This window comes from Oryctolagus cuniculus, chromosome Y, assembly GCF_051225735.1.
Source record: "Oryctolagus cuniculus isolate XC-2025 breed Fujian yellow rabbit chromosome Y, ASM5122573v1, whole genome shotgun sequence".
In the NCBI taxonomy this organism is placed as follows: Eukaryota; Metazoa; Chordata; class Mammalia; order Lagomorpha; family Leporidae; genus Oryctolagus; species Oryctolagus cuniculus.
The window spans coordinates 5,924,336-5,994,937 of record NC_142889.1 but is presented as its reverse complement, the minus strand read 5'-3'; the positions used below and the strand labels follow the sequence as shown (position 1 = coordinate 5,994,937).

Genomic DNA, 70,602 nt, shown 5'->3' with positions numbered 1-70,602 from the left:
TTGTTGCAAATGACTGGATTTCGGGACAGAATCCGGCGCCCCAACTGGGACTAGAACCCGGTGTGCCAGCGCCGCTAGGCAGAGGATTAGCCTATTGAGCCGCGGCATTGACCCAAAAGTTGTGCTTTTGAAATTTATATTTATTAAATAAAAGTTAAAAAAAATCAGCTTTGTGTGGCTCACCAGGATCTTCAAGTAATATAGTAGAACTCACTTAGGAGTTTTCCTGCCAATAACCGCTCCCAGAAGAATCAAAAGAAGAAGTAGGTACAACATGTCTGCCTTAAAGTGCAACAGTCTTGGTGTGACAAAAGCAAGAGCTTTACTTATTTTTTTAGGAGGTATTTAAGACCTTTGACTGGCTCAGAGGAGTAGGCAGACATACCTTTTGAGTTCACCTGCTAAGACTCAAGAGGTAGAAATTTATTCTTTGACAAATGTACCAGCTTGAGATGACCTGTAATTTCACTGAAGTAGGTTTGCTCAGTAGCACTTGATAGCGACCCTTCCATTTCAGCAGTAGCTGGTCTGAAGGGGATCTTTCCTTCCAAGTTTTTTTTTTATTTTCTTAAAGTTTTTATTTAATGAATGCATTTTTCATAGGTAAAAGTTTAGGAATATAGTGGTTCTTTCCCTCACACCCATACTCAAACCCCACATCCCTCTCCCTATCCCATCTTATACTTCATTATGGTTGCTTCTATGTCTTACCTATTGTGAATTGAGCTGCAATAAACATGGAGGTGTGTGCAGATATCACTTCTGTTTCCTGATTTCATTTCCCTTGGGTAAATTCTTAGGAATAGGATGGCTGGGTCATATTGTAGGTCTATACTCAGATTTTCCATACTGTTTTCCACAGTGGCTTTACCAGTTTACATTCCCACCAACAATGGGTTAGGGTGCCCTTTTCCACACACCCTCTCCAGCATTAGTTGTTTGTTGATTTCGGTATGAGGGCCACTCTAACTGGGGTGAGGTGAAACCTCATTGTGGTTTAACTTTTATGTAATAATTATAAATTTCAAAAGTACAACGTTTGGATTATAGTGGCTTCCCCCCCCCCCAAAACCACCCTCCCACCCCAACCATCCCATCTCCTGCTCCCTCTCCCATCCCATTCTTCAGCAAGATTCATTTTCCTTTCCCTTTTTTTGACAGGCAGAGTGGACAGTGAGAGAGAGAGACAGAGAGAAAGGTCTTCCTTTGCCGTTGGTTCACCCTCCAATGGCCACTGCAGCCGGCACACCGCACTGATCCGAAGCCAGGAGACAGGTGCCTCTCTTGGTCTCCCATGTGGGTGCAGGGCCCAAGCACTTGGGCCATCCTCCACTGCCCTCTTGGGCTGCAGCAGAGAGCTGGACTAGAAGAGGGGCAACAGGGACAGAATCTGGCGCCCCAACCGGGACTAGAACCCAGTGTGCTGGTGCCGCAGGCGGAGGATTAGCCTATTGAGCCATGGGGCCGGCCAAAATTCATTTTCAATTATCTTTTTTTTTTTGAGGAATGTTCCTTCTATACTTAATTTGCCTGGAGTTTTCAAATGAAAGGGTGTTGAATTTTATCAAGTGCTTTCTCTGCATTTATTGAGATCACCATATGGTTTTTCTTCTGCAGGTTGCTAATGTGGTTATCACATTGATTGATTTGCAAACATTGAACCATCCCTCCATACCAGGGATAAATCCCACTTGGTCTGGGTGGGTGATCTTTCTGATGTGTTGTTGCATTCTATTGGCCAGAATTTTATTGAGGATTTTTGATCCATGTTCATTAGGGATATTGGTCTATAATTCTCTTTCAATGCTGCATCTTTCTCCGGCTTATGGATTAAGGTGATGCTGGCTTCATAGAAAGAATTTGGGAGGACTCCCTCTTTTTCGAGTGTTCTGAATAGCTTGAGAAGAATTGGAGTTAGTTCTTCTTTAAATGTCTGGTAGAATTCAGCAGTGAATCCGTCTGGTCCTGGGCTTTTCTTTGTTGGGAGGGCCTTTATTACTGTTTCAATTTCTGTCTCAGTTATGGGTCTGTTTAGGTTTTCGATGTCCTCATGGTTCAATGTAGGTAGGTTGCATGTGTCCAGGAATCTATCCATTTCTGATAGGTTTCCGTGTTTGCTGGCATACAAGTCCTTGTAGTAATTTCTGATGATTCTTTTTATTTCTGTGGTGTCTGTTTTTATGTTTCCTTTTTCATCTCTGATTTTATTGATTTGGGTCTTTTCTCTTCTTTTTTTTAGTTAGTTGGGCCAGTGGGGTGTCAATTTTGTGTATTTTTTCAAAAAACCAGCGCCTCGTTTGGCTGATTTTTTGTAATGTTTTTCTTGATTCAATCCTGTTGATTTCTTCTCTGATTTTAATTATTTCTCTTCTCCTACTAGATTTGGGTCTGGTTTGCTGTAGGTTTTCTAGATCCTTGAGGTGAATTGAAAGCTCATCTATTTGGTGCCTTTCCAAATTCTTGGTATAGGCACCTATTGCTATAAATTTGCCTCTCAATACTGCTTTTGCTGTATCCCATAAGTTTTGATATGTTGTGTTGTTGTCTTCATTTACTTCCAGAAAGTTTTTGATTTCTCTTTTGATTTCTTGAATGACCCAGTGTTCATTCAGGAGCATGTTGTTCAGTCTCCATGTGTTTGCATACTTTCTGGGGTTTCCTGAGTTGCTAATTTCCAACTTCATCCCGCTGTGGTCTGAGAAGCTGCATGGTATGATTCTAATTCTTTTAAATTTGCTGAGACTTGCTTTATGGCCTAGTATGTGGTCAATCCTAGAGAAGGTTCCATGCGCTGCTGAGAAGAATGTGAAGTCTGTAGATGTAGGGTTGAAAGTTCTGTAGATATCTGTTAGATCCATTTGGGCAATAGTGTCAATTAAATCTGCTGTTTCCTTGTTGATCTTCTGTCCGGATGATCTGTCTATTTCTGAGAGTGGAGTATTGAAGTCCCCCAGTACTATTGTATTGGAATCTAAATCTCCCTTTAAGTCCCTTAACATATCTTTTAAATAGACCGGTGCCCTGTAATTAGGTGCATATACATTTATAATAGTTACATCTTCCTGTTGAATTGAACCCTTAATCATTATATAGTGTCCCTCTTTGTCTCTCTTAACAGTTTTTGTATTAAAGTTTATTTTGTCTGATATTAATATGGCTACACCTGCTTTTTTTTGGTTTCTGTTGGCATGGAATATCTTTTTCCAACCTTTCACTTTCAGTCTGCATGCCTCTTTGTTAGAGAGATGTGTTTCTTGTAGGCAACAAATAGTTGGGTTGTGTTCTGTGAGCCAGTCAGCTAAACGGTGTCTTTTAACTGAAGAATTCAGACCATTAATGTTCAATGTGACTATTGATACGTAGTGACTTTGCCCTGCCATTTTCCCGGAAATATTTTCTAGTATATGCTTTGAGCTTCCCATGCTCTTTTACTGGTAGGTGTTCTTCCTTTCCCTTCTTTCATATTGATGACCGTGTTTCTGTGTTTCTGAGTGTAGCACATCTTTAAGTATCTTTTGCAGGGCCGGACGAGTGGCCACAAAGTCTTTCAATTTCTGTTTGCTATGAAAGGTCTTTATTTCACCTTCATTCACAAATGAGAGCTTGGCAGGATATAATATTCTGGGCTGGCAATTTTTCTCTCTTAGCACCTGTGCTATGTCTCGCCATTCCCTCCTAGCTTGTAGGGTTTCTGATGAGAAGTCAGCTGTGAGTCTGATTGGAGATCCTCTGAGAGTAATCTGACGTTTCTCTCTTGCACATTTTAGGATCTTTTCTTTATGTTTCACTGTGGTAAGTTTAATTACCACGTGTCGTGGTGAGGCTCTCTTTTGGTCATGTTTATTGGGGGTTCTATGAGCTTCCTGTACTAGGATATCTCTGTCCTTCTCCAAACCTGGAAAGTTCTCTGCTAGTATCTCACTAAAAAGGCCTTCCAATCCTTTCTCTCTCTCCATGCCTTCAGGAACTCCTAGAACTCGAATGTTGGTTTTTTTAATAGTATCCTGTAGATTCCCAACAATATTTTTTAGGTTTCTAATTTCCTCTTCTTTTCTTTGGTTTGACTGTATGTTTTCCTGTGCTCTATCTTCTAAGTCCGATATTCTCTCTTCTGCTTCACCCATTCTGTTTTTAAGGCTTTCTAATGTGTTTGTCATTTGATCTATTGAGCTCTTCATTTCATTTTGATTTCTCTTCACTATAACACTTTCCTGTTCTACTAGTTTCTGAGTTTCATTTTGACTCTTCCTTAAAATTTCGTTTTCACGAGAGAGATTTTCAATCTTGTCCATTAAGGATTTCTGTAGTTCAAGGATTTGCTTTTGAAAACTTCTAAATGTTCTTATCATAAATTTTTTGAAATCCGTATCTTGCATTTCTTCTATCTCATCATCTTCATACTCTTGGCTTGGGGTGTTTTGCTTATTTGGAGGCATCATAGTGTCATCGTTGATCTTGCTCCCTCTATTTCTGTGTTTGTTACTCGGCATAGTTAATTCTTCTTGCGTCACTGTGCGTTTTTTTTTCTTTCTTTTTTTTTTTTTTATACTGTGTCCGTGTTAAGTGGACTGCCTGCTGTTGGAGGAGCCTTGGAGGCTTGAGATGGGTGCGGCCTGAGAGCTCTGCCTGGTTCTTCCAGGTTAAGGGTGTGCAAAGGTGACACCCTCAGGTTATGCGTGGTAAATCTCTCTCTTTTTATTTATTTATTTATTTTATTTATTCAGGGGGTAAGTAACACCGCAGGGCACGGCTGTGCAGAATTGATGGTATTTAGCTTCCAGTCTTTGGCTCCTCTGGACTCCCACTGGGTTGCCTAGGCTACTGAATTGTAGTGACTCAGTTCCTTAGCTCTCCCCCATTGATATGTAAATCCAGAGAGCAGGCCTGCTCTTTGTCTCTTGGGAATTCTAGCCTTGCAGCCTTGTAACCTTTGCAAGGTTAGGGGGAAGAGAAACCCCCGAAGCTTTTTTTTTTTCCTTCTTTCCGGTAGTGAGTTTGCTGCACTTTCCGGCCCCCCTCTAGATTCTGACCCCCATTTCCCCACCAATGTCTTGGGTTATTGAGCTCACCTCCCCTTCCAGCGCCGATGTGTGGACTCGGAGCCCTGAGCGTCCCAAGTCTCCCCGCTGTTGTCTGTGTGGCATGCACTCCCCTTGGAGCACTGGGGCTTCTGCGGCTCAGTCCCGCAACTTGGCTTCCGCGCGGTGGGCGACCTTGTTCTCCCAGTAGGTCCTCCGATACACGATTCCCGTGCAATTTTTTCCTGGTTCTTTTTTCTGTGGCTACCGTAACTCCCCTTTTATTAAACTAAATTTTCCCGGACTATCGGTGCGCGCCCTCACTATTCCGCCATCTTGGCTCCGATACATGGTCATTTTTATAGAGGGAATTGTGTGTTGGTCTGTTGTGAGGAAGTTTGCATCCAGGGCTGTAGTTCTCGGAGTGACTTTAACTCTGGAAAAGTGAAAACACTTTCATTAATTTTAGAGGCTGAATCATTGAAAATGGTACCTAAGCTATTTTCAGAGATGCCTTATTTTCACAGTCAAGGGAGGGTCGTGAACATTTTAAAAATTACCCATGTGCTAAAAAAAATCTGTATTATCAGGTTTTATTGTTTTACTTATTTATTGCTCTTCAAAAAGAAAGGATTTAATAACCAGTATTGAATAGAGATTCCAAAATGGCAGAACAGGGAGGGAGCTTGTTGCTCTAGGATAGGGGAGGGTTGTAAAAATAAAAGTGGAGAGAGTGCAATCTCAGGGAACAGCTATGGAGAAAACTGTGGTGGAAATAGCATGTAGTGGATCTTTATGGGGGTTATAGACCTGAAGCAGGAAAATAGACACAACACAAGACACCAACAGCCAAGAGCCTCAGCACCATCTTTTTGGATAGTGAGGTGTGACTGGACTGCGGCAGTCCGAGCTACTAGCAATAAAGTTGTGGGGAGAGCCTGTGTGAGTCTGGCTTAGAGCCATTTGGGGGACAGTATACCTGCCAACCTGACTACCCAGCAGAAGTACCCTGCAACTAACTGAGAGAGGGGAGACACCATTTTGAGATGTAGGTAACGGTTACAGCAGCTTGTGTTCACAAGTCCACGGACCAGCCCAGAGGAGACATCTGAGGCTGGCTAGAAGGATTGATGCGGACTGGGTGCCCACTTAGGATTGTGGGCTGCTCCAGCCTCCCAGCATGTCACAAGCTCTGGGGCTCTGGCAGCCTGGGCAGAACGCTGATAGGCAGCTGGCTGTGGGAGTGTCTTCACCTCTCCATGGATGGGATAGACTAACAAAGCGGAGTGGATCCAATGACTGGGAGCCTTTTGTGCTGGGACAGTGGAAACAGTGTGTTTGTATGGGAGGGTGTAGGGTGTGGCTAAGTTTCTGGGCAGTAGCTGTATGTGGCTCCATATGCTTAGGGCTCCCTGATTGCCTTTGATGGGTCATTCCTGTGGGATCTGTGCTCAATATGAGGACTGCACAGATCATTTGGATCTTGTGGCAGCATGGATGACTATTGTACCCACTGGGCCTAGAGCCTGGGTCTTGGAATAGAGGAGCTGAGTATGAGACTATGCCAACAGAGCTGATTAAACTTCCCCCCTGATTAAAGAAAAAGATTTGACATGCCCAATATGGATGTCATTTTGGATGCTCCCTTTACCCTGGAGCACTGAACAGAGCTTCCTGGCCACACCCAGCATACTCCCCTGGGCATGCACTGAAAAAGCACACAGAGGCGTAGTCCAAAGATAAAAGCCATCAGAAGGAGGAAAAAAACTCAACAAGTATTTCCACAAATGCCTGAACATAAATGCAGCAATTCAAGAAACAGGAATTAGGAAGACAACATGATACCCCAAGGAAACACTAGCACTTCAGTACTAGAATGAAGATGAAGAGATTAAATGCCAGAAATGGAATTTAAAAGTCAAAGGATTACTCAGATGTAATCAGAAGCAAATCCCAGAATTATATAAATCCATATATGATGTGAATGAAAATTTTCTCATGAAACAGAGATATTAAAGAAAAAGTGAAGTACTGGCAAAGAAGAATTCAATAAGGCATTAAAAATGGCATTAACAATAGGTTCTTAAAATTTTTACATAAGACCAAAAGGAGAAATTAGAAAAATTAAAGTTGGAGGTTTATGGGATGCTCTGAAATAGCCCAACATACAAGTCTTTGGAGTTTTGGAAGGCATGAAAAGAGAATGAATTAGAAGGCATTTTTAGTGAAATAAATACAGAAAACTTCCCAAATTAGGAGAAAGAAATGTCCAGGTAAAGGGAGCACATAGACTCCTAATAGAAATAATCAGAAAGATCTTCAGCATGACGTGTTGTAGTGAACTTTCCAAGTAAAACATAAAGAAAAGATTCTAAAATTTGCAAGCGAGAAATACCATATTAGTTTGATGATCTCCAGTTAAACTCACAAAACTCACAGCTGACTTATCAGAAAATCTTCAGTCCAGGAGAGCATGGCAAGATATAATCAAGTCTTAAGAGAAAAAAAAAAAAGTCAACCTAGAGTACTGTACCCTGAAAAGGTCTTACTTATGAATGAAGGTGAAATAATAAAGACTTCCATGACAGAAATTGGAAAAATTTGTCACCACCTGCCCAGCCTTAAAAAAAAAATGCTTGGAGATTTGCTACACTCAGAAACACAGAAACATGGTCACCACTGTGAAAGAATGTGAAGGCAAAATATTTCCCAGTTAAAGCCCAAGGAAAATCCAAGTTAAACAGTAGGAATACGCAAAATGGAGGACAAAATTGATACTTACCAATAGTTAACACTGCATTTAAAAGGCGTCAAGTCTCCAGTTATAAGCTGCTGCTGAGGTATAACAGGCAAAGCTGCTACCTGCAGTGCCAGCATTCTATATGGGCACTAGTTCAAGTCCTGGTGGCTCCACTTCCAAGCCAACTATCTGCTATAGCCTGGAAAAGCAGTAGAAGACTGTCCAAGCCTTTCGGCCCCTGCACCCACTTGGGAGACCCAGAAGAAGCTCCTGGCTCTTGGGTTTGGATCGGCACAGCTTTGCCTGTTGCAGCCATTTGGGATGGACCAGCAGATGGAAGACCTGTCTGTCTGTATGTCTGTCTCTCTCTGCCTGTACCTCTCTGTAACTCTTTCAAATAATAAATAAAATATTTGTATAGACCGGCTGAATGGTTAAAAAATAACATTCGTCTGTTTGCTGCCTCCAAAGAAGACATCACACCAACAAAGATACAACAGACTGAAAGAAAGGAAAAGATACTTCATGCTAACAGAAATCAAAAAAGAGCTGGTGTAGCCATCCTAGTATCAGACAAAGTAGGCTTTGACATAAAAGAGAGACAAAGAAGGGCACTATGAAATGACTGGTGGATCAATTCAACAGGAGATGTGACTATAATAAATGTAATATGCACCCAACTGCAGGGAAAGTGGATTTTACAAGGAAATATTAATGGATTTAAAGAGGCATAGACTGTAATACAGTAGTAATGGGGGACTTATAGTACCCCATTTTCAGCAAAGGACAGAGAAATCAGACAGAAAAATCAGAAATGAAATAGTAGAGTTTAATGACACTACAAACCAAATGGACCTAATGGCTATCTTCAGAACTTCTCATCCTACAATTGCAGAATACAGAGTCTCACCAGTACAAGGAAGTTTCTCTAGGACAGATCATATTCTAGGCCATAAAGCAAGTCTCAGCAAATTAAAAAAAAATCAAAGTCTTACCATGCATCTTCTCTGACCAAAACGGAATCAAGCTGGAAGTCAGCAACTTAAGAATTTCTAGACCATATGCAAAAATATGGAGACTGAACAACATGTTCCTGAATGAACACTGAAGAAATCAAAAGAGAAATCAAAAAAATTTCTGGAAACAAAAGACAACAGTACAACATATCAGAAATTATGGGTATAACTAAAGTAGTGTTAAGAGGAGGAAAGTTTGTAGCAATTGGTGCCTACATCATGAAAGTGGAAAGGCACCAATAAATGAGCTATCAGTGTATCTCAAGGACTAGAAAAACAACAGCAAAGCAAATCCAAAATTATGAGAAAAGAAATAAGAAATTTTAAAAATAGAAACCCAAACCTACAAAAGATAGCAAAATAAAGATCTGTTTTACTGAAAACATAAAAATTGATACACCATTGACCCACCAGAAAAAGAGAAGACCCAAATCAATAACATTAGAAAAGAAAAAGGAAATATAACAGATTACCACAGAAATAAAAAACATTAATCAGGAATCACTACAAAGAGCTTCATGCCAACAAATTGGGAAACCTAGAAAGTTGGAGTCCTGCACCAGCCAGTCCAGGGGTTCCCAAAGGTGTGATAGGGTCAGCACAGGAAGAAATGAGAGACAAATGGACAGCAAGGCTGATGGCATGGCTCTGGCGCTTGAGCACCAGGCTTTATTTTTATATCATAAGTCACATAATGATTTTCCTTACAGTAACAAGTCTGTTACCCATTCTCATGTAGTAACAATTTCTTTGATTTTCAAGGGCATATTCAGAGCATGGGTTACTATCAGACAGATGCAAGATAATGGGCTGCGCATATGAGCCAAGGCCTCGAGTGCTGTCAAGTTATGCAGAAATTGGCTACACAGCTAGAATATTACCTTCCTAATCTAATCTTTACTGAAGTACTAGTGTTCAAAGCAGGCCCTTTTTAAAATGTATCCCTTCTTTTGCAGTTCTTTCCGTAACTCTTTATTTATTGTGCTTTTCTAAAGGTTCACTTAGATCTATTCCTCAGTTTTGACATCCTAACCATACTGGTATTTGTAGCACGTATTGAATTAAAGCTTTAATAACATTTACCTTTATTTTAGTGGGAAGTATACACCAGGAGCCTATTGCCTTTTAATTCTTTTCCACAAACAACTCAACTTTGCATAAAGCATCAACCCCTTCTCCTATACCAACATTCTTCTTGATTAAAATTTTACAAAGCAATGGACATTTTGGGGATTACGAGACCAAGCGCTCTTCCCTAACATTAGAAATACAGCTATCATTAGCAGGACCACCAGGAAGTTCTAGCTTCTTATACAGAGTGCAATTCCCAACAAACCTAAAACCACCAAGAGGACCTTAGCTGTTGTTCTCATGCCTTGCTGAGACAGACCTTCTGCTGTGACCTTGTCAGCTAGCTGAAAGTGCCTTGGCCTTGCCACTAGAAGAAATGGATAGATTCCTGGACATGCACAACCTAACAAAATTGATTCATGAAGATACACAAAACCTAAACAGACCAGTAACCAAGACAAAAATCCAATCAATAATAAATACCCTCCCAACAAAGAAAAGCTCAGAATAGGTTGGCTTCACTGCTGAATTCCACCAAACATTTAAAGTGGAACTAACTAGAATTCTTTTCAAGCTATACAAAACAATTGAAAGGGAGCGAATCTTCCCAAACATTCAGCCTACATCATTTTAATTCCAGTACCTGCAGAAGATAAAGAGAACTACATACCAGTTTCCCTGATGAACACATATGCAAAAATCCTCAACAAAATAATAGCCAGTTGAATCCAGCAACACATCATAAATACCATTCACACAGACCAAGTGGGATTTATCCCCAGAATGCATGGATGGTTCCACATTCACAAATCAATCAACATGATACAACACATTAACAAACTTAGAACAAAAAAAAAATCTCAGTAGATGTCGAGAAAGCACCTTAAGCAAGTTGTTTATAGAGGGAACACTCCTCAACACAAGCAAGGCAATTTATGACAAACCCTGGGCCAGCGATTTTATTGAATGGGGAAAAGTTGGAAGCAACACTGAGATCTGGAACCAGACAAGGGCACCCACTCTCTCTGTTGCTGTTCAATATAGGCCTAGAAGTTTTAGCCAGAACTTTTAGGAAGGAAAAATACATGAAAGAGATACAAATTGGGAATGAGGAAGTCAAATTATCCTTATTTACAGACATGATTCAATAAATAAGGAATTCAAAAGACTGCACTAAGAGACTATTGAAAGGCAAAAAACTATTTGGTAAAGTAGCAGGACATACAATGAAATAGCCTTTGTGTACACAGATAATGCCATGGCTGAGAAAGAACTTCTCAGATCAAAACCATTCACAATGGATTCACAATAAATTAAACACCTTGGAATAAGTTTAAACAAGGACATCAAAGATATCTACAATGAAAAATACAAAATATTAAAGAAATAAATAGAAAAAGACACAAAAAATGGAAACTACCATGTTCATGGATTGGAAGAATGAACATCATTAAAATATCCATACTACCAAAAGCCATTTACAGATTCAGTGTGTCCCTGTTAGTGTTTTCAGCCATGACCAAGAACGACAACCAAGACCACGCTGAGCCTCAATAAGTTCCATTAGGGCAAAGAACTTCCAGGAGCAGCATCAGAGGGAGAGGAGCTCAGAGTGCATGTGTAGAGCTGGAGTTTTATAGGGAACTTGTGTCAAGGGAGTTCAGAGTTAGGTGGGAGGAGAGTTGAAGTGGCCAAACAAAACAAGGTGGGATTCGGGCTGGAGCATCTGGAGAGGATACTAGATACCGTGAGATGGTGTTCCTGACACAAGGAGTCATCAGGGCTGCCTCATTTATAGCTGTGGCAGTAATAGGGACCTGGAAGCACAGGATCTCTGACTTGTAACTGGGAGCAGTTGCGGGAATGGTGAAGCTCAGAAAGTCTCTCAGGCCTGATTTGTAGCTAGGACAGATTATGAGAATGGTGAAGCTCTCTAGGAGTGTGCCACCAATGTTTTTATTTTCTTGATGCCAGGAAAGAGTATGGGAGATATCTTGGACCTGTGTGGATTTAGGACTCTCATAATCCCAGTCAAGATAACAAGGGCATTCTTTTCAGATACAGAAAAAATACGATGCTGAATTCATTTGGAAACACAAGAAATCTCAAAAAACAAAGCTGGAGGCATCACATTCCCAGATTTCAAAACATAATAAAGAGCATTTATAATCACAACAGCCTAGTACTGGCATAAAAACAGATGAATAAAACAATTGAATAGAATAGAAACTCCAGAAATCAATTCACACATCTACAACCAACTTATCTTTGACAGAGGAGCTAAAATCTATCCCTGGAGTGAGAACAATGTCTCACACAATTGATGTTGGAAAAACTGGATCTCCACATGCTGAAGTATGAAGTAAGACCCCTACCTTCCACCTTACACAAAAATACACTCAAAATGGTTCAAAGACCTAAATCTATGACATAGTACTGTGAAATTATTAGATAACCTTGGGGAAACCCTGAAAGACCCTGGGATGGGTGAAGTTTTCTTGGGAATGACCCCAGAAGCACAGAAATACAAAGACAAATTGATAAATGGAATTGCTCAAGTTGAGAAGCTTCTGCACTGCAAAAGAAACATCCAGCAAAGTGAAGAGGCAACTGACAGAATGGGAGAAGATATTTACAAACTATGCAGCTGATAAAGGATTAATATCCAGAATATATAGAGAAATCAATAAACTGTACAACAGTAAAACAGTCTAGTTAAGAAATGGGCAAAGAACTTGAATGTACACTTCTCAATAGGGAAAATCCAGGGGCCAGCACTGTGTGTTAACAGGTAAAGAAGCATCCTGCAGTGCTGGAATCCTATATGGGTGCCGGTTCAAGACCCACTTCTGATCCAGCTCTCTGCTATGGCCTGGGATAGCAGTAGAAGATGGTTGGTCCAAATCCTTGGGCCGCCTTAGGAGACCCAGTGGAATCACCTGGATCCTGACTTTGGATTGCCAAAGCTCTGGATATTGGGGCCATTTAGGGGGTGAACCAGCAGCTGGGAGGTCTCTGTGTCTCTATGCCTGTGCTTCTCTGTAACTCTGCCTTTCAAATAAATAAATCTTGAAAGAAGAAGAAATCCAAATAGCCAACACACAGAAGAAAAAGTGCTCAGGATCAGTGGCCATTAGCAAAATGCAAATCAAAACCACAATGGTGCTTCAACTCACCCGTTACAAAGGCTTTCATTCAAAAATCAACAAATAACAAATGTTGATTAAGGATGTGGGGGGAAAAAAGTTGCCCTAATCCACTACTGCTGGGAATATAAAACTGTACAGCCACAGTGGAAGACAGTTTGGAGAATGTTCAATGCAGGTCAGTTCACAGTAGCTAAGATATGGCATCAAGCCAGATGTCTGTCAGCTGAAGACTGGAAAAAGAATTAATGCTATATGTACACTGTAGGATACTACACAGTGGAAAAATAAAAATGAAATCCTGTTGTTTGCAACAAAATGGATAGAACTGGAAACCATTATACTTAGTAAAATAAGCCAGTCCCAAAAAGATAAGTACCTTATGTTTTTCCTGATCTGTGGTAACAAATAGAATACCTGAAAGTAATATATAGAGGTGAAATTGACACTCTCAGTTGCAATGACTTTCAATAGCTCTTGTCTTCACTGTTAAGGAACAGTTTTTTTCATACTATTTGTTAATCTTATGTGAATAAAGTTAATTGAAAATAGATCTTAGTAAAAAATAAGAATGGGACTAGGAGAAGGAGGAGGAAGAAGAGCAGGAGTATGGGTGTGAGAGCAGTTAGGTTTGCAAACAGTCATTATGTTCCTATATTTGTGTGTATGAAATGCATGGTTTGTATACCTTACATTTAAAAAATGTTGTTTTACACTCAAAAGGAATATATTCATTATAAACCAAAAAAAAAACCCAACCAATATTTATAATCAGATGTATGAAAGACTGAAGATGTTTCATGTGAAATTTCAGTTCCATAGTTTGGGATTTTTTTTTTCTCTAAGTAAATTGATCTTGAAAATCAACTTTACCACCTTACAGGAGACTATACATTTATTTATTTGATAATAGCAGGGAATTAGAATATATTTAAGAGTGATTCCAGTTAGATAAAGTTTTTACATTTTAATGTTCATTTCTTTAAAACTTAGCAAAGTCCAAATTGATTGATTGTAGGAGTGTTTCATAAATTAACTGTAAGAATTGTATAATGTTATATTAGTGTAAAAGCCGCATTTTTTTCTGACACATCATCTTTTGATTTTGTGAATGACCTGGGTTTCTGTTTGGATGTTTTGGTTTATATGCTGATCTATTTTGAAAACACTTCCTTTATACCAGGCAAAAGATCAATTATTTTCTTCCTAATATACCAAAAAACCTTCACTTTAACTGGATTTTGTTTGTAAGACTTTGCCCTCTTTTTTCACTCTCTTATTCTCTCCCAATCTTTTCCACACCAGTATAAAATGCTACTTGAACTTTTTTTTCTAGAATTTTCAAGCTAATCCACCATAAGCAGAATTTATCCTATAAATACTAAATTTTGACAGTTGAATACTTCTCAAGACTATGATACTATTTAGTAGGCATTTTTAAGCAACAAATTTGGCCATTAGAATGTTGATATTGCTTAATAAAAAAGATTTTTTTGCTTAAATGCAGATGATGGAGGCTACACTTATAATGTCAACATGAGTTCTTCTAGGGGACCCTTTGCAGTTAAAAGAGGTCCATCTTCAAGAAGTGGAGGTCCTCCTCCTAAAAGATCTGCTCCTTCTGTTCCAGCAAGAAGCAATAGTGCAGTGAGAGGACGAGGTAAATATTATGCAACAACAAGTTTTCTTTCCTTAGAACTAAAGTTGTTTTCTTATTAATGAAAATGAGTTAAATTGGATTAATGTTTAAACCTAAGAAGCAACATAGAAATAGTAAATCTGCCTATCTACTTGCCTATGTATTTCTGCATCTTATTATTTGGAATTTGGAATTGGAATTGCAATTTGGAATTTGGAAATTCAGGATGAAGAGATAAATTCAGTTACCCATAATAGATGTAATAGGTAATTAATGACCATAGTAGTAAAACCATTCCTTCATTAATTCATTACAGAATCTATTACATTTTATTAAAAGTCCCCTCCAACATTCTTTGATTGTAAGGCTGCTTTTCCTCAAGATTCTCTTGAAAATTATGTCCTGTGAGAATTGTCTCACATGTTTAACTTTGGGTTGTATATTTTAACAGCTGGTTTTATGTTCTTAAAGTAATTATAAAATAACTGAAACTTGGCAATCATAACATTGTTAGTGCTAACATCACAGAACTATTTCTGTTCAAGGCATCCTTTTTGATTGTGAGGCTAGTAATAAACACAGAAAAACATGAACGATAATTTATTTCTTATGGCAAGGAAATACAGAGAAATCAATAGAAGACATTTTATGTAACATTTACATAATAGTTAAGGAAGGAGTCAGTTCATGTCACTTGCATAGTTGTGAAACGTATGGAAGATCTAATAGTGCAGGAAAGATTGAACTTTTTTTTTTTTTTTTTGGACAGGCAGAGTGGACAGTGAGAGAGAGAGACAGAGAGAAAGGTCTTCCTTTGCCGTTGGTTCACCCTCCAATGGCCGCCGCGGCTTGCGCGCTGCGGCCGGCGCACCGCGCTGATCCGATGGCAGGAGCCAGGTACTTATCCTGGTCTCCCATGGGGTGAAGGGCCCAAGCACTTGGGCCATCCTCCACTGCACTCCTGGCTACAGCAGAGAGCTGGTCTGGAAGAGGGGCAACCGGGACAGAATCCGGCGCCCCAACCGGGACTAGAACCCGGTGTGCCGGCGCCGCAAGGTGGAGGATTAGCCTAGTGAGCCGCGGCGCCAGCCGGAAAGATTGAATTTTAATGTAATTGTCACTGGTGGACTAATGAAGAGATTTGAAGTGAACTAAAAGCAGGAAAGCACACAAAAAAGGTGTGAGAACAAATAAAACAGATAACGTTTAGGAGGAGATTTAAAATAAGGTCCTGGATTACAAAGCAGAAGTAAGAACATTTATTAGTAAAGAGGCTTAACAACATAATATCTTACTTCATGTAAAGAGAGAAGTATAATCTCTAGTTCTGTTTTTAAACTTTGGTACAGTGGGTTCTTGATGCTGCCATTATCCAGTTTACCTTGAATACAGTTATCAGTGAATACAGATATCTGCATCTTCAGAATACATACGGAGCAAACCTATTTCCATTAGAGGATTAGCCAGTGAGTGCTTAAAACATGAAACGCTGATCTCTAGGAATTGAGGAATAAGAATTAACACAAGACAAGATTTGAGAAAATTGCTTGCTTTAAAAGGTACAGTTTTCCCCAAATGAATATTCCATTACATTACTAATATGCAAGGGTAAGCTAGTTCATTAGCAGTAAAATAAAACTAGTCACTTGGTAATAATTTAGGAAATAAAAAAATTTAGCTTGTAATAATTTTTCAGTTAAAAGGTAGCAGAGTTTGTGTATGTAAGATGGATTGAATAGCAAGATGGCTTTCTTAGCTAAGAAATAAAAAATAAAAAATGAACTCTATGAAGTAAATAGTTTGAATGTTTACATTTTTGTCATTAATATTCATTAGTAGGGAGCTCTTATTTACCCTAACAGTTAAGATGCAAATGAAGATAGTGTCCCACATTGTACTACTTAAGTTCATTTTTCAGTTCAGGTCCCACCCTCCTGTTAATGCAGACTGCAGAAGGTAGTGCTGACTGATAAGTAATGGAGTTCCTGCCAAACAGTAGGGAACCTGGATTCAGATCTCTCTTTCAACTTCCTCTGTGGCTTTTGTGGGGCATTTGGAGAGGGGGATGAGAGTTTGTTCTTTTGCTTCAAAATTGTTTATTTTTAATTTAAAAACAAGCATTTAAAATATATTTCATATGTAAAGGAATAAATGAAGATGCAAAAATGTTTTTTAAAGATTTTATTTACTTATTGGAGAGGTAGAGTTACAGGCAGTGAGAGGGAAAGACAGAGAGAAAGGTCTTCCTTCCGTTGGTTCGCTCCCCAAATGGCTGAAATGGCCGGAGCTGCACTGATCCGAAGCCAGGAGCAGGAGCTTCTTCCAGGTCTTCTCCCATGCAGGTGCAGGGCCCAAAGGAATTGGGCCATCTTCTCCTGCTTTCCCAGGCCATAGCAGAGAACTAGATTGGGAGAGAAGCAGCCGGGACTAGAACTGGTGTCCATATGGCTTGCCAGCACTGCAGGCGGAGGATTAACATACTGATCTATAGCACCGGCCCTGGATTTTAATATAATTTATTGGAAAGGCAGAGTAGCAAATTACCATCTGGTGGTTCATTTCCCAAAGGGCTGCAACAGTAAGGGCTGGGCCAGAAAGAATTCAGGAACAGGAAACTCCATCCTGATCTCTCACAATAGGTGACAAGGTGCTAAGTACGGGCCATCCTCTGCTTTCTCTCTAGATACGTTAGCAAGAAACTGATTAAAAAACAGAGTAGCCAGGAATTGAGCTGGTTTTCTGACATGGGAACCAGACTTTGCAGGTGGTAGATAAATGTGCTGTGAGACAACGTTGGCCCCCAGAAAGTCTTTTCTAAAGAAGTTTTTAAGCACTAAAATTGGTGTTTCATTTGCTGCTTGTTTATGAGAATCATTGGTCCTGAAGGCATATTAAGATACATACAACTATGAGAAATTTTCCTGAGTTACATACTTTTAGCCATTCAGGGTAGGGCAGGGCAGGGGGAGACATTAGAAATATGCAAAGGCAGGGGCTGGCACTGTAGCGTAGCGGGTAAAGCCGCTGCCGGCAGTGCTGGCATCTCATGTGGTGCTGGTTCGAGACCCGGCCTGCTCCACTTCCAATCCAGCTCTCTGCTATGGCCTGGGAAAGCAGTAGAGGATGGCCCAAGTCCTTGGGCCCCTGCACCCACATGGGAGACCTGGAAGAAGCTCCCGGCTCCTGGCTTCGCATCAGCGCGGCTTTGGCCATTGCAGCCAGTTGGGAAATGAACCAGCAGATGGAAGACCTTTCTCTCTCTCTCTCTCTCTCTCTCTCTCTCTCTCTCTCTCTCTCTCTCTCTCTCTCTCTGACTCTCCTTTTCTCTCTGTGTAACTCTTTCAAATGACAAATAAATCTTTTAAAAATATGCAAAGGCAAAGAGAATATATAGTATAAAACATAAAATATAACAAAGTCTTGTTAGGAGAATGAATGGGAAAGAGGATTAATTGATAACAGAACTTTATTTTGAAAGACTCTAAAGGAAAAAGAAAGAAGTATGTTAAGGATAACTTAGGTCCTTTAAAAACTGAGGTGGCTACAGAAAAAAGTGAAATTTTTGAAAATGAGGCAGTTATGTAAAACAAAATAAGAAATAGTTCCAAAGTTTACAGTAGCCTGAATTCAGATTTTTCCACTCTACCATAATGTGAAAGAACTATGTACTTCAAATTTTGAATTTTGCTATTTTCCTGGCTGGTGATAGGTGATCTTTTACTCTCCTCTGATACGGGGTAGTGAAAGTAAGCTGCAGTTCCCAGTAAACCCTGTGATCTTATATTTCTGTAGAAGTATGTTGTGTTAGTAACTGGCTGCGATGTTCAGGAGATATAATATATTAAATTCATATTTAACTTAAGGAGGATTTTGACTTAGAACTAAATTATGAGAAGCATCTGTATTTACAAAAAGGTTTTGTTGCACTAAGTTGCCAATGCTGGTATGTAAAAACAAATGAGTTAAACAGCAAGAAGACTGGAGTATACTGAGGCTTTTTAAAAAAAGAAAACAGGTTGAAAGGATAGTGACAGATTTGTTTCAACTAGTCTTTACACTAAATTGTAATTACTTGGTTTAATTTTGTGTTTGAAATTTGAATAGTAAAAAGAACAGGAATAATGGACCAGTATGATGAACAATTATAAGCAGTAAGAGTGAAGACAAGTTTTTAAGAATAATTTGATGTGATGAGAAGGGATAGATAACTGAAATGATGACACATGCAAGGGAAGGATAGTCAAGTGCAAAAGGAACAGAAGGAGACATTCAATGAAGGAAAATGTGTAAGTAATCTTATTTTTGAGGTTTTGTCTACATAAGGTAACATTATTTTAAACTTTCTGTGTAGAGAGGGAACATAACAAGAAAAAAATGTGAATAACGTTTAAGCGGTAAACAGAAAAGCATTGATGGAGTCTTGGAATAATTTTTGACTTCTGTAAAGAGGAAAAAATGTTCTTTGAGGTACTTAATGTTATGATGTTGAAACTAAAGGTCCTGAATCACGCGGGAGAGAGAATTATGGAGATCTACCGCGTAGAAAGCCAGTGTCTTCCCGGAGAGATTACTATGTGTCACCAAGAGGTGGTGGTTATGCTGCAAAAGATAGGTAAAGGAAATCAGTTTTTAATTTTAAAATTAACAGTTTGGTATTATGTAAGAGCCACTTCCATTTAGACCTCAAAATATTGCCTTACACCAGAGAAAATCTTTACCAATTAAACATTACATCCCAAAGTTCCCCCCCCTCTCAACCCCTGACAAATAGCATGTTTATTTTATCTGTATGATCTATAGAGGATAGTTCATGTGATCTTTTGTGTCTCCTTTTCCTTAGCATGTTTTTAAGATTCGCTGACATTATAGCATGTATTTGGTACTTATGTTATTTTATTTCTTTTATTTATTTGAAAGAGTTACAGACAAGTAGAAACAGAGATCTCTCATTCACTGTTTCAATCCCCAAATGTCTGGAACAGCCGGAGCTGAGCTGGTCCACAGCCAGGAACAAAAGCTTATTCTGAGTCTCCCTCTTGGATGCAGGGGCCCAAGAAAGTGGATCATCTTCTACTGCTTTGCCAGGCTATAGCAGAGAGCTGGATCAGAAGTGGAGCAGCCAGGACTCAAAGCAGTGCTAACATATGGGATGCCAGCACTGCAGGCGGTGGTCTTACCTTCTGTGCCACAGCCTCACCCTATTTAAGTTCTTTTCTAATATTAGAATTCTAATTCTAATATTCCTAGGATCATTCAAATCATATTTGAGTATCTGTTTCCAGTTACTTTGGATATATACATAAATAACTGCAATTATTGAGGGAAGTAATAATTAGGTTTAATTTTTTGATGAGTCATTAAATTACAACATAGCAGTTGCACCAGTTTATTTTATATTACCAATACTCTAGGATCCCAGTGTGTTTATATCCTCTCTTTTTTCCATTTTTAAAAAGATTTTATTTATTTATTTGAAAGATAGCATTACAGACAGTGAGAGGGAGAGATAGAAAGAGAAAGGTCTTCCTTCTGTTGGTTCACTCCCCAGATGGCTGCAGTGGCCAGAGCTGGGCTGATCCGAAGCCAGGAGCCAGGTGTTTCCTGCCGGTCTCCTGTGCAGGTGCAGGGGCCCAAGGACTTGGACCATCCTCTACTGCTATCCCAGGCCATGTCAGAGAGCTGGATTGGAAGAGGGGCAGCAGGGACTAGAACTGGCACCTATATGGGATGCCGGTGCCACTGGCAGAGGAACAACTCACTGTGCCGCAGAGCTGGCCCCTTTTTCAATTTTTTTTTTTTTTAGTATAGACTTTGTAGTAGATAGGAAACATGTCTTTATTTGGTCATCATTTTCATTTTCCTAATGAATTACGGAGTTGTGTCATGTACTTTTAGCCCATTTGTATGTAGTATTTGAAGGAATACTGTTCAATAACTTCGCTGATTTTTTGTGTGTGTTTAAGAGATAGTGTTTTTGTGTTTTGTACTTTAGAAATTAATATTTTAAAACCCACTGCTTTTAAGTTACAGAGATTATCCAGGTTCCCAAGAAGGCAAGGATTATGGTCCTCCAACTAGAGACGTTGTGTACCATGATTATGGCCATTCTAGTCCTCGGGATGAACATTTCTCTAGAGGATATAGGTACCTTGAAAATTCTGTGCTTATCAATTATGTTACTGAAATTGGTAATTTTTAAATTAATTAAATCTTTCCTAAATCTAGTGACCGTGGTGGCTATGGTCGCAATAGAGATTATTCTGAGCATCCAAGTAGAGGCTTTTATAGAGATGCATTTGACAATTATGGTAAGTGTCCAATTTTGATTTGTGTAGTATAGATTCAGCTAAACCAGCCACATGGTGAATATAATTTTACTCACAAAATGTAAATTGTCTATTATGGTCTCTTGACTAGATTGAGAATATTGAGCCAAACAGTTTGCTATTAATGAAAGTTAATCTTTCCTCCCATTGGGAAGTTTAATCTTTACATTTTAAAATAATGAGTGTGACAATGTTATGTATAGGATCTGCATGAAACATTAAAATTCACTCTGTTTTCAGAGGAAGTAAATATTTGTTACTTTCAACTTAAGACCCCTGCCTACTACAGCTTAATTGATGTCATTAGAGGCAGATAAAAGCATGTTTTCTCAACTGTTTAATAACCAGTATCATGGTGTAATGATACCCAAAAAGTGTTGAAGTTTTGCTTTCTGATCATTGAACTGCAGGGAATTCCCGTGGCGTACTATCTGCACGAGGGCCTCCACTGACTTACAGTGGAAACAATCGTTACGAAGATTGTAACAGTACACGAGATGGATATGGTGGAAATCGGGACAGTTACTCAAGCAGTCGAAGTGACATGTATCCAACTGGTCGTGCACGTGGTAGCAGACGGGAACGAGGGTTCCCACCTTCTCTGGACAGGGTGTACTATGTTCCTCATGGATCATATGGTAGTTCAAGTTGTGGGGCTTCTAGAGGCACTCAGGGGAGAGGCCAGTCTGAAAGAGGAGGACGAAGAAGGTACTAAAACAAAAATTACACTTGTTTGCCAAACTTCCTTTGCAGACAGAAAATTTAAATGCTACTTTTCTTGTGTTGTAAGTACTAGCTATTAAAAGAAATACCTTGGTTTTGGAGGAGGGGGCATATATTAACTTCTCTTCTGTGACTTTTCCCTTTTACAATATATAGATAGATTTGTTTAAAGTAATGTCAGTGTCGCTGTTGAGAAATAAACGTTTCTTCTTGAGAGTGTTTGTACTGTTAAAAGTTCTTAGAATAAAAGTTTGCACAAAACCCTGTGTCCCGTTGCATTGTTCTTTGTTGCATGTATGTCACTACACCAGCCCTTAAACTATCTTTATATTATAAAGAAATAATTACTTGAAAGAGGGTGAGCCGGCACCGTGGCTCAATAGGCTAATCCTCCACGTGCGGCGCCAGCACCCCAGGTTCTAGACCCGGTTGGGGTGCTGGATTCTGTCCCGGTTGCTCCTTTCTTCCAGTCCAGCTCTCTGCTGTGGCCTGGGAGTGCAATGGAGGATGGCCCAAGTCCTTGGGAGACCAGGAGAGGCGAGTGGCTCCTGGCTTCGGATCAGCGCGGTGTGCCGGCCGCAGCGCTCTGGCCGCAGTGGCTACTGGGGGGCGAACCAACCAAAAAGGAAGACCTTTCTCTCTGTCTCTCTCTGTCTGTCTCTCTGTCTGTCTGTCTCTCTCTCTCTCTCTTTCTCTCTCACTGTCCACACTCTGCCTGTCAGAAAGAAAGAAAGAAAGAAAGAGAGAAAGAAAGAAAGAAAGAAAGAGAGAGAGAGAGAGAGAGAGAGAGAGAGAGAAAGAAAGAAAGAAAGAAAGAAAGAAAGAAAGAAAGAAAGAAAGAAAGAAAGAAAGAAAGAAAGAAAGAAAAGAAAGAGGGTGAGACTGTTTTACATCCACTGATTTACTCTCCAAGTGGCCATAATAACCCGGGCTGGACTGAACCGGAGCTTCACCTTGGTATCCCACATGGGTGGCAAGAGGCCTAAGCACTTGGACCATCTTCTGCCGATTTCCCAGATGTGTGAGCAGGGAGCTGGACTGGAAGTGGAGCAGCCAGGACTCAAACCAGCACCCATATTAGGTGCCTGCCATCGCAGGAGGCGGCTCTACCTCCTGTACTACAATGCCAACTCTAAACTAATGAGTTTTTTAAAAGTACCCTTGTATTTGAAATTTCATTTGTGTCATTAAATTTCTTCATGGCAAGATGGCCTTAATTAAGCAGGATAAGCAAATTATTAAGTTGCTCTTTTTAAAAAGTGAAACATGTAAAAAGGTTTGAGAAGTCTCCAGAATGGCTTTAAAACTCATTGTCCTTGGACCAGCACTGTGGTGTAGCAAGTAAAGCTGCTGCCTGCAGTGCCAGCATCTCATACAGGAGCTGGATTGAGACGGCTGCTCCACTTCCCAGCCAGCTCTCTGCTGTGGCCTGGGAAAGCTGTGGAAGATGGCCCAAGTCCTTGGGCCCCTGCACCCATGTGGGAGACCTGGGAGAAGCACCTGGTGGAGCTTCAGATCAGTGCAGCTCTGGCCATTGCAGCCAATTGGGGAGTGAACCAGAAGATGGGGGACCTCTCTCTGCTTCTCCTCTCCCTGTGTAACTCTAACTTTCAAGTAAAGTAAATAAATCTTAAAAAATAATCACTGTCCTAATACTAAGTTTTTGTGTGTGTGTGTGTGTCCTGATACATGGCAGGAAAATGGAATTGAAAGATACAGTAATGTTTCCCAGACAATTGGGTGATGGTTATAGGCAATTAACTGCTATGCTAGGAAAGGAAAGACTCATACTGAAATTGAACAAACTGGAAAAAAATATTTTTTGTATCCAAATTAGAGAACTAAATGACTGAAATGAGAGTTACTGGAACCCTTAATTTCCATTTAAATCAAATCTGAACTAACTCAGTTTAATACATTTCTTAATAAAATAAGTATTGCCAGGTTTAGAAATATTGGAGTACTAGGCTATTTAGGAGTTCAAATTAATTCTTGAAATAGTTGAAAATGATTTTAAATAAAAATTTATGTTCTTAAAATTGGTAATAATGTGGCACAGTTAGGGTTTTTAGCAAATTCAGCTGAAGATCATGAATAGGAAATAAAGAGGCTTCAACATTTGAAATTCATGTAAAAACTTCCTTTAAGGTTTATTGATTTAAAAGCCAGAATTAGAGGAGGAGAAAATGAGAGAGAGGGATCTTCCATCTGTTAGTTAACTTCCCAACTGTCCACAATGGCTGGGGCTGGGCCAGGTTGAAGCCAGGAAGCTTATAGGGGTCTCTCACTTGACTAAATGTGCTCAACTACTTGGACCATCTTCTGCTGTTGTTCCAGGTTAATTAGCAGGGGACTGGATTGGAAATGGTGCAGCTGATAGAATAATCAGTGCCCATTATAGGATGCTGGCTTTGCAGGCAGCAATTCTATCTTCTACCCCATAATACCAGTTCTTTGTGTAAAAACTCAAAAAGCATATAGCATATAAGAAATTTAAGGCCAGCGCCGCGGCTCACTAGGCTAATCCTCCGCCTTGTGGCACTGGCACACCGGGTTCTAGTCCCGGTCGGGGTGCCAGATTCTGTCCCAGTTGCCCCTCTTCCAGGCCAGCTCTCTGCTGTGGCCAGGGAGTGCAGTGGAGGATGGCCCAAGTCCTTGGGCCCTGCACCCCATGGGAGACCAGGAGAAGCACCTGGCTCCTGGCTTCAGATCAGCGCGGTGCGCCGGCCGTGGTGGCCACTGGAGGGTGAACCAACGGCAAAGGAAGACCTTTCTCTCTCTCTCTCTCACTGTCCACTCTGCCTGTCAAAAAAATTAAAAAAAAGAAATTTAATACACTACTTAGGTTTAAAAATTGTTAAATGACAGATTAGAGCATCAAGTGGTGTTAGTAAAATGGTGCAGTCTTATGCGTGGCACCATCTAAGCCCCAGGCACCATCTTAGGCTATGACCCCATTGCCATCTTGTATAGTAAACTTTGGTCCTAAGCCCAGCCTGGCTTGCTAAATGTCAGGTGACCAAATGGCCCAACCACAAGCATCAGCTCCACCTCCACCCTAATGAGATTCATTGCTTCCATTTGCCTACCTTCTCTAAGGCTATAACAAAACCTGCTGCCCATACACGTGCTCCTGATCGTTCTCCCTTTTCTGCCTCTTCCTCCAGCCTGTTTCCCACCCAGCAACATACCTTTCCTTTAACTTTAATGTTTGGTGTTTTGTGGTGGCCCTCCATTGCTTCTGTGACTTGGATCCAAGTTCTCTGTGGACCTCGTTCTCCCCTTGGTGATTTGGGAGGCTTTGGGATCCTGGCCTGTTGCCAACCACAAAACTCACTCCTTGGGCTACCTTCATTACCAAATGTTCTGTGATTTCCATCCGCACACTTGCCATTCAGAATCCTCAAGAAAGATGGGGAATGGGGAATTCTCCCACTGTGACTTTTACCACGGATTGTGGTTTTGCTCTGTGTTGTCTTGAAGTCCTGGTACCAGGCACCACAACTCCCAAGGCTTTATGCCTCTCCACGGGCTTTATGCCTTTCCACGGACTTTAAGCCATCCATGGACTGTAGGCCTTCCATGGGCTTTAGGCCATAGGCGCCAATGGCTACATGGGTGATGATCCCAACTCTCTGTTCCTGTACCCTCCCTTTCAGACAGCCATGATCTTGTGGATACCTGATAACCACCAGTCTGACTCACAGGTCGCCATGGGAGCTTCCTCATCCCACATTCCATCTGATTCTCCTCTCAGTTGTCTCCTAAACAATTTAGCCCCTCTTAAATTGCCTCCAAATCTCAAATGTCATTGCCTCTTTTTGGTATCAGGCGAGGCCCATGTATGACCTCAACAGCCAGTTAAAATGGCCACTTAATGGCACATTTGACTCTGACACTCGGGAATCTGTGGGTGTTTGGGAAAGTGAAAGTAGATTCCGTATATCTAAGCTTTCTCCTATCTCTTCTCTAAACCTTTTTTTATAATTTTTTATTCTAGAAAACTTTTATTTAATAAATATAAATTTCAAAAGTAAAACTTAGGCCGGCGCCGCGGCTCACTAGGCTAATCCTCCGCCTTGCGGCGCCGGCACACCAGGTTCTAGTCCCGGTCGGGGCGCCGGATTCTGTCCCGGTTGCCCCTCTTCCAGGCCAGCCCTCTGCTGTGGCCCGGGAGTGCAGTGGAGGATGGCCCAGGTGCTTGGGCCCTGCACCCCATGGGAGACCAGGAAAAGCACCTGGCTCCTGGCTCCTGCCATCGGATCAGCGCGGTGCGCCGGCCGCATCGCGCTGGCCGCGGCGGCCATTGGAGGGTGAACCAACGGCAAAGGAAGACCTTTCTCTCTGTCTCTCTCTCTCTCACTGTCCACTCTGCCTGTCAAAAAAAAAAAAAAAAAAAAAAAAGAAAAGTAAAACTTTTGGATTATAGTGGTTTTCCCCCCCATAACCACTGTCCCATCCGCAACCATCCCATCTCCCACTCCCTCTCCCATCCCATTCTTCATCAGATTCATTTCAATTATCTTTATATAGAGAACATCAATTTAGTATATACTAGGTAAAGATTTCAACAGACTGCACCCACACAGACACACAAAGTGTAGGGTACTGTTTGAAGACTAATTTTACCGTTAATTCTCAGTACGACACATTAAGGACAGAGATCCTATGTGGGGAATAAGTGCACAGTGACTCCTGTTCTTGATTTAACAATTGACACTCTTATTTGTGATGTCAGTAATCACCCGAGGCTCTTGTCACGAGCTGCCAAGGCTGTGGAAGCCTCTTGAGTCCACAATTGTGACCTTATTTAGACAAGGCCATAGTCAAAGTGGAAGTTCTCTCCTCCCTTCAGAGGAAGGTACCTCCTTCTTTGATGGCCCGTTTTTTCCACTGGGATCTCACTCACAGAGATCTTTCAATTAGGTCATTTTTGCAGTGTCTTGTCTTTCCATGCCTGGGAAACTCTCATGGGCTTTTTAGCCAGGTCCGAATGCCGTAAGGGCTGATTCTGAGGCAAGCGTGCTGTCTAAACCTTCTCTTCATACCTCACGTTCTTCAGCTCAAGTTCTATTTACTTCCAAAGCCCTTACTAGCCAAGCCCCTTTCTAGCTCTTCACTGTCTCATTCACCATACCTCCTTTCTCCCACCTAAGAATCCCAACCTTATCTCAGAACCAGCCCTTTAGGTCTACTGCCCACCTTGTCTACTCCCTTTGCCTTATCTATGATCCTCTCTAACACCCTCCTGGATAAGCAAAGGCAAGTTCAGGAACAGGTTGTCTCCATGCCATCACCCTCTAGCCCAGGTCCTCCAAATAACCTTCACTCCTCCCTCTGTTCCAATTTTACCATAAGAATAGCAAGGGAGTGGTGAGTCCATCCTCTTGAGCTAACAATCTACTGTAATCAAATCACCTATCTTCACCCTTCTAATAGCTCGTTGCTTTGTCATGAGCAAGCCAGGTGTGATTATCAGATCTTTTGATAGGTTTTATCCCTAATTGAATGTCAAGTTGGCCTTGCCAGGTCTCCTCAATTCCTACAAACTCAATTTCCTGGTCCTAGTAGTGAGCATTTCCTAGACATTTCATTTATTAGCACTGGGTTAACAGCGAAAACTACCTCTCTCTTCCTAAACCCCCCTCCTCCGTTCTGACACTCTCTCCTGCGTAAAAGCCTAAACTGCTAAAAAATACACAGTAAACCTCACCAAAGAGCCTTCCTTGCATCTTCTGCCTTCCTTATCAGAGTCCTTGCAGTGCTCTACAAGTGCCCCAACAAGCAGCTCTGCTCTTTAAACTTAATTTCAAACACGCCCTGCTCTCTGTATGGGCAGACTCAGCTCTAAGGTCCCCCTTCAAAGACAACATTACTCTTAAGGTATCTTCCAATCTCTGTGAAATAATAATGACTACTAGCCCTTCAAACCAGCATGCCTACCTGGTTAATTACTATTTTCAGACATGTCTCCTTTTCCCTAGTTGCCCCTTACTCTGTCACCTATCAGATTCTTCCCTTTAAAAATCTCTCCAACCAGAGGGGTATCCTTCTACTCTGATGAATGCTCTCCCCTATTAAACCTAACATGATGAACAATCTCCAGTGGAACACTAAACTCAAATTCAATTAAACTCTAAAAACATGTGTTAGGTAAATAACAATCTTGTACATGAAAATTTCGTTCAGCTGTAGCTGGACATTGGTTTTAAAAGAATTTCTTGAATCTAGGAAAATCACTGCCTTTAAAAATATTGTTTTGTAACTTGCCAAACATGGTTTGCAATTTGGTTTTAACAGCTTTCCCATTATATAGCAATGGATAATAAGTATACAGCCCCTAAGGTGGACTTTCCAATGTCTGTTTTCATGTTGCTGATTTAAAGCTAGAGTTTCATAAAAAGAAGTAGAATTCAATATTGAATAGATGCAATTTTGACCTTAATTTAGATAGAGGTATGATAAAATACCAGCACCTTCAGTCATCCAGGTATAATTTCTAAATGCAAATTTTATAAAGCAATTGAGATAAATGTGCTTAAATGTAAAGTGATCTGCACCCCCATGTTTATTGCAGCTAGACACCCTGTCTTATAAAGTTTAAAGGGGAGTGGTTAACTAGCACCTCTACCAGGTCCCAGGTGAAAGGAGGTACATCCTGGGAAGGGAGTGATTTGACTTAGGCACGAAGGTAGTGTTACACAGGGTGTGGTGGGGAGTGTGTTTTCCAGTTTATGGCCCTAATCTAACTACCTGTCTTATCCCATATTATAACTATATTTTTATTTTTATTTCTTTTTTTTTTTGTAGTACTTTTTTTTTTTTTTGACAGGCAGAGTGGACAGTGAGAGAGAGAGAGAGAGACAGAGAGAAGAGAAAGGTCTTCCTTTTTGGTTGGTTCACCCCCCAGTGGCCGCTGCGGCTGGCGTGCTGTGGCCGGCACACCGTGCTGATCCAAAGCCAGGAGCCAGGTGCTTCTCCTGGTCTCCCATGTGGGTGCAGGGCCCAAGGACCTGGGCCATCCTCCACTGCACTCCCAGGCCACAGCAGAGGGCTGGACTGAAAGAGGAGCAACCGGGACAGAATCCCGCGCCCTGACCGGGACTAGAACCCAGGGTGCCGGCGCTGCAGGTGGAGGATTAGCCTAGTGAGCCACAGCGCCGGCCTATTTTTATTTCAAATGCTTTATAGAAACAGGCCTTCAGAAACTGCAGTGATAAAGAAAATGTGGTATATATACACTATGGAATACTACACAGCCATAAAATTGAAATCCTGTCTTTTGTAACAAAATGGATGCAACTGGAAAGCATTATACTTAGTGAAATAAGCCAGTACCCAAAAGATAGATACCATATGTTTTCCCCATATTCATTTACGTTTGTTCAGTAATATTAAATGTGTTCTTACTGTACAACCAGCAGTTCATGACCTAGGTATTCTACTTATGATCTAATATTCTTAGGAAAGCAGTAGAGGATGACCCAAGTCATTGGGCCCCTGCACCCACATGGGAGACCTAGAAGAAGCTCCCAGCTCCTGGCTTCAGCTTGGCCCAGCCCTAGCCATTGTGGCCATTTGGTGAGTGAGCCAGTGGATGGAAGATCTCTTTATCTCTCTGTCTCTCTTTCTGTGGCTCTGCCTTTCAAATAAACAAGTAAGTATTTTTTTTTAAAAAGTTAAAAAATGACATACAGGTTTTTTTTTACAAAGAAAGTGATGAAAAATATATGAAAAATGGTCATTTTCATTAGTTATTAGGAAACTATAAATAAGTACCATTTTATTACCTCACACATATTGGATAGTGTTAGGAAACTGGCGCAGTTGTAGCCAGGTGGCCGCATGGCCCAGCTACCTGAGCCAGGCTCCACCCCCATCCTAATGGGATTCGCTGCTCCTGCTTCCCTGCCCGCCCTCAGGCAAAGTTTTAAAAGGGCCTGTTCCTGCACACATGTTCTCTTGGCTCTGCTCTCCTGCACTCCTGGCTCTTCTCTCCTGCGCTCTCTCCTCTCTCTTGGCTCATCTCTCTACTCTATCTTCTCTCCTCTGTCTCTCTCTTATACTCTCTTTCTCTCTTTTTCCTTTGCTGCCCCTTCACTCCGGTCTGTAGGGTGTTCCCCAGTAAACCCTTTCCCTTACTCAGGTGTTTGGTGTGTTTTGCGACGGCTGACATTAATATATAACAGATAGATATACATTTTTAATCAGAAATGACAATTACTGACAAAGGTATGAAAAACAGTGGGAATTGCCAGTAGGGTTCCTTCTGTGGAAAATAGTTTTGCTGTTCCTCCAATGTAAAAAATAGAAATTATCATGTGTCCCAGAAGCTCCACTTCTATCAATAGAAAAATTGGAAACAGCTATCTAAAGAGATCCATGTGCAAGTGTATTTTTAAGCAGCAATATTCCCCATAGGTAAGTGATGAAAGGATCCAGATGTTCAGCAATCATTTCATGGGTAAATGAACAACATACTAATCAGTGCTGCAACATAGGTGAACTTTACAACAATATACTCAATGGCACATTAGCAGGAAGGTAGGTGTGAAGTAGCAAAGCGACACATTGGTGTTACAGGGATGCCAATGTTACAAGCAACAGGTTAACCCACTGCACTACAGCACTGGTCTTGCATCAGTGTGCCCATTCTTTGTGACTTAAAAGCCTGAAGTTGCAGATTTGCATGATGTCTAATTCAAAATTATATTAGCACATAACTTATCTAATAATGTAACATTTATATCAACTATTATTTTAAATTTGACATTTGGAGTTTGCAACACAGAATGCATGTGCTTTTTATTTTCTTATTTCCATAAATGACATTCAACATTTAAATCTCAAACTCCATAATTCATCCTGTTATCAGCTTTACAGAAGAGGAAATGAGGCATTGGTTTCTCCTCAAGTATAATTTTAGGAGTCTGAAAGAAATCGTGAATCCCTGGCCAGAGATTATTAATTAAAATTTAGAAATAACTGCTTTTCAGTTCTGGAAAATGTCGATCTCTTCCGCTTTACTTGCCATTTGCCTTTGTTGTCTTTTTTTAAAAATTGAATTTCTGAGTTCCCTACTACCCACTGTGATGTACGATTTGTGACCAAAAACCTATTTATGTCTTACCATCTTATCGTTAGTCACTGAACATACATTTATATCTAAGTCTTAACAATTTTAGTAACTCCAGCCATGAGGCAGAACCGCTATCCTCGTTCTCACTTTTATGTTAGTTAGGCGTTGATGACGTCATGCATAATTCATAAGGAGGCGTGGTCCTCCTACATCCTGGTCACCGAATCCAACAAACATATTGCTCAGCTTCCGGTTTGGCGGTCGCCATCTTTCTTCAGCGCCTAGTGAAGGAGGACAACAATTTCAACGGCTTTGGGAGTGGAAGGCGACAGCCCCAAGTCTAGCTGGTCAAGCCAGCAGGGAGCAGTAGGGAGACGGCGGCAGCGTGTGACTGACCTTGGCTCGTTGAGGTGTCCACCACAGCGGAAGAATCAGAAAACGGCATCTGGTAACTTACAGCCTTTCTTGCTTTATCACTGCTAGTAGATGTGTTGGGGCATTGAAAGGGCCTGCGTAGTCGCTGAGCCGGGCTGTTGTGGCGCAAACGCTTTTTTGAGGGCAGGTTGGAAAGCGAGAATCGGGAGGGAGTGGAGGACAGCGTGGAGAGGGGGCTTACAAGCAGAAACAGTGGGAGTAGAGGAATTAGAAGATGCAGAGGGAAGCGAGGAGGGAAATGACGAGTAGAACAGGCGGCAGGGAATGGGGGAGGAGAGGCAGGGAGGCGTGCCCACAGAGGTGGGGGAGAGGAAGTTCAGTTTGGAAAGGAGGAACAGAGCCTGGAAATGCAGACTGGGGGAGGGGAAAAGGAAAGCAGGTTTTGGAGAGGGGGCGCCCAAACACAACTGATTCTGGGATTTAGCTGACACGCATTTAATCAACCCACATACCAGGGCTCATGTTTTAGTGTATCAGGCTTTACTGCTCTGAGCCTGGAACCATATTCTGCCGGTCCTAGCGTCTGATATCTGAATGTTTCCTGTAGCGTTTCACTTTTGAATCTTCGTGGTCTTTACTTCCTCTGTAGGGTCTTTAAAATCCTTAGGCGCCCTGACCCTCCCGTATTTGTCCCACAGCTTCTAACAGAGACCAAATTCTAAGGAAGATTAGTTTGCTTTTTAGCTTCCCCCCAATGTAGAACTTTATATGACATTTTCCTTCAGATATATCTCTTCCCTTGCTGTTTGACCCCCAGATTAACTTAGGAGCTAAAGCAGGACCAGGCTCTGTGGCAGACCGTATTTACTTTGCCTCTGAGATCTCATTTTTGGTTGTACTTTCTGTGTAGCCCAGAAATTCTATTTGGATCGTTTAAATTAGTTTTTAGAAAGTTGTCAAATCCAAAATCTGCCTTTGGAGACTTCCATGAACTGACCGTTAGGAAGACCCCTACACCCAATATTGGCCCCACCTCCACAATGCAAATTACATCACCTTCCAATGGAAACTCTTCTTCACTAGCCATTTAGAGGCACACTTCCAGGATATACTTTTATGGAATACTATTCTCCGCAGGGTGTCAGAATTCTTTTCAGAAAACTCTCAGTGTCTCCCCTAAGATGTACCCCAAAGACCGTACATCAAAGAAATACATGTTTGGACTCATAGTTATCAGAAGTCTATACCATTCCCACTAGTATTTTTCCCTCACAGATCCTATCAAATTTGTTATTAATTGTGAGACCCCCCCCCCTTCAGCTCCCCTGCTGGATGTCCACCTGTGTTCTCTTTTTTTTTTTTTTTTTTTTAATTTTTTTGACAGGCAGAGTGGACAGTGAGAAAGAGAGACAGAGAGAAAGGTCTTCCTTTGCCGTTGGTTCACCCTCCAAGGGCCGCCGCGGCCGCTGCGCTGCAACCGGCGCACCGCGCTGATCCGATGGCAGGAGCCAGGAGCCAGGTGCTTTTCCTGGTCTCCCATGGGGTGCAGGGCCCAAGCACCTGGGCCATCCTCCACTGCACTCCCTGGCCACACGCAGAGAGCTGGCCTGGAAGAGGGGCAACCGGGACAGAATCCGGCACCCCGACCGGGACTAGAACCCGGTGTGCCGGCGCCGCTAGGCGGAGGATTAGCCTAGTGAGCCGCGGCGCCGGCCTCACCTGTGTTCTCTTAAAAGGGTGTAGAAGCTGGTACCTGCAAAGCTGGCATCCCCTGTGCATGCTTGTCCATGTGCAGGTTGCTGCACTTCAAATCCAGCTCCCTGTTAATGGCCTTGGAGAAGAAGGAGATGGTAGCGCAAGTGTTTGGGCCCCAGCTACAATATGGGAGAAATGGATAAAGCTCCTGGCTTTGTGCTAGCCCCGTTCCCATTGGGGCATGAGGGGAGTGAGCCAGCAGATGGAGAATGTGTCTGTCTCTCTCCCTGTCTCCCCTGCTTATAAGTATGATTTTCAAGTGAATAAATAAAATAAATAAATAAATCGCTTTAAAAATCAGAGTTTAAAATTATGTTTCTGGGGCCGGCGCCGCAGCTCACTAGGCTAATCCTCCGCCTAGCGGCGCCGGCACACCGGGTTCTAGTCCCGGTTGGGGCGCCGGATTCTGTCCCGGTTGCCCCTCTTCCAGGCCAGCTCTCTGCGTGTGGCCAGGGAGTGCAGTGGAGGATGGCCCAGGTGCTTGGGCCCTGCACCCCATGGGAGACCAGGAAAAGCACCTGGCTCCTGGCTCCTGCCATCGGATCAGCGCGGTGCGCCGGCCGCAGCGCGCCGGCCGCGGCGGCCATTGGAGGGTGAACCAACGGCAAAGGAAGACCTTTCTCTCTGTCTCTCTCTCTCACTGTCCACTCTGCCTGTCAAAAAAATAAAAAAAAAATTAAAAAAAAATTATGTTTCTGGTCAACATGTGAGACAATTATTAGTTGCTACTTGGGATACCCAAATTCCTTAGTAGAGTGCCTGTTTGAAATCCTGGTCATTGTGATTGCAATTCAGCCTCCTGGCTTTGGCATGGCACATCTCTGGCTGTTTTGGGGATTTGGGAAGGGAACCACTGGAAGGGAGATATCTCACATTCATGAGACTCATTTTCTATGTTTCTCTTTCACTGACATTCAAATAAAATTTGTAAAAACAATTTAAAAAAGTCAAAATGGGGTTCAGTATTACTGAGTGGTGAAACTGAGCCTCACTTTTTTTTTTAAGATTTTTATTTATTTATTTGGCAGGTAGAGTTACTAAAGACAGTGAGAGAGACAGAGAGAGACAGAGAGAAAGGTCTTCCTTCCGTTGGTTCACTCCCCAAACGGCCGCAACAGCCGACGCTGCGCAGATCCGAAGCCAGGAGCCAGGTGCTTCTCCTGGTCTCCCATGTGGGCGCAGGGGCCCAAGCACTTGGGCCATCCTCCACTGCCCTCCGGGGCCACAGCAGAGAGCTGAACTGGAGGAAGAGCAAGTGGGACCAGAACCTGGCGCCCGCATGAGATGCTGGTGCTGCAGGTGGAGGATTAACCTAGTGCGCCACCATGCAGGCCCCTGAGCCTCACTTTCCATCTAGCAAGTTTGAATCTAATAATTTGGGCCCTACACTGTTTAAACTCAGCCTCAGTTTTCCTTCAGGATAACCTCAGTAGCGTGTCCTGTGTTTCTTTAAAGATGGTATATTAATACTAAAGCTCTGTTCTTTCCCAGAATTGCTTCTGACAAAAAATCCCATCCTTAAGTACCTTATGTTTTATGCTGGCTTTCTGGTAGATGTCTAGCTCACTCTCATCTAAGAAACGCCGTGTTTCTGGGCCTGATTCAACACTAGAGTCTCACTGTTTCCCTACCTACCCTGTGACGTTGGAAGTGCCCTCAGAACCAACCAACGTAAGTGTTTTCTCCATGGAAATCTGAGAAGTGGGTATGTAGCATGATCTGAAGAAAGTGCCTTTATCCATCTCTCCATGTTCCATTAATGCCTGTTTTCCCAACTCTGTTTTTCTCTCCTCCATCCATAGGGAATGCAGAAAAGTATTGAAACAGACATAGATGAAGGTCTTTACTCCCGCCAGCTGTAAGTGGGTCCAGAGCTAATGATGAGTGTTGAAAATAGGTGCAGCAAGATTATGGTTTGACCCAGAGGCCTCTCTGAATCTGGCAGGTATGTGCTGGGTCATGAAGCAATGAAGCGTCTTCAGACATCCAGTGTGCTAGTGTCAGGCCTGCAGGGCCTGGGTGTTGAGATCGCCAAGAACATCATCCTTGGTGGGGTGAAAGCTGTTACCCTGCATGACCAGGGCACTGCCCAGTGGGCTGATCTCTCTTCTCAGGTACCTCATTTCTGCTTTCTTAACCATTGGAAAGACAAACTCCTTAGACTCCTCATGTAGTTCAGTTCTCTTTTTTAATACTGTAGTACTACCTACGGGAAGAAGATATTGGTAAAAACCGAGCTGAAGTATCCCAACCCCGCCTTGCTGAACTCAACAGCTACGTGCCTGTCAGCACCTATACAGGACCGCTGTTTGTTGAGGACTTCCTTAGAGATTTCCAGGTAATATGCAGGCCTTTATCTTTTTTCCAGATGTTAGTTCTGATTCCTTTAGTAAATATTTACCTAGCAGGGTGACCTGGTATCTTAGGTTTATTGCTTAGGTTTATTGCAAAGAGAAGCCGAGCTGTCCTTTTTCATCTATTTAAAGGAAGATATGGCCATACATTGTGGTACGTGGATTATTGTAGTAGAACTTTGTAGTTCAACTGCTACTGTTTAAGTCTTGAACTCTTCTAGTGTATGGTCTATTTTTTTTTATTTTTATTTATTTATTTATTTATTTTGACAGGCAGAGTGGACAGTGAGAGAGAGAGACAAAGACAAAAGTCTTCCTTTTGCAGTTGGTTCACCCTCCAATGGCCGCCGCGGCTGGTGCTCTGTGGCCGGCACACCGTGCTGATCCGATGGCAGGAGCCAGGTACTTCTCCTGGTCTCCCATGGGGTGCAGGGCCCAAGCACTTGGGCCATCCTCCACTGCACTCCCAGGCCATAGCAGAGAGCTGGCCTGGAAGAGGGGCAACCGGGACAGAATCTGGTGCCCCGACCGGAACTAGAACCCGGTGTGCCGGTGCTGCAAGGCAGAGGATTAGCCTAGTGAGCCGCAGCGCCAGCCTAGAGTATGGTCTAGAGAAAGTCATTTGACTTCTTCTGCCTTATTATTTCCTGTGAATACACAGAAATGTGGGCCTTACAGAGTATTTATGAGACTTAGGCTTAATAGTGCGCCTAATTTTTAGTAAAATTAAATAGCTGATTTTCTATACTAGAGGACTAGGGCACAAGGATCCCTGATGTAGGAGTTGGAATTTATCCTGGTGAATAAATGATGGCAATAAAAAACAAATCCTATAGATTGTGGCTGAATAAGTATTTTAAGAATTCATTTATTTGTTTGAAAGGCAGAGTTACAGAGAGAGAGGGACACACAGAGAGGTTATCCATCCACTAATTCACTCCCCAGATGGCTTAAGCTGCCAAAGCTGGGCTGATCCAAAACCAGAAGCCAGGAGTTTCATCCAGGTCTCCCGTGTGGGTATGGGGCCCATGCACTCGAGCTATATTCCACCTCTTTTCCAGGCCGTAGCCTGGGAGCTGGATTAGAAGTGTAGCAGCTAGGATTCGTACTGTGCCCATATGGGATTCCAGCACCACAGGCATAGGCTTAACCTACAACACCACAGGCAGTGGCCCCTACAACTATTTTCTTAAGTATTGGAGCAATAGGGTTTGGTGGAGATAAACGCAAGATGTTTTCACTGGAATAGTGTTGTTGCCTTTTTTTTTTTTTTTTTTTTTTTTTTTTTTACCCCTCAAGCACAAAAAAATACAGGCAGTAGTGAGTATTAGTTAAAGAAATGAAATAGTTGTTCATCAGATTCTTTACAGGTCATCTTTGATTTTTTGTCATAGTCTCTGAGAGTTCATATTGTTTCACCAGTTCTTACCCTCCCGAATCTGACACACACAGGAAGTATACAACAGTTTGAGGAAGAGAGTTTAACCAGAGGAAAACTTAGTGCTTATTCTCTCTGTTACTTACAGTGTCAGGTTTTTAGCCCAGTCCTATGATTTTTTACAGGTAGTGGTCCTTACTAACACTCCCTTGGAGGATCAGCTGCAGGTGGGTGAGTTCTGCCACAACCATGGCATCAAGCTTGTGGTAGCAGACACACGTGGCCTGTTTGGGTGAGTTTTTATCTTTCCTTCCTTCCTCCAACACTTGCCAGACTCACACTGGGAGGCGTGTATTGCCTTCAGATTCCATTTAGACATCTGAATTTTCAGTTTCACATATTCATTCTCCCAGTATGGCATGATTCGGTGCCACCTAATTGTCACCAGTGTACCGAGTTTGCTTGGCCAGTACTTACTGTATATTGAAGAACCTGCAGTGTCTGTTTTCGTGGGTGTCATGCACCAGTCCTTTTGGTTCCCTCTACAGGCAGCTGTTCTGTGACTTTGGAAAGGAAATGATTGTTAGGGATTCTAATGGGGAGCAGCCACTCAGTGCTATGGTTTCTATGGTCACGAAGGTAAGGAGACCAATCCTAGGGGTTCCAGAATAAGCAGGACGGTACCAAATCATTCTTTGTGCTGGCAGTTGAGCCTGCTTCTGAAGTTTAACTCTTTCTCCATATAGGACAACCCTGGGATTGTTACATGCCTGGATGAGACCCGACATGGATTTGAGAGTGGAGACTTTGTCTCCTTCACGGAAGTTCAGGGCATGAGTGAACTGAATGGCATTCATCCTGTTGAGATCAAAGTTCTGGGTATGTCATAGCCATCACAGGGGTGGGCCACAAGTGAGAAGTGGTTGCTTGGAACAAAGGGAAAGTAGGTGAGCCAATGCAAAAGCTATGTAGTAACATGTCTGCACTTCAAACTAAAATAAAAGCCAAGAATGAGTCTGGAATCTTAGCTGGGACTTAGAGAGGTGTCTGTGAGATCATAGAAAAAGGAAGTTATAAAGTTACCGAGAGACTTTGGAGTGCATGCCACTAGTGTTTGATTCCATTTGCTTTTAAATTGTTGACTTTAAATTTGTAGTATATCCTTAATATGTGCTTAGTGTAGCTTACGATATTTTGTTGATTCACAGAACCTTAAAATACTTTCATTTTTATCATCTTTGTATCAAATATTTTTGTTTATATGTACCATAAACTTTGCAATAAATTATTTACAAAGAAATATAATGAATAAAATCACCCAAATTCTCAGAATTTTTAGTTTTCATCCTGCCTGTCTTTGGGCCCATATTTTCATCAGGTAATATTTTCTTTATGCCTAAAGAATGCCTTTTAACATTTATGTGTACGTGATCATTATTTTTCGTGTCAGAAATTGCCATTATCTTAGTTATTTTTTAAAGAATTTTCTTATGAGTTTAAAGTGTACGTTGACAGTCGTTTTGCTTCAACCCAGAACAACTGTTCTGGGTTACTTGACTGCATTGTTTTCCTCAGTAATTCTTGTTCATACTTTTCTTCCCTTTGTAGTATGCCTGTATTTTCTACCACTGATTATAAGCATTATGATGGTAATTTACCTTTATGTGTTTCTTCATGAGTCATTTCCCTGGGACTTGCTGAATTGATCTCTGAGTTTTTTGCTGTGTGCCATGTTTGGAAAAATGCTAGCCTTTTCTGTTTTTCAAAATAATGCTTTCTCACTGCCCTTCATCCATCATCCCATTTTAAAAAAATATGTATGAGCCAGCACCACGGCTCAATAGGCTAATCCTCCGCCTTGTGGCACCGGCACACGGGGTTCTAGTCCCGGTCGGGGCACCGGATTCTGTCCCGGTTGCCCCTCTTCCAGGCCAGCTCTCTGCTATGGCCCGGAAGTGCAGTGGAGGATGGCCCAAGTGCTTGGGCCCTGCACCCCATGGGAGAGCAGGATAAGCAGCTGGCTCCTGCCTTCGGATCAGCGCAGTGTGCCGGCCGCAGCAAGCTGGCCACGGCGGCCATTGGAGGGTGAACCAACGGCAAAAGGAAGACTTTTGTCTTTGTCTCTCTCTCTCACTGTCCACTTTGCCTGTAAAAAAAATATATGTATGTACTTATTTGAAAGGAAGAGTTACAGAAGGCCATGGGTGGGTGGGTGGGGGCGTCTTCTGTCTGCTGGTTAATGCCCCATATAGCCACAGTGGCCAGAGCTGAGCTGATCCGAAGCCAGGAGCCAGGAGCTTCTTCCAAGTCTCCCACACAGGTGCCAGGGCTGAAGCACTTGTGCCATCTTCCCCTGCTTTGGTCAGGTCATAGAAGAGAGCTGAGTTTGCCACAACACCAGCTCCCCATCATCCCTTCTTAAAGACTTGGATAAAATGTGTATAAGAGCATGTCAGAATCTCATGGTAATTGAAACTAAAATGTTTTTATCTTCAAAGAGCTCTGTAATGCAGTAGGTAATTCTGGTTTTCCAGAAACTTTTAGAAATGCCTTTTTAAACTATCTCATGCTGCACGGTTCACTTATTCTTGGTTTATTCCTTTTCTTTTATTTTACTGTGTCATTTACCAGTCTGTTAGTGGTCTAAATATGATTAATTTTCTCAATAAATTTACTAAAAAAGATTAATGTTAGTGTTATAAATCCTATATATTCACGAAGCTCTAGAAAACAAATGAATATGTTGAGACTTGGAAGATACCAAAGAGACATAAATTTCATTTCTACATATGAAAAATACTTGTGGCTCAGTACAGTGGAATATGACCAAAAAAAGGTTTCTGAAAGAATTTATGGCCAAAATTTTAAAATTTAATGAATGGTAAGGTCACAGGTCATAAGACTCAGTGAAATTAGGTAACAATGGCATTTGATAAACAGTTGTGAAGATTACATACTTTTGGTAGAATTTTGTATATGTTTATTTCTACAGTAATTTTGTAATTTTTATAGAGATAATCTCATTTCCACTGAATCACCTAAGGTGAGCTTTTACATTTAGTGAAAACTTGATGTGATCCTATCATTGAGAAAGAAAAAAAAAAAGTTATCCTATCATTGAGGGAAAAAAAAAACAATCAGTTTTCCTGACTGCTTTTAATTATTTCATTTTAGTTGAAAGCTAAAGACAGGCAGACAGCAATCTTTTTTAAGGTTTTATTTAAAGAATGAATTTTTTCACAGAACTTCAGGAATATAATGGTTCTTCTCCCCTATACCCCTGCTTCCCACCCCAACTCCCATCCCGCCACCTCTCTGTCTCCCATCTACTTCTTCATTATGGTTCATTTTTAGTTTGATTTTATATACAGTGGACCAACTCCACGTTAAGCATAGATTTCAACAGGTTGCATCCACACACATACACACAGCATAGAGAGTACAGTTTGAGAAAAGATTTGCAGCCGATTCTCATAGTACAACTCAAAAAGGACAGAGGTCCTACATGGGGATTAAGTGCATAGTGACTTCTGTCGTTCCTTTAACAATTAACACTCTTATTTATGACATCAGTGATCACCTGAAGTTCTTGCCATGGGCTGCCAAGACTATGGAAGCCTTTTGTGACCATAGACTACATCGTTATCTGGACATGGCCATAAGCAAAGTGGATGTTCTCTCATCCCTACATCCTTCTTTGATGGTCCTTTCTTTCCTCTGAGATTTCACAGAGATCCTCCATATAGGATGTTTTTTGCCAAAGTCTTGGCTTTCCATGCCTGAAATTCTCTCACAGGCCTTTCAGCCAGACAAGGGAGCCTTAAGGGTTGATTCTGAGGTCAATGTTATTTACTGTGAATGTCATTCTAGGAGTCTGCTGTGTGAACTGCTTCCCATATTTGCCTTTCTTTCCTTTTTAATTCTATGATTATTACCAGGCACTTGATGTTACAAATATGATCACTTTTACACTTAAACCTATCCATATGTTGACTTTAACATTTAATATGACCACTTTAACAGTAAAGATGGCATTTGTACCACCAATTTTTATGTGTTTGGAGTCCCATGTCCATTTTTTAGGCTGTACCCTTGGAGTTAAGTCTGCATGACTGTATGCAGAACTGTACTGCTTTACAATTATAGACTACCTCCTCCCTCTCTTATTCCCTCTCTTGTTTTTAACATGTATCTTTTTCCAATTGAATTAAAATACATATGATTAACTCTTATGTTACATAAAGAGTTCAGTAGATAGTATGAAGAAGAGAAAAGGAAAAGAAAGAAAACAGAGGAAAAATACACAAAATAAAAAGTGAAAATAATAAACTCTCCCTCGACAGTCAGGTCAAGGACTATTCAAGTCACTGATTCTAAAAGTGTCATTTTTGCTTCTTTAGCTTTTATTTTAGAAGTTCTGTTCTCCCAAGTAAAGGAGACCATATGGTATTTGTCCCTTTCTTTGGGACTGGGTTATTTCACTAAGTATGAGGTTTCCCAACTTGCTCCATTTTGTTGCAAAGGAACGGATTTCATCCTTTTTTTTTTTTTTTAACTGCCATGCATTCCATAGTGTACATATCCCACAATTTCTTTATCCACACTTTGGTTGATGGACATTTAGGTTGCTTCCATGACATAGCTATGGTGAATTGAGCTGCAATAAACATGGAGGTGCAGATAGCTCTTTGTTTACTGATTTCATGTCCTTGGGTAAACTCCCAGGAGTGGGATGGCTGGGTCATATGGTAGGTCTGTGTTCAGATTTTTGAGGTATCTCCGTACTGTTTTCCACGGTGGCTTTACCAGTTTACATTCCTATTGTTGCTTGTTGATTTCTGTACATGAGCCAATCTAACAGGGTGAGGTGAAACCTCATTATGGTTTTGATTTGCATTTCCTTGACAGCTAGAGATCCTGAACATTTTTTCTTGTGTCTGTTGGCCATTTGATTTTCATATTTTGAAAAATGCCTGTTAAAGTCCTTGGCCCTTCTCTTTTTTTTTTTTTTTTTTGACAGGCAGAGTGCACAGTGAGAGAGAGAGACAGAGAGAGAAAGGTCTTCCTTTGCCGCTGGTTCACCCTCCAATGGCCGCCGCTGCAGCCGGCGCACCGCGCTGATCCTGGCAGGAGCCAGGAGCCAGGTGCTTTTTCCTGGTCTCCCATGGGGTGCAGGGCCCAAGCACCTGGGCCATCCTCCACTGCACTCCTTGGCCATAGCAGAGAGCTGGCCTGGAAGAGGGGCAACCGGGACAGAATCCGGCGCCCCAACCGGGACTAGAACCTGGTGTGCCGGCGCCGCAAGGTGGAGGATTAGCCTATTGAGCCACGGCGCCGGCTCATTGGCCCTTCTCTTAACTGTGGTGTTTGTTTTGTTCTTGTGGAGTTTCTTGATCTCTTTGTAGATACTGTTTATTAATTGTTTTTTGGTTGCATAGTCTGCAAATAGTTTCTCCTGTTCTGCACTTTCCTGACTGTTTCTTTTGCTGTTCAGAAGCTTCTCAATTTGAGGTAATCTCATTTGTTCATTTTTGCTTTCACTACCTGTGCCTCTGAGGTCTTTTTCAGGAATTCTTTGCCTGTTGCAATGTCTTGAAGGGTTTCCCCAGTGTTCTTGATTAATTTTACAGTGTCGTGGCATAGATTTAGATCTTTAATCCATGTCGAGTGGGTTTTTGTGTAGGGTGTAAGGTAGGGGTCTTCATACTTCTGTATGTGGGCATCCAGTTTTCTCAGCACCATTTGTTGAAGACAGTGTCCCTGCACTAGGGGTTAGTTTTAGCTCCTTTGTCAAATATCAGTTGGTTGTAGAAGTTTGGATTGATTTCTGGGGTTTCTATTCTGTTGCAATTTTGTCTAGTACCAGGCTGTTTTGATTATAACTACCCTGTAGCATATCTTGATGTCAGGTAGTGTGATGCCTCCAGCTTTGTTTTTGTTGTATAAGATTGCTTTAGCTATTTGAGGTCTCCTGTTCCCCCATTTGATTTCAGCATTATTTTTTCTAGATCTGAGAAGAATGTCTTTGGTATTTTGATTGGTTATCGCATTGAATATATAAATTGCTTTTTGGCAGAATGGACATTTTGATGATATTGACTCTTCCAATACGCGAGAATGGCAGATTTTTCCTTTTTTTATATCTTCTTCTATTTTGTTCTTTAATGTTTTGTAATTCTCATTGTAGAGATCTTTGAAATACTTGGTTAAATTTATTCCAAGGTACTTGATTGCTTTTGTAGGGTTGTCCTTGGAAATTCTTTCTGAGCCATGGCATTGTCTGTGTATACAAAAGCTGTTGATTTCTGGGTGTTGTTTTTGTATCCTGCTACTTTACAAAACTCTATTATGAGTTCCAAAGGTCTCTTATCCCCTAAATACAGAATCATGTTATCTGCAAATAGAGATAGTTTGACTTCCTCCTTCCCAACTTCTGTTCGATTTCTTTTTGTTTGTTTGTTTGACAGGCAGAGTGGACAGTGAGAGAGAGAGAAAGATCTTCCTTTTTGGTTGGTTCACCCCCCAGTGGCCGCTGTGGCTGGCGCGCTGCGGCTGGCACACCGCGCTGATCCGAAGGCAGGAGCCAGCTGCTTATCCTGGTCTCCCGTGCGGTGCAGGGCCCAAGGACTTGGGCCATCCTCCACTGCACTCCCGGGCCACAGCAGAGAGCTGGCCTGGAAGAGGGGCAACCGGGACAGAATCCGGCGCCCCAACTGGGACTAGAACCCGGGGTGCTGGCGCCACAGGCGGAGGATTAGCCTATTGAGTCATGGCGCCGGCTTGATTAATTTTTCTTGCCTAATAGCTCTGGCTAAAATTTCCAGAGTTATATTGAATAGCAGTGGTGAGAGTGGGCATCTCTCTCTCATCCTAGAATTCTGTGGGAATGCTTACAAATATTCCCCCCTCAATGTGATGCTGGCCATGGGTTTGTCATAAATTACCTTGCTTGTGTTGAGGAATGTTCCTTATAAACCCAATTTGCTTACAGCTTTCATCGTGAAAGGGTGTTGTATTTTGTCAGATGCTTTCTCTGCATCTGTTGAGATAATCAAATGGCTTTTGTTCCTCAGTTTGTTAATGTGATTTATCATATTGGTTGATTTTCAAATGTGCAACCATCCCTGCATACCAGGGATAAATCCCATTTGGTCTGGGTGAGTGATCTTTCTGATGTGTAGTTGGATTCATTTGACCAGTATTTTTTTTTTTTTGGACAGGCAGAGTGGACAGTGAGAGAGAGAGACAGAGAGAAAGGTCTTCCTTTGCCGTTGGTTCACCCTCCAATGGCCGCCGCGGCCGGCGTGCTGTGGCCGGCGCGCCGCGCTGATCTGAAGCCAGGAGCCAGGTGCTTCTCCTGGTCTCCCATGGGGTGCAGGGCCCAAGCACTTGGGCCATCCTCCACTGCACTCCCTGGCCACAGCAGAGAGCTGGCCTGGAAGAGCGGCAACTGGGACAGAACCGGCGCCCCGACTGGGACTAGAACCCGGTGTGCTGGCGCCGCAAGGCGGAGGACTAGCCTAGTGAGCCGCGGCACCAGCCTTGACCAGGATTTTATTGAGTATTTTTTCTTCTGTATTCATCAGGGAGCTTGGTCTATAGTTTTCTTTCTCTGTTGCATCTTTTCTAGGTTTAGGAATTAAGGTGATATTGGCTTATTGGGTGGATTCCTTCCCCTTAAATTGTTTTGAATAATTTGAGAAGAACTGGGTTTAGTTCTTCTTTAAATTTATGGTAGAATTCAGCAATGAAGCTATCTGGCCCTGGGCTCTTCTTTGTTGGGAGGGCGTTTATTACTGATTCAATTTCTGTCTGGTTATGGGTCTGTTTAGGTTTTATTTATGGTGTGTCTGTTGTTAAATTTCCATTACCATCTCTAATTTTATCGATTTGAGTCTTATCACCTTTTTCAGTTAGTTGGGCCTATGTTGTGTCAATTTTGTTTATTTTTCCAAAAAACCAAATCTTCATTTTGCTTATTTTTTGTTTCAATTTTGTTGATTTCTTCTTTAATTTTATAGTTTCTTTTCACCTACTAGCTTTGCATTTGGTTTGCTGTAGTTTTTCTAGATCCTTGAGGTACTTAGAGAGTTCATTTATTTTGTGACTTTCCAGTTTCTTAAAGTAGACACCTATTGCTATAAACGTTTCTCTTACCGTTTGCTGTATCCCACAAATATAGATAGGTTGTATTGTCTTCTTGCTTCCTGAAATTTTTTGATTTCTCTTTTGATTTCTTCTACGACCCACTGTTTGTTCAGGAGCATCTTGTTCAGTCTCCACGTGTTTGTATATGCTTTAGAGATTCCCAAGTTGTTGATTTCCAGCTTCATTGCATTGTGGTCTGAGAAGATACATGGTGCGATTTAAACTTTTTCGAATTAGCTGAGACTCGCTTTATGACCTAGCATATGATCAATCCTAGAGAAAGTTGCATGCACAGGGGAGAAATATGTGTACTCTGTAGCTGTGGGGTGGAAGGCTCTGTAAATATCTGCTAGGTCTGTTTGATCTGTAGTATCAAATAGCTCTGTTTGTTGCCCTGTTGATTTCCTTCCCTCCCCTCCCCTCCCCTCCCCTCTCCTTTCCTTTTTTGACAGGCAGAGTTAGACAGTGAGAGAGAGACAGAAAGAAAGGTCTTCCTTCCATTGGTTCACCCCCCAAAATGGCCTCTACGGCCGGCACGCTGCGCCGATCCGAAGCCAGAAGGCAGGTGCTTCCTCCTGGTCCCCCATGCGGGTGCAGGGCCCAAAAACTTGGGACACCTTCTGCTGCCTTCCCAGGCCACAGCAGAGAGCTGGACTGGAAGAGGAGCAGCTGGGACAGAATCCGGTGCCCCAACCGGGACTAGAACCCGGGATGTTGGCGCCTCAGGCATAGGATTAGCCTTAGTGAGCCGCAGCGCCGGCCATCCTGTTGATTTTCTGTCTGTTTGATCTGTCCCTTGCTGAAGGTGGGGTATTGAAGTCCCCTATTTCTATGATATTTGAGTCTGTATCTTCTTTTAGATCCCATAATAATTCTTTCAAATAGCCAGGCGCCCAGTAATTAGATGCATATAGATTTATAATAGTAATGTCTTTGTGTTGGATTGATCCTTTAATCATTATGTAGTGTCATTCTTTGTCTCTTTTTAATAGTTGGTGTGCTAAAGTCTATTTTGTCTGATATTAGGATGGCCACTTTTTTCGTTTCTGTTAGCTTGGAATACCTTTTTTCCCTTTTTTCCCTTTCAGTCTACAAGCATCTTTGCTGGTGAGGTGTGATTCCTGAAGAAAACAGATAGATGGGTTGCCTTTCATTTTCTTTTTATCTTTATTTAGTCAATATAAATTTCCAGAGTACAGCTTATGGATTACAATGGCTTCCCCCGCCCCATAACTTCCCTCCCACTCACAACCCTCCCATCTCCGGCTCCCTCTCCCATTTCGTTCATATCAAGATTCATTTTCAATTCTCTTTATATACAGAAGATTGATTTAGTATATGTTAAGTAAAGAGTTCATCAGTTTGCGCCCACACAGAAACAGAAAGTGTAAAATACTGTTTGAGTACTAGTTATAGCATTACTTCACATTGGACACACATTAAGGAAAGAGATCCCACATGAGGAGTAAGTACACAGTGACACCTGTTGTTGACTTAACAATTTGACACTCTTGTTTATGGCGTCAGTAATCACCCTAGGCTCTAGTCATGAGTTGCCAAGGCTATGGAAGCCTTTTGAGTTCGCCGACTTCGATCTTATTCAGATAGGGTCATAGTCAAAGTGGAAGTTTTCTCCTCCCTTCGAGAAAGGTACCTCCTTCTTTGAAGACCTGTTCTTTCCACTGGGATCTCATTCGCAGAGATCTTTCATTTAGGTCTCTCTTTCTTGTTTTTTTTTTTTTTTTTTTTTTTGCCAGAGTGTTTGGCTTTCCATACCTAAAATATTCTCATGGGCTCTTCAGCAAGATACGACTACCTTAAGGATTGATTCTGAGGCCAGAGTGCTATTTAGGACATCTGCCATTCTATGAGTCAGCTGGGTATCCCACTTCCCATGTTGGATCGTTCTCTCCCTTTTTTATTCTATCAGTTAGTATTAGCAGACACTAGCCTTGTTTGTGTGATCCCTTTGACTCTTAGACTTATCAGTGTGATCAATTGTGAACTGAAATTGATTACTTGGACTAGTGAGATGGCATTGGTACGTGCAACCTTCATGGGATTGAATTGGAATCCCCTGGCACATTTCTAACTCCACCATTTGGGGCAAGTCAGCTTAAGCATGTCCCGCATTGTACATGTCCTCCCTCTCTTATTCCCACTGTTATATTTAACAGGGATCACTTTTCAGTTAAATTTAAACACCTAAGAATAATTGTGTGTTAATTACAGAGTTCAACCAATAGTACTAGAACAAAAAAAAATACTAAAAGGGATAAAGTATTACATTGTACATCAACAGTCAGGGCAAGGGCTGTTCAAGTCACCGTTTCTCACAGTGTCCATTTCACTTCAGCAGGTTTCCCTTTTGGTGCTCAGTTGTCGCCGATCAGGGAGAACATATGATATTTGTCCCTTTGGGACTGGCTTATTTCACTCAGCATGATGTTTTCCAGATTCCTCCATTTTGTTGCAAATGACTGGGTTTCATTGGTTTTGACTGCTGTATAGTATTCTATAGAGTACATGTCCCATAATTTCTTTATCCAGTCTACTGTTGATGCGCATTTGGGTTGATTCTAGATCTTAGCTGTTGTGAATTGAGCTGCAATAAACATTAAGTTGCAGACAGCTTTTTAGTTTGCCAATTTCATTTCCTTTGGGTAAATTCCAAGGAGTGTGATAGCTGGGTTGTATGGTAGGGTTATATTCAGGTTTCTGAGGAATCTCCAGACTGACTTCCATAGAGGCTTAACCAGTTTGCATTCCCACCAACAGTGGGTAGGTGTCCCTTTTCCCCACATCCTCTCCAGCATCTATTGCTGGTAGATTTCTGAATGTGAGCCATTCTAACCGGGGTGAGGTGAAGCCTCATTGTGGTTCTGATTTGCATTTCCCTGAGTGCTAGTGATCCTGAACATTTCTTCATGTGCCTGTTGGCCACTTGGATTTCCTCTTTTGAAAAATGTGTGTTTAGGTCCTTGGCCCATCTCTTAAGTGGGTTGTTTGTTTTGATGTTGTGGAGTTTCTGGATTTCTTTGTAGATTCTGGTTACTAATCCTTTATCTGTTGCATAGCTTGCAAGTATTTTTTCCCATTCTTTGGTTTTGACTGCACGTGCATCCGGGGTCTTTTCTAAGAAGCCTTTGCCGGTACCTATATCTTGCAGGGTTTCTCCGATGTTCTCTAATAATTTGATGGTGTCGGGTCGTGGATTTAGGTCTTTAATCCATGCTGAGTGGATTTTTCTGTAAGGTGAAAGGTAGGGGTCTTGCTTCATGCTTCTGCACGTGGAAATCCAGTTGTCCCAGCATCATTTATTGAATAGACTGTCCTTACTACAGGGATTGGTTTTAGATCCTTGATCAACTATAAGTTGGCTGTAGTTGTTTGGGTTGATTTCTGGTGTTTCTATTCTGTTCCATTGGTCTACCCATCTGTTTCTGAACCAGTACCATGCTGTTGTAACCAGTACCATGCTGTTTTGATTACAACTGCCCTGTAGTATATCCTGAAATCTGGTATTGTGATGCCTCTGGCTTTGTTTTTGTTGTACAAGATTGCTTTAGCTAATCGAGGTCTCCACTGTCTCCATATGAATTTCAGCTTCATTTTTTCCAGATCCGAGAAGAAGGTCTTTGGTATCTTGATTGGTACTGCATTGAATCTATAAATTGCTTTTGGGAGAATGGACATTTTGATGATGTTGACTCTTCCAATCCACGAGCATGGAAGATTTTTCCATTTCTTGGTATCCTCTTCTATTTCTTTCTTTAAGGTTTTGTAATTCTCATCGTAGAGATCTTTAACGTCCTTGGTTAAGCTTATTCCAAGGTATTTGATTGTTTTTGTGGCTATTGTGAATGGGATTGATCTTAGCAGTTCTTTCTCAGCCGTGGCATTGCCTGTGTATACAAAGGCTGTTGATTTTTGTGCATTGACTTTATATCCTGCTATTCTGCCAAACTCTTCTATGAGTTCCAATAGTCTCTTAGTAGAGATCCCCTAAATAAAGAATCATATCATCTGCAAAGAGGGATAGTTTGACTTCTTCCTTCCCGATTTGTATCCCTTTAATTTCTTTTTCTTACCTAATGGCTCTGGCTAAAACTTTCAGAACTATATTGAATAGCAGTGGTGAGAGTGGGCATCGCTGTGTGGTACCAGATCTCAGTGGAAATGCTTCCAACTTTTCCCCATTCAATAGGATGCTGGCCGTGGGTTTTTCATAAATTGCTATGATTGTATTGATGTATGTTCCTTTTATTCCCAATTTGCTTAGAGTTTTCATCATGAATGGACGTTGTATTTTATCAGATGCTTTCTCTGCGTCATTAGAGATAATCATATGGTTTTTCTTCTGCAGTCTGTTAATGTGGTATATCGCATTGATTGTTTTTGCGAACATTGAACCATCCCTGCATACCAGGGATAAATCCCACTTGGTCTGGGTGGATGATCTATCTGATGTGTTGTTGCATTTTATTGGCCAGAATTTTATTGAGGATTTTTGCGTCTATGTTCATCAGGGATATTGGTCTGTAATTCTCTTTCGATGCTGCATCTTTGTCCGGCTTACGGATTAAGGTGTTGCTGGCTTCATAGAAAGAATTTGGGAGGATTCCCTCTTTTTCGAGTGTTCTGAATAGTTCGAGAAGAATTGGAGTTAGTTCTTCTTTAAATGTCTGGTAGAATTCAGCAGTGAATCCATCTGGTCCTGGGCTTTGCTTTGTTGGGAGGGCCTTTATTACTGTTTCAATTTCTTTCTCTGTTACAGGTCTGTTTAGGTTTTCGATGTCCTCATGGTTCAATGTAGGTAGGTTGCATGTGTCCAGGAATCTATCTATTTCTGATAGGTTTCCGTGTTTGCTGGCATACAAGTCCTTGTAGTAATTTCTGATGATTCTTTTTTTTCTCTCTTGCACATTTTAGAATATTTCTTTATGTTTCACTGTGGTGAGTTTAATTACAATGTGTCATGGTGAGGATCTCTTTTTGGTCATGTTTATTGGGGGTTCTGTGAGCTTCCTGTACTCAGATGTCTCTGACCTTCTCCAAACCTGGGAAGTTCTCTGCAAGTATCTCACTAAAAAGGCCTTCTAATCCTTTCTCTCTCTCCATGCCTTCAGGAACTCCTAGAACCCAAATGTTGGTTTTTTTAATAGTATCCTGTAGATTCCCAACAATATTTTTTCTTTTCTTTGGTTTGACTGTATGCTTTCCTGTGCTCTGTCTTCTAAATCCGATATTCTCTCTTCTGTTTCACTGACTCTGTTTTTAAGGCTCTCTAATGTGTTTGTCGTTTGATCTATTGAGTTCTTCATTTCATTATGATTTCTCTTCACTATCAGCATTTCATGTTCTACTAGTTGCTTCGTTTCATTTTGATTCCTCCTTAAGATTTCATTTTCTCGAAGGAGATTTTCTATCCTGTCCAGTAAGGATTTCTGTAGGTCGAGAAGTTGTTTTTGAAAACTTCTTATTGTTCTTATCATAAATGTTTTGAAATCCGTATCTTGCATTTCTTCTATCTCATCATCTTCATAATCTTGAATTGGGGTGTCTTGTTCATTTTGGGGGTGCCATAATGTCTTCCTTGTTCTTGTTTCCTCAGTTTCTGCATTTGTTGCTTGGCATTGTGGATGCTCTTTGGATTCTTCTTCCCTTGCTGTGGTGTTTTTTTCTTGTTATACTATGACTGTATTAAGTGGACTGTCTGCTTTTGATGGAGCCTTAGAGGCTTGAGCTGGGTGTGGCCTGAGAGCTCTGTTTGTTCCTCAGGGTTAAGGGTGTGCCAAAGGTGACACTCCCAGGTTAGGCATGGTAAATCTCTCTTTCTTTTCTTTCTTTTTTTTTTTTTTGGATTCAGAAGGGAAGTAATTCTGCACAGCTGAGTGGAATTGAAGGTAGTTAGCAGGCGAATGATGTACCCACAGGAGCCATAGATCGGAAGCTGTTTCCCAAGGACCACACAGGGAATCTGTTCTGCACTCAGTGTGGGCTCAAATTCTCTTGCAGTCTCCCACTGGGTTGCCAAGGTTACCAAATTGTTGTGTCTCTGGAGAGTACTCACGTGAATTCCATGAGTTCTCTCACCCACCATCTCTTGTTTCACAGTCTCAGTTCATCAGCACCACACATTCACTAGGTCCCAATTTCCTGTTATTTCACCCCCCCACCCCACTCCCAGAGTTAGGTTTTTCTGCTTAGTTTAGTTTGCCTAGTGAACTTTCTCCCACGGGGTTTCAAGCCTCGTTCCCTCTAGTCTCCTCCTTCTGCTCTCCCACAGGTGTCTCGGGCTATTGAGATTCAGCTCACCTCGTGTTCCAGCGCTGGTGTGTTGATTCTGCCGCTGGTGTCCCGAGCCGTGGGCTCCCACACCCTCCACGCAGGTCCACGTGAATCACTAGTTCCGGAAGAGTTTCCTCTGCTGTTTCTTCCCCTACTCTTCCTTGAACCTGCAGTATCTCCACTTTTATTAAACTGTCTCTTCCCAGACTGTCAGTGTGCTCCCTTCCTATTCCGCCATCTTGCCGCTCTCTGTAGATGGGTTTTCTTTTTAATCCATTCAGCTAGTCTGTGTCTTTTGACTGTAGAGTTGATACCATTTACATTCAGTGTGACTATTGTTAAATACTGTCTTTTTTCCTGTCACCTTTCCTTAAGTAGAGCTGTTTATGTATTTTGGTTTTTCTTTGTATTCTAGCTAGGTCGTTTTCCACATTCATCTTCTTTGTAGTGAAGTTCCTTTTTTTGTGTTTCTGTGCAGCACATACTTGAGCCAGTGTTGTAAGGGCTGCACATGAACATAAAAATTCTTTCAGTTTCTGTTTGTTGTGAAAATCTTTACTTCCCCTTCATCTGTAAATGGTGGCTTTGCAAGGTACGGTATTCTCAGGTGGAAGTATTTTTCTTTTAAAACTTGGAATATATCATGCCACTTCTCCTTGCCTGTAAGGTTTGTGATGAGAAGTCGGGGGTGAGTCTGATTGGATTCCTCAGAGTGTCATCTATCAGTTTCTCTATGGCACATTTTAAGATCTGTTCTTGGCTGGCACCGCGGCTCCCTAGGCTAATCCTCCGCCTTGCGGCACCGGCACCCCGGGTTCTAGTCCCGGTCGGGGTGCCGGATTCTGTCCTGGTTGCCCCTCTTCCAGGCCAGCTCTCTGCTGTGGCCCGGGAGTGCAGTGGAGGATGGCCCAAGTCCTTGGGCCCTGCACCCGCATGGGAGACCAGGAGAAGCACCTGGCTCCTGGCTTCGGATCAGCGTGATGCACCGGCCGCAGCGGCCATTGGAGGGTGAACCAACGGCAAAAGGAAGACCTTTCTCTCTGTCTCTCTCTCACTGTCCACTCTGCCTGTCAAAAAAAAAGAAAAGATCTGTTCTTTCACTGAGCTGAGTGTTGCTACAGTGTGTCGTGGTGAATACTTTTTCTGGTCATGTCTGTTGGGGGTTCTATGTATTTCTTGTACTTGGATGTTGTGGGAGTTTGCTAATAGTATTTCTTTATTTTTTGACAGGCAGATTTAGACAGTGAGAGAGAGAGACAGAGAGAAAGGTCTTCCTTTTCCATTGGTTCACCCCCCAAATGGCCGCTATGGCTGGCGTGCTGCGCCGATCTGAAGCCAGGAGCCAGGTGCTTCCTCCTGGTCTCCCATGCGGGTGCAGGGCCCAAGGACCTGGGCCATCCTTGCACTGCCTTCCTGGGCCACAACAGAGAGCTGGACTGGAAGAGGAGGAACCGGGACAGAATCCGGCGTCCCGACTGGGACTAGAACCCAGGGTGCCAGCACTGCAGGTGGAGGATTAGTCAAGTGAGCCATGGTGCCAGCCAGATAGGATTTCATTAAGAAGGCCTTTAATCCATTCTCTCTTTCCACACATTCCAGGGCTCTCATTATCTGTACATTACATTGCTTGATATAGTCTTGTAAATCTAAAACTGTGATTTTTAATTTTCTAATTGTTCTTCTTATGTTTAGTATTACTGTGTTAATTTAGTATTACTGCATTAATTGCAGAAGTTTGTCTTCCAGTTCTCATATTCACTCTTCTATTTCATATGTTTGATTTCTGAGAGATTCCACGACATTTTTTATTTGGTCAATTTGAAGCTTTCATTTCCAGTATTTCATTTTGGCTTCTCTTTAGAATCTCAGTTCCTTGGGAGTGCTTCTCATTCAGATCTTGAATTTGTTTTTGATTGCTCTTAAGTAATCTTATCAATTTTCTGAACTCTTTTCCTAGCATGACTTCAATTTCTTTTTCTTCTGTCTATTTGTGAAGACTTAGATTGCTCCATTGGCAAGTTCATTGGTTCTTTCTTACTCTTATTCAGAATTTTTCCTTTGTTCTTTGGCATTTGTTTGTGTTCTGATTGATTTAATTTTTAGATTGTTTTTCCTCTGCTGTGAGCTGCTATGTGTCTGTGCTGGTTGCCAGTGTAAGCAAGCAGCTCCACCTCCTGGAGCTCTGTTTATTTCTGGCAGCTTAAAGAGGAGAGTAGCCAGGCTTTGATGTACTAAGCCCCACCTACTAGGGCTGGTCTCCCTGCTCCTTTGTTCACTAAAAAGAGCTTGTGTTTGTTTTTCAGATTTATTTTTTGCTGTGTAACTTGCGTGATGGGAGAGAAGTCACTCTGAATTGTTGTGATTGTTGTTCTCTGGTGGGGTGTGTTATGAGGTGGCCCCCACAATTTTTGGGTTCATGGCACAGGAGGCAAAAGTGCAGCCCGCTGCCTACACTGGAAAATGTAAGCAACCAATGTGGCCTATCCCTGCCAGCTGCAGTTCCAGTTAGGGGGCGGGGTAAGACACCGAGGAATCGTGGCATGTTCACCCTTTCTGCCCGTCCCCCAGAATTTCTCCTTCTTCCCACTTAGAGCACCGATTACTGTTCACCAAATTTCCACACTCATCTGTGTATGCATCTCTGTGGGCTCACAACCTCTCACCTGAGTCACTGAGGGAGTGGTGGCTGTCTCCTCACTGTTCCCTTTCTGCACTTTGGGCACCTGTCTGTCTTCGCAACGTGGGCCTGTGCACACTCTGGTGAACTCCTGAGCCACTCTGCGTAAACTTTTTATTATTGCTGTGCTTGCTTGTATTCCTCCTTCTTGTTAATTATCCATTTTTCCCTGTGCAACTTGGAACATCCCACTGCTATACCACCGTCTTGCCTCCACCTCCACAGACACAAACTTCATCTGCTGTTTCACTCCATAAACAGCTGCAGCCGCTGTCCTGGGCCAGGCTAATGCTAGGATCCTAGAACTCAGTCTGGAACTCCCTCATATGTATCAAGAACCTGAGGACTTGAGCCACTTCTGCTGCCTCCTGCGGTGCGCAATAACAGGAAGCTGGAGTAGAACTGTAATAGCTGGAATTCATAGTAGGCATGCCAACTTGAGGTGCTGGCTAATGAAGCACAGTCTTAACCACCATTTCATTTTTATTTATTTTTATTTTTATTTTTTTGACAGGCGGAGTGGACAGTGAGAGAGAGAGAGAGAGACAGAGAGAAAGGTCTTCCTTTGCCATTGGTTCACCCTCCAATAGCCACCGCGGACGGCGCACTGCGGCCGGCACACCGCGCTGATCCGATGGCAGGAGCCAGGTGCTTTTCCTGGTCTCCCATGGGGTGCAGGGCCCGAGCACTTGGGCCATCCTCCACTGCACTCCCTGGCCACACGCAGAGAGCTGGCCTGGAAGAGGGGCAACCGGGACAGAATCCGGCGCCCCGACCGGGACTAGAACCCGGTGTGCCGGCGCCGCAAGGCCTCCAGAGGATTAGCCTAGGGAGCCACGGTGCCGGCCAACCACCATTTCAAATGCTTGCCCCCTGTTTTAAGGTCCTGTCCCTCTGCATCCATGATTGAACAATTAGAGATCAAAAATATGTGAATGATAAAAATTGCATGTATATTGAGCATATACAGGAACACATGTAACTATCTACTTGTGTTGCATTAGATATTGCAGTCCTAATGTCCTAATGTGAGTTAGAGTTTGTGTGCAAGTATGATCAGCATTTTGTATGAAGAACTTGAACATCTGTGGGAGTTTTGTATCCATCGAGTTCCTAGAACCATTCTTCAGTTACAAAGAGATCTTAGTGTTTTTATAGTTGTTTTCCTGGCTTTTGATAGTTTTTTTGTTTGTTAATTTTTTATGCTTTATACTCAGGTCTGCAGTATATTTCTAAGGCTGGTGTTCTTTAATTTGCTTCCCTGTCCTCAAGAACTGTGTCCTGTGAAGTCAATATGTTCTTGTCTCTGAATTCTGAACTCATTGTCAAATGAGGGTGTTTGCTGGTTTCTGTGATCCTTCCTACTTCTTGTGCTTTGGCAACAAGCTGGAATAATCAGGCAGCTAATTGCATTTGTTATTTTAACAGGAATCATTTTTTTGTACTGCCTTTTCTCATGGTTAAAAACTGATTTCCGTGGTTTCTTCGTTAATTATTATAGAAAGTTAAATTAATCAGAACTGAAACCTTTTAGTTGTCTGAGGACTGGACTAGAGGCAAAATTCTGAGTTGAGCCCCAAAGTCAGAGACATGTGTGAGACATGGTCGAGACACGTCCTCAAGATTTGAGTTGTGTGAAGGAGAGGTCTCTCCTAATTGTTGTGACTCTCCCAAGGATCTGGGTTAAAGGTATACAGATTACCTAGTTTCAGGTGGAGAGTTGATGACACTTTCTTAGAGTTTGGAGAAGGAGAGAGAGACATCTCTTTCATACGTTCTGAGTCTCAGGAGCCTGAGCAGACCCCTGGAGATCAAAGACAGATTTCATTCTTTATATCTGAGTGCTTGCAGTCTCCTACACTCAAGTAGACAAAAAGGATAGAAGGTATTCACAATTTTTAATTGAAAAGGAAGAGCTATAAACATGGCTTTTTTTAGAATCGTATTTAGAAGTAGAGTCATTGAGGGGGTTGAGCTAAACCTGGGGCAGGAGAGGAACAGTTTTAGATACCTGAATGTAAGAATAGAGGCTTACAGTGTCTGCGCTACAAGTATTTTGGTTTTTAATTTTAAATTGAATGGTGCTACAATTCACAATAGCCAGGACCTGGAACCAACCTAAATGCCCATCAACGGTAGACTGGATAAAGAAATTATGGGATATGTACTCTTTAGAATACTATACTGCAGTAAGAAACAACGAAATCCAGTCATTTGCAACAAAATGGAGGAATCTGGAACACATCATGCTGAGTGAAGTAAGCCAGTCCCAAAGGGACAAATACCATATGTTCTCCCTGATCGGTGACAACTGACTGAACACCAAAAAGGAAACCTCCTGAAGTGAAATGGACACTATGAGAAACAGTGACTTGATCAGCATAGCCCTGACTGTTAATGAACAACTTAATACATTATCCTCTTAGTATTTTTTTGGTCTGTTCTACTTAATATGACTGGTTTAATTCTGTAATTATCACACAGTTATTCTTAAGTGTTGAAAATTAACTGAAATGTGATCCCTGTTAAACATGAGAGTGGGAATACGAGAGGGAAGAGATGTATAATTTGGGACATGCTCAAGCTGACTTGCCCCAAATGGTAGAGTTAGAAACATACCAGGGGATTGCAATTCAATCCCATGAAGGTGGCATGTACCAATGCCATCTCACTGGTCCAAGTGATCAATTTGAGTTCACAATTGATCATAATGAAAGGACTAAGAGTCAAAGGGAGCACATAAACAAGTCTAGTACCTGCTAATACTAACCGATAGAATAAATAAAGGGGAGAGTGATCCAACATGGGAAGGGAGATACTCAGCAGACTCATAGAATGGCGGATGTCCTAAATAGCACTCTGGCGTCAGAATCAGCCCTAAAGGCTTTCGGATCTGGCTGAAAAGCCCATGAGAGTATTTCAGGCATGGAAAGCCAAGACACTCTGGCAAAAGATCTCTGTGAGTGAGATCCCAGTGGAAAGAACAGGTCATCAAAGAAGGAGGTACCTTTCTCTGAAGGGAGGAGAGAACCTCCACTTTGACTATGACCGTGTCTAAACAAGATCAGAGTCGGAGAACTCAGAGGGCTTCCATAGCCTTGGAAACTCATGACTGGTGCATAGGGAGATTACTGATGCCATAGACAGGAGTGTCAGTTGGTAAAGTCAACAACAGGAGTCACTGTGCACTTACTCCTCATGTAGGATCTCTGTCCTTAATGTGCTGTACATTGAGATTTAATGCTATAATGAGTACTCAAACAATATATTTCACTTTGTGTTTCTATGGGCGTGCAAACTGCTGAAATTTTTACTTAATGCATACTAAACTGATCTTCTGTAAAAACAAAAAAAGAAAAGAAAAAAGAAATTATCAATTCCCAGCTTGACTCTCACTGGGATTAAACATGACAATAGGTCTGATCTGATTTCATCATCATTTAAAAAAATCATCTATTATTTTTCACTCTATGTTTGTGTGTGGGAGCAAACCGTTGAAATCCTTACTTAATGTATACTAAGCTGATCTTCTGTATATTAAGATAATCGAAAATGAATCTTGATGTGAATGGAAGGGGAGAGGGAGTGGGAAAGGGGAGGGTTGTGGGTGGGAGGGACGGTATGGGGGGGCAGCCATTGTAATCCATCAGTCGTACTTTGGAAATTTACATTCATTAAATAAAAGTTAAAAAAAATAAATAAATTTAATGGTGCTAGATGGCAAGATGGGAGAGTTGTTACATGACTTAACATATTCCCCTCCACCTTTTTTTGTTTCCCTTAGGGCCTTACACCTTCAGCATATGTGATACCTCCAGCTTCTCTGAGTATATTCGTGGAGGCATTGTCAGTCAGGTCAAAGTACCTAAGAAGATTAGTTTTGTGAGTATGAGTTGATGGTAGGTTTCTGGGCGTTTTCTAGTTTTTTCCGGCCTCTGATCCTGATGTCCCACTTTCCACAGAAATCCTTAGTAGCGTCATTGGCAGAGCCAGATTTTGTGATAATGGACTTTGCCAAGTATTCTCACCCTGCTCAGCTGCACATTGGCTTCCAGGCCCTGCATCGGTTTTGTTCTCAATACAATCGATCTCCTCGACCACATAATGAGGTAAATGAGATGGGGAGATAACCAGTGGATTGGACCAAAGCGGTCATTTTTCCATTTGCCTACAATTTCCTTCCTCCTTATCCTCCTATGGTGGTCTGAAATGTTCTTTTTTGACTCGTCAGGAAGATGCAGCAGAACTGGTGATCTTAGCACAGACTGTGAATTCTGAAGCCTTGCCCCCAGGACAGCAGGGCATCCTGGATGAAGACCTCATTCGCAAGTTGGCATATGTAGCTGCTGGGAATCTGGCACCTATAAATGCCTTCATTGGGGGCCTGGCCGCCCAGGAGGTCATGAAGGTCAGCATGGATGGTTAAGGGCATGGCCAGAAGTGTCCTCTACTTGTCACTTGTCAAGCCTCAACTACTGACAACCTTTTCTCCCCAGGCCTGCTCTGGCAAGTTTATGCCTATCATGCAGTGGTTGTACTTTGATGCTTTAGAATGCCTTCCTGAAAACAAAGAAGCCTTCATGGAAGACAAATGTCTCCCGGTATGTGGGTCCTCTGTGACGACTTCATTGTGAGCATCTCTAAAGCCACTCTTCCTTAACCTTCCTGTTCTTTTCTTTTCTTTTCTTTTCTTTTCTTTTCTTTTCTTTTCTTTTCTTTTCTTTTCTTTTCTTTTCTTTTCTTTTCTTTTCTTTTCTCTTTTCTTTCCCTCCCTCCCTCTCTCCCTCCCTCCCTCCCTCCCTCCTTCCCTCCCTCCCTCCCTCCTTCCCTCCTTCCCGCCTTCCCTCCTTCCCGCCTTCCTTCCCGCCTTCCTGCCTTCCTTCCTGCCTTCTGTCTTCCTTCCTGCCTGCCTGCCTTCCTGCCTGCCTGCCTGCCTGCCTTCCTGCCTTCCTGCCTTCCTGCCTTCCTGCCTTCCTGCCTTTTTTGATAGCATTAGAACCGTTATGATGGGCAGGTGGCAGTATTTGGCTCAGACCTACAAGAGAAACTAGGCAAGCAGAAGTACTTTCTGGTGAGTAGACACCCACTACCTTCACCTTCCTTACTAGCTTCTGACCCCTCTTAGATTTTCTTTTGTCTCTAGAAGTTGGGTCTTTCTGATCTTTTGTGGCTTGATCACATTCACTTTTTCACTTTCTGTGAATTGAAGGAAAACATGATATATTCTTTGTTTTGGGTCTCAAGTGCTTCCATTTTTAAGATGATGATAGATTTTTGTGATTTGGGGGTTTAAATATGTGGCATAGATGACTTTCTTTCATCTTTGTACCTCTACGGGAAGTACAGAGCGGTAAATGGCTTCCTGCTATCTGCAGTCACCTTGACCAGACTCTCTTTCCCATCTTCCAGGTGGGTGCAGGTGCCATTGGCTGTGAGTTGCTCAAGAACTTTGCCATGATTGGACTAGGCTGTGGGGAGGGTGGGAATATTACAGTGACAGACATGGATACCATTGAAAAGTCCAATCTGAACCGACAGTTTCTCTTCCGGCCCTGGGATGTCACAGTGAGTTGAATGGGGTTTATGAGTTTCTGTCATATCTCTCTCTCTCTCTCTCTCTCTCTCTCTCTCTCTCTTCTCATCCTAGTGGCTTAGAACACCTCTCTCTGTGTGTCTCATACCCTCATACCTGTGTCCAAATTTAATTGTCTGCCGGTCAGTCTTCACCTCAGCAAACATTTATCAAGCACTTAGGTCATTTCATTGATAGGTTTTCATAATTTCTCCACTCCTGCGTTGTTGGTTTTGGGCCATTTTGAATACGGTACTGTAAATTGGGGTTATGGAAGGCCGTTGTGAAAGTCAGTAATTTTACTGCCTGCAAAGAGTCTTATAACTTTACAGTCCACATAGTAGGTTCTAGACATTGAAATATATGTTAAAAAGAAGTTCCTGCCCTTTTCTAATAGGAAAATTAATAGTAAAATACTCTTGGAATCCACAAGATTATAATAGTCATTTTAAGAACACTAAGACCATTATTTGACTTTTTTACTCTTATTTTATCAAAGAATGGAACTTTCTAATCTTCTACAGGAAATCCTCCTTTAATTCAATGAAACACTTTTCCAAATGACCACTGTATCGTGAGACAGAATATGTACTAGTTGTAAATATCCATTCAAAATGGAAGTTGATTGAATATGGATTCCAGATTTACTTAAAACCAAACTTATAAACACTTTGACTTGTTAAGTTTGCTATATAGTTTTAAACTCCTGCAAGTTATGCTGATAGGCTGTCAAACTATTTTTCTGTGCTGCCTTTTCCTTCAAACAAAATACCAGGTTGAATGCATTAGAAATGAGAATCTAGCTGTCATTAAGAAGTACATAAAGATATTTGACCAAAAGGTAAATGGAGTTTAGCTCCTGTTACTGAAGTTTGCATTGGAAAATATTTTTATGATGATTCAGATTATGTGTAGGATTTATTAAGGATTTTAAAATGGTCTAATTTTTTTCTACTTTCTAGTTAAATATGTGATATGAAAATGTATAGAAAAAGTTTCTTGGTTTGATAACTTAAAAAAACAAATACAGTCACAGAGAATATCATTAACACGTGAAAAGGTAGGGTATGGACGTGGTAAGAAACAAAGGTGTCTTTGGAAGGTTTACAGTGTAAACAAAGGTATCTTTCATGAGAAAGATGACATTTTTGGGGCTGGCGCTGTGGTACAGTGTGTTAACACCCTGGCCTGAAGTGCCAGCATCCCATATGGTTGCCAGTTCAAGACCCGGCTCTGTTCCACTTCCGATCCAGCTCTCTGCTGTGGCCTGGGAAAGCAATAGAAGATGGCCCAAGTCCTTGGGCCCCTGCACCCACCATGGGAGGCCTGGAGGAAGCTCCTGGTTCCTGGCTTTGGATCAGCACAGCTCCAGTCCTTGCGGCCAATTGGGGAGTGAACCAGCGGATGGAAGACACCTCTCTCTCTCTCTCTCTCTCCCTCTCCCTCTCCCTCTCCCTCTCCCTCTCCCTCTCCCTCTCCCTCTCCCTCTCCCTCTCCCTCTCCCCCTCCCCCTCCCTCTCCCTCTCCCTCTCCCTCTCCTTCTCATCTCTCTGTGTAACTCTGACTTTCAAATAAATAAAAAAATCTTTAAAAAAAGTGAAATTTTTTTCAGATACTCGAAGGATGTAGATTAGAATGTCTAGCATAATAGTGTGCCAACAGATAAAGGTAAAAACCTGAGCAAAACTGTACTTTATGGTGTGCAATGATAGAGACAGCTCATTTTTCTCTAAGGAAAAATGTATTACCAGTGGAGGGTTTTTTTTTTTTAAAGATTTAGTTTTGTTTATTTGAAAGAGTTTGAGAGAAGAGGGTCCTTCATCCACTGGTTCACTCCACAAATGGCTGCAGTGGCCAGTGCTGAGCTGATCTGAACCCAGGGGCCAGGAGCTACTTCCGGGTCTGCAGGGGCCGAGAGACTTGAGTCATCCTTCTCCTGCTTTCCTGTGCCATGGCAGAGAGCTGTATAGGAAATGGAGCAGCCAGGACTTGAACCAGCACCCATTTGGGATGCTGGCACTGCAGGCCACAGTTTTAAAACACTTCACCACAGTGTTGCATCATCCAGTGTTGGGTTTTAAATAAGAAAAGGTCTTGGTTTTGGCTTTGGCTTTGAAAAGATCCTGTGTGTCTTTGTTTTTATTTAGGTGATGTCATCTCTATTCTGGGTCTCATTAAATGAAAAAAAAAAGTGGAATTAGTTGGTAAAATAATGTAAAACTAAGGAATTTTTTTCCTATTTGTGGCATATATTTTGGGCCCTCTTGGTCTCATTTCACATTTGTCACATGTGGCATTGTCACAGAACATCAGGTGATGTTCTTGAATTTGGAGTCAAGGCTTTTCTTCACTTACTCAGTTGTTAGGTTAGCTGTTTAAAAGGTTGTGTGTGAATGTATGACAAACAGCTTTCTCCCTCCATTCCCATTCAGAAGTTAAAGTCTGATGTAGCTGCGGCATCTGTGCGTCAGATAAATCCATACGTCAGAGTAATAAGCCACCAGAATCGTGTAGGCCCTGACACTGAGTGTATCTACAACGACGACTTCTATGAAAACCTGGATGGTGTAGCCAATGCCCTGGACGATGTAGATGCCCGTGAGTTTCTAGGCACATGAGGATAGGGCACAGCCATCATTGTGCATATTAGGGTGGGGTGTACCTGTCCTAATACTCCTCTCCCAGTTCTCATGAAACATCCTCTTTACCTCCATGAAGGCCTGTACATGGACCGCCGCTGCGTGTACTACCGTAAACCATTGTTGGAGTCAGGGACACTGGGCACCAAGGGCAGTGTGCAAGTGGTTATTCCCTTCCTGACGGAATCTTACAGCTCTAGCCAGGACCCACCTGAGAAGTCCATCCCCATCTGCACACTGAAGAACTTCCCCAATGCCATTGAACACACTCTGCAGGTGACTAGCCTTGGGGACTTTGGGAGGTAAAAGAGACAGGTTCAGACATAGCCTCTGGATTTTGAAGCCCTTGACATTCCAGAACTGTAAGGCTCAGTGCAGCAAATCTTTCTGCTAATCAGTTTTCATGTGTACCAATAACTTCATTTTTAAAACTTTTTTTAACTTTAAAAAATCTTCTGTTAAAGACTACAGTTTCAGTAAACGTCTGAAAAGTGAGAATGTGTAAACACTAATGTGTTTCTGAGCAAAATTGACTTCATTGTTAACTTTGTTATTTCAAAGTTAACAAAGTTATTACAGAAAAATTTGTGTTAAAGTATATATTTATATTTCTATAACTGCTGCTCAAAATGTTTCAACAGTTAGTTTATCAGAATAGTTTCTATTGACATAATGGCCATACATATAGAACAGGGCATATTTAGTTGAAGAAAATAAATACACCTGAGTAACTGATACACATAATCTAATGCTAATCTGCAACCCAAGAACCACACCATTGTGTGTTTAGAGTGTTTCTTACTGTAATATTTGAGACTTTGTTTAGGAGGAATTATTTGTGGAAAAAAAAAAGTTGCCTTCCCAACTTAGCACTTTCAGCATGAGTGGATATACTTATTTATGTACTCATGACTGTCAGTTTTTGGCTCTCATGTGTATTTATATGTTTATATAATCTCTAGTAGGTCACGTTTTCTTTTGTGTCCAACATGCAGGGAAATCTATGAGAAAGGTTTTAAAACATTTTCATTATATGACCTCAGACTTCTGTGAAACTTCCACATGCCTCGGATTCCTTATCCATAAAACTTCCATGACAATTAGTATCTCATCCTTTCTATAACATTTAACATGCATTTGCTATTTTGAATAAGCTTTAGATATATATGTATTTGGTTGTTTCTTTGTAGCAAGTCCATGGAGCATAGAAATTACTATCTAGAATGATGAAGTAGGCAGTAGGAAAGAGCTACAGTCTCCAGTGAATCTCCGGCGCTAGAGATCCAGATGACTTTGCAAGTGATTGTACTTACTGGTCTTATATAAATATTTCGTATTTAAAGTATAAAATGGCAGTACATATGCAGAAGTGCTTTGTTTTTTGCCAGTCCCAGGGTCTGTATGAGGATTGTTGTTGTTATATTTAGCTGTGAATTTTCCTTTTTTTTTTTTTTTTTTGAGGAAAAACACCCGTATTCTAGTAATGTACACAGACGTGACAAGTAACTTTTAATGCCTAAGCACCTGCATTACCACTATATAGATAAGCCATTGAAAAAGTAGCGGTGTGAAGTTGGTAAATTTGGGGAGCCACATTTAAGAAACTTCACTGTTGCGCACTCACAGAGCAAAAGTGCTTCTTTCAACTTGCTTGATTCATTGATTAATCTTTCGAATACATTTAGAAACCTCTGTGTTATTCATTGTCCCTGTGTAATGTTTGCTTTGTCTGCAGTGGGCCCGGGATGAATTTGAAGGCCTCTTCAAGCACCCTGCAGAAAATGTCAACCAGTATCTCACGTGTGTAACCTAAATGAACTGTGATGCTTGCCCCTGCCCAGCAGCCTAAAAACCTTGTGTCTGCTTCCCTCACATCTGTACCTTATTATGTTTGAGCCTCTTGACACCTTTTGGGAATCACGTCTGGCTTTGCATGGAGAGTGTGGGATTTTCAAGAAGCCTGCTTCTGGGTCTGTTGAATAATTTTGCTGTTTGCTTCTTCCCTATAGAGACCCAAAGTTTGTGGAACGGACTTTGCAGCTGGGAGGCACCCAACCAGTGGAGGTGCTGGAGGCCTTACAGCGTAGCCTGGTACTGCAGCGACCACATACATGGGCTGACTGTGTGACTTGGGCTTGCTACCACTGGCACACCCAGTATTCTAACAACATCCGGCAGCTACTCCACAACTTCCCTCCCAACCAGGTATTATTGCACTTTCCTGGACCTTTGGGCAGAGTACATTTCTGGGAAACAAGAGAATTCTCCTAGGTTTTTGATAATCCAGCAGTCACAGGCAACCCAAGGATTGGTATCTCAGAAAAATAAGCTGCAGTTCTGCAAACGTGTTCTGCCTCATTCCTTTTCCACCAGGAAAGGGGTTTTTCATTTCTGTTTCCCTGGCTGATGGTGTGGAGTATTGTTTCTGATCTCACATTGTAGATACTATCAGGGAAAGCTTTATAGTTCTAAAGTTTTATAGTTAACATAGTTTCAAGTTTAACAGCCATTGTTGGTTTGAAACCCAATGGACTTGACATTAGAGCAAGCCATTTATTTTCCTCTTTGTATTTCAGTAACTTTATCTGTAAAGAAGAAATAATAACTCATATAATGGGGGTTTTTTCAGGGTTAACATATAAATGTTAAGCTTTAGTTTGTATAGTGCCTGCCAGATTGACAAGTTTATGATTTTTTTGTTATTCTGATAAAAAGTTTCCCAGAATAGTGTCTAGACTCACAGGAACAAAGTAAGGTGGTAGCATTGCCAGCTGGTCTTCTACACTCAGGTTCTACTCCTCCAAAATCTTTCCTCTCCTAGCTGACAAGCTCAGGAGCCCCATTCTGGTCTGGACCCAAACGCTGTCCACATCCACTTACATTTGATGTCAACAATGTAAGTCTCAACTTCCTGGGATCTCTTTGGGTCAAGGGGAAGTTGCATAGATAGGAAACAGGCAGATTTCCCCACTGAGAACTGACTTTGTGTGTTTGCCTTCTCATAGACCCTACATCTGGACTATGTGATGGCTGCTGCTAACCTGTTTGCCCAGATGTATGGGCTGATGGGCTCTCAAGACCGACCTGCTGTGGCCACACTCCTGCAGTCTCTACAGGTACCTGAATTCATCCCCAAGTCTGGTGTCAGGATTCATGTTTCTGACCAGGAGCTGCAGAGTGCCAGTGTCTCTCTTGGTGAGTTTTGGCCAGCTGGCCAGGAGTTGCACTCTACTTTCTCCACCCATGTCTCCTCACTAGCCTTACCACTTGGCCCTTCTCTGTGACTATAGGCATAGGGTTTACTAACATATCATCTTTTTGGGTGTTACTTTTATTCTGTGTGAAATAAGGATGACTGGTTGGAGGTCTCATTTCTTTTCTTCCTACCACAATAGATGTCAGAAATAGCTGTTCATCATCCCTTTTCTGGTTTTTGTTTGCCTTTGTTCTTTGCTTCTCTATATGATCTGAACCAGTGTTATCTTTTCTTGATACCTTACCTGCTTTATCTCTTCAATTTCTCTTGTATCCCCATGTAAATATTTACCCCAAACTTTTTGTTCTCTGTTTTCCTCCTTATCACGTTGTCCTCCATATGTCTTCTCACCTCATTCTCAAGTTCCCATCTCCATCTGTCTACAGTGTGGCTCATGCTGTGTGTCTTCCTCTCTGTAGTATCTTTTTTTTTTTTAATTTTTGATAGGCAGAGTGGACAGTGAGAGAGAGAGAGAGAGACAGAGAGAAAGGTCTTCCTTTGCCGTTGGTTCACCCTCCAATGGCCGCTGCGGCCAGCACATCACGCTGATCCGAAGGCAGCAGCCAGGTGCTTCTCCTGGTCTCCCATGCGGGTGCAGGGCCCAAGCACTTGGGCCATCCTCCACTGCACTCCTGGGCCACAGCAGAGAGCTGGCCTGGAAGAGGGGCAACCGGGACAGAATCCGGCACCCCGACCAGGACTAGAACCTGGGGTGCCGGCGCCGCAGGCGGAGGATTAGCCTATTGAGCCACGGCGCCGGCCCCTCTCTGTAGTATCTTACCCTGAATGTGTTTCTTCCATTTTACATATCTCACGACTTAAGATCAGCTGCCCTATTTTCCTTTATAATTGCCACCTCTTTATGTTCCTCTGTGCACGTATTTATCTGTATCTCTCATGCATGTCTGCCTTCCATGTATTTGTTTTTGACTCGCCTTATGTACGTTACCTATCTCTATTAGTATTCTTCCACTGAATCTTGCCCTTCAAATTTCTTGATATTAATCCGACTTGATAGTTCCCTTCTTTGTTACTGTCTGGAAGTTTTCCTTCCTTCCCTTACTCATTTTCTTTTTTAACTCCAGTCTCGTGTTTCCTCCCCTGTATCTCCTCATCTGTGTGTGTTATTCTTCCTTAAGACCTCGATATCCATGGTTTATCTTTTCTGTCTTCTGTGAAGATCCTATCCACTCCCTCTTTTTTTAATATGGTCAAAGTCTGATGAGACTATTACCTGTTTATGATGAGTGTTCAGTGATGCTAAATGTGTTCTTGTTGTACAACCACTTTCTAAGACTTTTTAATGTTAACTAAAAATTCAAGTCCTGTTACAGTTTCTCCTCATTTTTCCCTTCCTCACTGTCTCAGGCAGCATACCTGTTTTCTGTTTCCACAAGTTATTATTCTAGGAATATAAAAAGTAGAATCATACTATTTTTCTTTTGTGTCTTATTTATTTTATGGCTGTGATGTCTTCAGTAATGCATGGACAGACAAAACACCTAGGAGGTTAATGTGTGTTAAAAGTATGTGTCAAAATTTCCTTCCTCTTTAAGACTGAGTCTGTTACATGGATTATTACATTTTGTTGACAGAAATTTGGGTTGCTTCTGCCTCTTGGCTATGCTGGATAATTTTCCTATCATGCTTCCTACATCTTTGTACCTCTTTCTCTGGGGGAATATTCCCTCCTATTTTTCTTGTTTCACTATTTCCCAAAGTGTCCATCATATGCATGAACACTTTGTGTACCCTGGGCTACTGATTTTACCTCAGAAACAGGGTTAGGATCAGAGGGACTAAGCATGTCTCCTCTTTTCGTGCAGATGACAGCCATCTAGAGGAGCTCAAGGCCGTGCTTCCCAGTCCAGACAAACTCTGCGGATTCAAGATGTATCCCATCAATTTTGAGAAGGTTGTTGGTGGGGCCCTGATCTGGGTAGGGAAATAGGTTGACAGTGGCTCAGCTCTCAGGCTTTGTCAGCATTATGGATCTACAACAGGGCCCAGTCATCCTTTGTGGTGTGGAGGTTAGCAGGTAGTTGGAGTGGGAAATGTACTTCTCCCATGTAGCCAAGAATCCTTTTCATGCTTATTCTTTCCCCTCTCCCCCCTCCTCCTCATTCACAACAGGATGATGATAGCAACTTTCATATGGATTTCATTGTTGCTGCATCCAACCTCAGAGCAGAGAACTATGATATATCCCCTGCAGACCGTCATAAGGTAATGGCGGTCTGATCAATCTTCCACCCCTTGCAAGCTTAACTAAGTCTAGAATTTGAACTTAGCTTCTTGTGTAGATTTCAGCCTTCTCTAAAAATAACATCTATGGCACACTTGATTCACAGAGCAAGCTTATTGCAGGAAAGATCATCCCAGCCATTGCGACAACCACATCAGCTGTAGTTGGCCTTGTGTGTCTGGAGCTGTACAAGGTAGTGCAGGGACACCAACAGCTTGCGTCCTATAAGAACAGCTTCATGAACTTGGCTCTGCCATTCTTCAGCTTCTCTGAGCCCGTTGCCCCACCACATCACCAGGTGAGAAGGGTAATGGCCTGCCTGTATGGAGATGTCATGTTACCCCAACTATGTATATGAGTGAAAAATGTGTGTGTGAGTGTGTATGTGTGTGTGTGTATGTGTGTGCAGTCATCCGTATTCCTTATGGCACATGTAAGTTTCTGTTACTAGGTATCTGCTTTTTGTGTTCCCTGGTTTATTCATTCAGTGTACAAGGTAGGAGCACGACACACATTTTGAAAAAAAAAAAAAAACAACAGATTGCCAAGGTACTTGTAAGAAATTAAAAGGAGGAAAGTAAACGAGATGGAAAATGAGTGGAAGAGGTAACAAGGTCTCAGTCATATGTGACTATTTGGTCATTATAAGAATTACAGTTACTTAAATTGAGATGTGGCTATCAGACTACTTGGAATAAAGAACTTCAGTGGCTCTGACCTAACATGTCAAGTTGGCTGATAGTGGCCAGACCATCTGGAATAACAACTATCCTTCCCCCTGTTCTTTGTTTCCAAGTATTATAACCAAGAATGGACTTTGTGGGATCGCTTTGATGTACATGGATTACAGCCTAATGGTGAGGAGATGACCCTCAGGCAGTTCCTAGAATACTTCAAGGTAAGATGCTTTTCTTCTTCATTTCCCCTACCCACGGGGTTGGTAGTTGTATAAATTCAGAATCTTACAGATGGTCGTTCCCCTTCCTCCTTCTCATCCTCTGTAGACAGAGCACAAACTGGAAATAACCATGCTGTCCCAGGGTGTGTCCATGCTCTACTCATTCTTTATGCCTGCCTCCAAGCTGAAGGAACGGCTAGATCAGCCGTGAGTTGGTAGCTAGGGAGGGTGGAGGTGTCCTGCTCAGTGGGGTCTTAAATTTCCAGCTGTATCAAGCAATAGTTGACTCTCATCTTGTCTTTGCCTACGATATGTGCTTCTCTTCTGTTTCACCTCCTTAACCTTCTGTTTTTGTTTTGTTTTGTTTTGTTTTGTTTTTGTCTCAGAATGACAGAAATGGTGAGCTGTGTGTCGAAGAGAAAACTGGGCCACCATGTGCGGGCTCTGGTGCTTGAACTGTGTTGCAACAGTGAGAGTGGCGAGGACGTTGAGGTCCCTTATGTACGCTACATCATTCCTTGAGCTTTGATCAAAGAACCTTTTTTTTCTTTGCTGCTTTCTACTGTTTGAAATTGGCATTCATAATAAAAAAGTGATCCAGATGTGATATGTCTTTGTTTTGGTAAGGGCCAATGCTTGTTCTCTCCATATTTCCATATGTTAAAGTAATAATCCAGAGTCCAGCTCCACCCTCACAACATGGAAATTTCTGAAAATTCAAAGATACAGGACAGACTAAGTACAACTGATTGAAGTGTGCGGTATGTTAACTTTATTTTGGCATATCTGCTAAAATAAATGGTGACACCAGCAAAGCCATTAACAGGGTTAAATCTGAGGATCTAATCCCTCTTCCCTGTTGATTCTAAGGTAGAGATTTTACACCTGGTTTACCACATATAAATTATATTTAGAGGTTATCACACCTCAATCTTTGGTTGTAACCCATATTCCATATTTCTCATCCGTAACAAAGGGACAACAAGTTGTTAGGAATAAAGTACATTTGTATGTGTTACACATGGATTTACTATTGTAATATGATGTGCCTTTTAAGTCTTTGAAACCTGTGCCTTTGCCATGCAGGTTTCATCCTACCCTCATTGTACTTGATGGGTCGACTCTTAGTGAAACCTGTGTAACCATGGTTTCCTTATGTAAGGAGGGTGTAAATCTGGTGAAATACGAAGAACCAGTACCCTACTTCCCTCAACACCGTTTTGTTTTCAGGATCTCCAGACTTCCTTCATTCAGGGCAGCATGGAGCTGTGTTAGGATGATCTGTAGCAGCAGGACTCATCACTGGCCTCACAAGAACCCTAATCTTTCCCTTTCGTCTTGACAATTCTACAAAATCCTCAAAGAACCAATAGTTTTGACTACTTTCACATTGTTCACCCACCCAGGTTATCCAAAGTTTCCATTTGTATTCCCAAACCTCAGACAGCTTCTAAAATGATGTCTCATTTCTAAACTATAACTGAATCAACAAACTTGGGGCGAGCTCGATGGCCTCAGCATAATGTGCTTGCCTATAAATTATATTATTGGTCTTTCATTGACTTTGTAGTTCTAGATGTCCTTTTTTCCCCCTAAATGTCGTTTTCCTTACAGCACAGAGATACCGGGTAGGAGTGCTTTAAAAACTTGATTGAGGCAATGATCTAGCAAGGAGAAAGCTTTTCCTTATCACAGGTGCTTTCTAAATTTTTTTATTTATTTGAAAGAGTTACAGAGGTAGAGACAGAGGTAGAGAGAGGTCTTCCATCCGCTGGTTCACTCCCCAGATGGCCACAACAGCCGGAGCTGTACCAATCCAAAGCCAGGAGCCAGGAGCTCCTTCCAGGTCTCCCACGCAGGTAAAGGGCCCCAACGACTTGGGCCCTTGGGCTTTCCCAGGCCATAGCAGAGGGCTGGATTGGAAGGGGAGCAGCCCGATAGAACCAGTGCCCATGTGGGATGCCAGCGCTCCCGGCCAGGGCTTTAACCTTCTGTGCCACGCTGCTGGCCCCCCTCATAGGTGCTTTTGTATACTTAATGCTCTGCAGTACAGATGCTAGCCTCTGCCCACTGAACATACAGTGTCTGAGGCTTGCATTCAAGTGGCATAATTTCTTTGCTGTAGTTGCCAAGTCCAACAAACTCCCATAACCATGTTTGACATCATCATCTCTGAAATTGAATTTCACGTCAGGCCCAGACACGTGCAAATTTCATTTTCACTCTACTTGCCCTCAATGATTACTGCTGTTGTCT

General features: G+C 42.0%; 2 protein-coding genes and 1 long non-coding RNA gene across 5 annotated transcripts; 2 read left to right on the top strand and 1 right to left on the bottom strand.

Annotated features, from left to right (window-relative positions):
- Window positions 1–14,504: 14,504 nt before the first annotated feature.
- On the top strand, window positions 14,505–21,930 carry LOC149119153 (RNA-binding motif protein, X chromosome-like). The gene is made up of 5 exons (XM_089325150.1): window positions 14,505–14,651; window positions 19,128–19,242; window positions 20,655–20,774; window positions 20,856–20,938; window positions 21,367–21,930. Exons 1-5 carry the CDS (start codon window positions 14,528–14,530, stop codon window positions 21,669–21,671), a joined length of 747 nt encoding a protein of 248 aa, XP_089181276.1. The 5' UTR covers window positions 14,505–14,527; the 3' UTR covers window positions 21,672–21,930.
- A 7,939-nt stretch (window positions 21,931–29,869) lies between these two features.
- Window positions 29,870–31,463, bottom strand: LOC149119152 (uncharacterized). The gene is made up of 2 exons (XR_016228670.1): window positions 31,155–31,463; window positions 29,870–31,039 (listed from the first exon to the last, which is right to left on the bottom strand). It is a non-coding gene; the product is annotated as an uncharacterized LOC149119152 (long non-coding RNA).
- On the top strand, window positions 31,013–68,948 carry LOC149119151 (ubiquitin-like modifier-activating enzyme 1). 3 transcript variants are annotated; one of them, XM_089325146.1, is made up of 26 exons: window positions 31,013–31,206; window positions 34,443–34,559; window positions 34,691–34,746; window positions 34,834–35,002; window positions 35,089–35,226; window positions 36,806–36,912; window positions 37,169–37,259; window positions 37,367–37,499; window positions 57,521–57,618; window positions 57,699–57,845; window positions 57,968–58,144; window positions 58,233–58,337; window positions 58,733–58,807; window positions 59,146–59,301; window positions 61,741–61,906; window positions 62,027–62,223; window positions 63,683–63,747; window positions 63,957–64,152; window positions 64,769–64,843; window positions 64,953–65,142; window positions 67,030–67,118; window positions 67,337–67,429; window positions 67,555–67,746; window positions 68,245–68,346; window positions 68,453–68,553; window positions 68,733–68,948. In XM_089325146.1, exons 2-26 carry the CDS (start codon window positions 34,443–34,445, stop codon window positions 68,866–68,868), a joined length of 3,171 nt encoding a protein of 1,056 aa, XP_089181272.1. In that variant the 5' UTR covers window positions 31,013–31,206; the 3' UTR covers window positions 68,869–68,948. The 3 variants fall into 3 exon arrangements, with proteins under 3 accessions (XP_089181272.1, XP_089181273.1, XP_089181274.1); XM_089325147.1 differs by lacking the exon at window positions 58,733–58,807; XM_089325148.1 differs by lacking the exons at window positions 34,834–35,002; window positions 58,733–58,807; window positions 68,453–68,553 and having other exon boundaries at window positions 31,018–31,206; window positions 34,691–34,833.
- The last annotated feature ends 1,654 nt before the right edge of the window (window positions 68,949–70,602 follow it).

Excerpts from the sequence above, each read along its gene's own strand:
- LOC149119153 (XM_089325150.1), top strand. The coding sequence starts at position 14,528 with ATGAGTTCTTCTAGGGGACCCTTTGCAGTTAAAAGAGGTCCATCTTCA. Across the intron at positions 20,775-20,855 it reads CATTTCTCTAGAGGATATAG|TGACCGTGGTGGCTATGGTC; the intron begins GTACCTTGAAAA and ends TCCTAAATCTAG. Across the intron at positions 20,939-21,366 it reads AGATGCATTTGACAATTATG|GGAATTCCCGTGGCGTACTA; the intron begins GTAAGTGTCCAA and ends ATTGAACTGCAG.
- LOC149119151 (XM_089325146.1), top strand. The coding sequence starts at position 34,443 with ATGTCTAGCTCACTCTCATCTAAGAAACGCCGTGTTTCTGGGCCTGAT. Across the intron at positions 37,500-57,520 it reads TGTTGAGATCAAAGTTCTGG|GGCCTTACACCTTCAGCATA; the intron begins GTATGTCATAGC and ends TGTTTCCCTTAG. Across the intron at positions 58,808-59,145 it reads GCAAGCAGAAGTACTTTCTG|GTGGGTGCAGGTGCCATTGG; the intron begins GTGAGTAGACAC and ends CCCATCTTCCAG.